Raw genomic sequence first — 72089 nt, forward strand, 5'->3', positions numbered from 1 at the left:
GTTGGTGAATTCACATAGTAAGCATAATCTTTAACCGTTAAGACAAATTGGCAGGCCTTGGATTGAGCACTGGGGGGATTAGGAGCAAGTGTTCTGCATATTAGGCAGTCACTCTTGGCCAATCCAAAGTTAACATGACTTTGATTATATGCCCCTTCCTCTGTGAAGGTGGGACATCCCTGCTCGATGAAGATTTATCTCTACACGTCTCTTGGAAATGTAAGAATCTAATAGATATTCATGGTTGGGCTCTTTTTAATCTAGGAGGAGTAGAAACATCTGTGGTGGATTTTGGTTGAATAAGACTTTCAATTTGTCATACACATAAGAGCACAGGCAGTAAAAAGGTCTCTTCCTGGGCGTAAGGTGGGATGTAAAGCTATTCAAGCGCACATATGGTACACCATCTGACTGACGGAACAATATTGATTGTAATTCATTAGTGATCACAATTACCTAAATAGGATCCATTCATTTAAGGGGAGAGTGGAAAAGTTTGCATCTCTCATCCCAATGGTACTGATAGCTTGGCTGTTCCAATGCTGGCAAATGCAATGTCGTGTGCATGCAGTCACTTGTTACAGCCTCAGTGGAAAGATAAGATAAAGCCAAGGCTCATGCACAGATGCTCATTGCCATCCATTTAATCCACAGTATGTATCATTCATACTAAAGGAAAGGATGCTACAGGAAGGCGGGTTCTTAAAGTTTTTCATCCTGTGACCCATATGAGGGAAAATAGTGAAGTTTTCTGTTTAAGGCTATCAAATGTAGACGCATTACATACTGTACTTTGTGTAACCAGGTGTTTAGAGAACTTTGTTCAAAACCATCTGTTATTTATTCATATAACTGCATCTACCCACTTCATAACATCACTAATACAGTTTGCCTATGATAGGATCATTTTATTGTAATATAAATGTGTATTTATGTCTGAAAGATAGCGCATATGTTGGACACAATCAACAGCTGGTGTAGCCACCATATGTACAATTGTATTAGAAAGTATGGGGGAAAGAAAGACAAAACCAGCATACTGTATACAGACATTTCCATTCTTTATTAGAGACAATTGTCGCCTTTTAACGGGAAGTCACATAAGGTGAGGTCAAACTCTCAAGAAAGGAAGGCCAAGGTCTATTAGCCCCATTATTAAAATACACAGATTGCTTCCTTCCCATAATAGGAATCTCACACATCTTTCAGTGGCGAGGCATATAAATGTGTATTAGGCTTGGCACTAGGTCGGGAAGAATTAGTTTCATTTGCATTATTCATCGACCTAGCAGGCAGACACATCTATCAAGGCTTGGGTGACTTGCAGTTGCAGAATTTTAAATATTACCTGTTAAGATATACACAGGGTATTTACTGAGGCAATTTGCTCTGAGAGCGTTTTGTAGAGTGGCCAGAACAGTATATATACACCCGGGACCTTGGGCTGCAGACAACAACCTGATGTGCTAATAATTGGTTGATTTCTGAACTGCCAGTGAAGTTTGTTTGAAAAAAAAAAAAAAGAAAAGAGCTGAGTCCATTAAAAGAAAGCTTACTGCGCTCTGCTAGGACAACAAAATGGGCAGCACTGATAAGAATGGCACCCTGCCAATGAATAGACTGGTATGGTGTATCAAACGCAGCATAGATGGCTAATCAATACAGCACAGTTCACTTTCCGATAATCACATCAATTAGGGTTGATTACTGTCATCAACACTAATTAAGCAAACTAGAGTACATCCATCCATACGTAGTTGGGTTGGGTGACATGCTGCGGTTGGTCAACAATTGGCTCAAACCGCTGTGGGAATCCAGATAGCCACAAGTAGAATTGACACTCCAAAGTTGTACTTGAACCAATTATGATCATTAAAGTCAGATGCTGCTGAAGTCTGAGGTCACTTTTCCTCTCACTAAGTGTGCTGTGAAGTTCAGTGTTTATTTTACTGTATTTGTCTGCTGAGAAATGCGTGAAAAATGCTTAACCACCGTCAGTGCCGGCGTGTGCCAATCAGGCGCCTTGGGCAAAACTATAAATGCTGCCCATCCACACATTCTCACATTTTATCAACTATTTCACGTAGGGTTGCCAACTCAATGTTATTTGGCGGGGGGGGGTTATACAAACTCAAAAACTAATAATAATATGATGCCCATTGTTATTGCCACACAATGACCCACAATAAAAATAGGATCATCTACTATGAAAATTTGCACTTTACTTCGTTCCTGACATGTATTTTGTTGCCAAATTGCCATATGCTGTCACCATTACGCAATGCCAAATGCCAAAAACTACGTGTCCCTCTCACCATTATGCAATGCCAAATTGTCTGTCTGCCCCGCCCACGTGCCGGCACTGACCACCGTATATGCGTGGGCTCCTTGTATAACATTAATGCATGTGGGGCAATAGGTGAACCGCATTCAGATAACGTAAAGAAGACTATTCAACTGAAATCTAAATCTCAAGGGTAAAAACAGTGTTTGTAGGAAGTTCTGCTTTGCAAGGCATGGCAACAATGTCTGAGTCATGCTACTTAATGGAATTCCATCAGAAAATGTCATGATGAATGATTGACCCGACCTGTTTTTGTGTTTGTTCCTACCAAATGCTTGACATAAGATTTAGAGCCAAGTTCTAAAGAAGGCTTTCACTATTTCACAATAGTAATCAAAAGTGCAGACAGATTTAAAGTCGCACTGAAATGCTAAATTATGTTCTGCCTTTTTAGCTCATTCTATCATATCATACAGCAATTTAATCGTTTATGCCAAATAAATAAATCTTAAATTCCCAGAAATCATGTAACGTGACATCAGTAAGCTGCACATGTTTTCCAACCTGGCTGGTCAGTGATGCTTTACACTAACGGAAACCAAAGGGGCAAGAATGATCTTACATTGGTGAGTCCAGGTTTGATTTGTCACTCCCTGTAGGTGGAGAAGTGTACATACCCGACACCAGAATTTCATTTGGGCAAGTAAAGTGAATCTACGGGGTTTCAAGAAGGGAGGATGGGACAGTCTTCTCTACTGCTGCCCTACTGTGATTTAAGCTGATGAGACAGGTGTATTTTTATATAAAAATCTTTCCTAGTGCAGCTTTAAAGTCAGAAAAGTATCAGTTTGGTGCCTTTGCTGAGGGCCCAGAGAACTTCTAAACAAAACCCATTTTTCCTGTTAAGTTTCTAAATTGCTCCGTCCTCTGACAGAATTCAACATCTGGAATATTCTCTCTTCTCGTCTTCCGCCGCTTTCCGGCTCCAAACTGCAACGGCAACTCAAGACAGATTGCATCAGAGCCTCCATATTAGCGGGAAGAACAATAGTGTATAGGGGAAGGTGGGATGGTAATGAGTTCTGGATCACCAACCACATAAACAATACCCTTAACAGATGGGCGCCAACAAGTACCAGCTGCGGAGGCAGTGGAGTGAGGAAGAGACTTGTCGTCGGAGAGGACTAAATAAAACCCACTTCCGTAGGGTTTGGTCTTGCAGGGGACGGCGGCGGCGGTGACATCCTCCGAGGGAAGCCAACCTGTGGCCGGCGACGCAGGGGCGGCAGGTGGAATGAGGATGGCGGCAGACATTGTTTCGCCCCCACGAGGATGGCAGCTCCACTTTGATCCGATGCATGATTCATTACAGGCCCACTTGACCAAGGACGGCCAAGGAGATTCCCTGCAAAAACTTTTCATCAAATTTCATGAAAGTATCTACCTGAATAATCGCCCGCATACCAGAGGAGGCAGGGGGTTTAAGGGGATTTCTCTGAAGTTTTTGGAGGGAAGGTCCTCTCGAATGTGTTAGAGAAAGGCAGATATAGTTTCACTGAAATAGATTATGTCAATATTATAGATCCCACTACTGCTATTGACATGTTTCACAATAGCTGTCAATAGGGATTTTCTTAGGCTGCTGCATTCTGGGCATTTAGTCACAATCATAATCTAAAGGATATCTCTTCTGAAGGTTTTTTTCTGAATGAAATGGTTCAGATGCATTCAAAATAAACAAGCAAATAAACAAAGGCCTTTCACAACAGACCAATGACAAACGCTGTATAGTGCAACCTACTGCACTGGAACAATATGTATTCATGAGTCATCCTGAAGCTCACAACAAATGATAACCCCTCTCATGATTCACTAGTTTGTTCCAAGCAAAACAAACCAGCAATTTTGTGATATCTATTCAAATATCTGTCCGAGTGAAAAATCTTTTCTTTTTTTCCCCCTCCCCTCAAATGTTTAACACTGTCCTCTCACACCATTTGTCACTGCCGCGAATCATTTATCTGTGGATGTAGTGTGTGTGCTCTATCTCATCGACTGTATCTAATCATCCCGATCCTCCAAGTGACCTTCAAACGAGGCGACGCATTCCGGAGGAACGCAAAACTTCCGCGCACTTCTGACGCGGATAGACCCGGGCCTCCGCGTACATTAATTAGCCTGATACAGTTTGTAAGTGATTGAAAATGCATTTGGCTGATCTATGCTTTTTAGTCTCCACATAAACAGCCAGCAGCATAAACAGCGAAAAAGTGCCAGACGCACAGATTGCAAAGGTCCCTTTGATTAAGGTGGCAGATTACTCTCAATAAACAATCATTAAAAATAATACCCACTGGCTTTTAAATGCCCAAAAGGAAAAACCCTGTGCAGAAAACACAAACCGCTGGGGCGTAGTCTTGTTTTGATATATCGTCGGTTTGATATCGGCCCGCCTTCTTGTGAAGTATTTGGGCAGACAGAGACAAAAAGCAGCCTGTGAAACCACTTAAGTGTTTGTGTGCATGTGTGTGTGTTTGTAACACCGTGCGGCTAAATCACTGCCGGGTGTGACTTGGCAGTTTTCAGCCATTGACCCTGTGTGTCGGTGTCTGACAGACAGTTCACAGTCCTTGGCACTGGGATACAGCAAGAGGACAAAGCAGAAATTATTAGCTAAGAGGAACTAGTGAAAAGGGTAAGAGAGGGCAACTAGGGGTGCGGGATAATCCCTCAGCTGTATGGTAGCATGTTGATTTTACCAGATATTATTATTGTTGTGCTATAGGGTTAGAAGAGCCTCCATTATGATAGAGTACAATAAAACCAGGGCGTTCAAAAGTGTTTGGTTTACTGAAACGTATTTGAGTGCTGGAACAAATCCATATTTTAACAGAAAAAACATGCATGCACGCGTTCAAAGATGCAGAGCTCAGTCTCATTTGCAAATGAAAGGCGTCTAATTGCACATGCAGTATCAACAAGGACATTTCTACAATTGTGCATGAGCGATGGAATTTATTTTTGCATCGCTGCATATTTTATTTATTATGTGTGTTTGGTAAAAGTCCCACTGAGCTCCCAGCAGACGGGCGAACGGTGCGGTGGAAACAGTAGACTTTAACCAGGCCACAATCACATTCTTATTTACAACGGGGCGCGAGGGTTAGATACATTCACACACTCACCTGGGAGCTGCCGAGTACACCTACAGTGTTTGGCCACTGACCAGCCAAAGAGTAGTCGGGGTGTGTGTGTGTGTGTGTGTGTTTGTGGGTGTGTGTGTGTTTACATCCTCAACCCAGATCCAAACCGGCAGCCTTCCAGTCACAAGCTCGCTTCTCCAACCATTAGGCTACTGCCTAATGTTAATAATTGAATGTAGAATTTAATTAATGTTAATAATTTAAGGCAGTGGTGTGTACTGCCTTAAATAATGAGGAGGATTTCTGCAGCCAGAACCCATGATTAACTGATCCGTGACCTTTCACAATTCACCAGCCACACCAGTCTCTATCTATCTATCTATCTATCGTGTCTCTCAACAGTAGTTATAGTTGTTCACCCAGATTTTCCAAACTAGTCGAAGATTCAAGCCAACAACCTTCCAGTCACAAGTCCGCATCTCCAACTTCTCCGCTACTATTGAGATCAGTATTCCAGAACAATACATCTCATTTAAAGGTGCTATATCTAGCAATTAGTGCTATGTCTAGCAATTAGTGCTTCTCAAAATTAAAACCATATTTCCCCGTTGCTTATTGCTACCTCTCCCTGGTGTTTGTTTTGAAAGGGATAAAAGAGTTGATAACAGCAAATAAACATTCTGACCAGGTAAGCTAACTCAAAGTTTAAACCGTACAGTTAGAATAGTGGCACTGGAATAAAGTTGTGTATTACTCACAAAGTAAAATGGTTCGTGTGCCATAAAGCAGTCCAGCAGATTTCCTGCAGGCTGGTTGGGGACTGACAACCTTCTTGGCAATAATCTTGTTTGTTTAAGGTAATTATACTAATGTCTGAAATTAATGTGGCAATGCTACATATAGCACCTTTAACAAGGGGAGGTATACCAAGAAGTAACTCTCTGAACAAACTAGTTATGGGACTTTCCCTTGTAGCTTAACAGCTGAGAAGAGAGCAATATTTTGATTTTCCTCCAGGGAACGGAGCCAAAATGCAGCAGTAGCTCAGCAAACAAGCAGTAAAAAGGGAGAGTTTGAGGAAGGCAATATCTGTAGACACACACACACACACACACTAATGCAAATTTACACCTGGGAGTGAATGCACTGCCATACCTTAATGCATTACCTTAGTGCTACCACAGTCTTGTGCTGTTGGCCACTGAGCCACTCCAGCATACTTACTCACTAAACGGCATCCAGCCAGCATCCTCCCCATGACAAGCTCTCCTTAAAGCTACAAGCTGTTTAAAGATTAGCCTTGCATATTATTTTGATCAGGAAATATGTAAGTCAAGTTTTACATAGTTCAGAATGTCTATCACTTCTCAGCATCACTCCAGTATGAGCGCTGTGTGCAGAGGTTTACATGAAATAAGAGTGCGGGGTAAGTTTGATTTAGAGGTCAGAGCGGGCCGGTTATTTTAGCCAGCTTTAAAAAAAACGTCTTCGGCTTCACAAATCGAGCTCGCCTGTCTACGCTTGGTATCTGTGTAGCGTATTTCGGTAGAGTGGTTTTATGTATTCATTGATAACTGTGGCTCTGTTTATCATTTGTATACAGCGAGAGGAGAAGAGGACAGAGACAAAGAGAGATGGGGGGAGGAGAGAAATAAAGAGAGGAATTCAGAAGGGGAGGAGTGAGGAGAGAGACAGACAGCACAATACAATACATCACCGCAGGCCCGGACGGACTGCTGCTGTTCAAGGTGTTTACCATGCTGCCTCATTTGTATGTTCACATCAAAGTGCGGCAGATTGATGCATTTAGCTGTTTAAATTGCAAAAACGCCCCCCCTGGATCCGCCTACTATGGTTCTATAACTTCTTCTGAGTCCCCAATGTTCTGAAATCCTAACAACGTCCCTGAATGCAACCTCAAGGCTATTAATCTCAGAGCCACCGCTGTATCACTGGCGACTACTGTTACAGCAATTCTGTAACAAGCTGAATTCGGTAAAAGAAAAAGCGCTCAGTCACCCTATTACAAACAGTGCAATTTTGTTTCTTCGCATATCCGTCTGATATACGCTTACATGCTTGTACACAGCACAGCGGTGAGTCTGAAGCCGGGAGGAGTTCAGTGTCACATTGATGAACTCGTCGGTCACAGCGGGGGTCAAACCTGTGACCTTCCGGTTCCGCGGTGCTCTCTCTCTCTAACCGCCGTGCCCCGAAACGCCGGCCTGACCCGCGGTGTCACTTTTTCTCTCCATCATCGGCCGCCACAATAAAAAGCGCCGAGGTCGGAAAACTAATGGGACTCACGTGTCTCCTTTATAGGGCAGGACAGTATTCACTTCGGGGATTGATTCCCGTGGCAGCGTGAAACTGTTTTGGAAGCGCGCACCACCCGAAACCCATTCCGGGACGTTCCCCGGACCCGTTTGACGAATAGCAATTTCGACAACGCGGACGGTACCGCCGCGATGATACGCTTGAATCGTAGCCACGGGCGACGCCACTTCTTATTTATTTTTCAATTAAAAATGACATTCAGAACGACGTCCCCGCTTACACTCTGATGTGTTTTGGCTTGGTGACAGATTCAACAAGGTATGGTACCCCTGACAATAAAAACAACCTTCCCCCTGTGTCTCCTCAAATCCAGATTCGGGAAGGCTGCCAAAGCTGCAGCAGCCGCAACCCCGACAGATCAGATAATTCAGGACTCACTCCCTTATCTCCTGCCATCAAAAGTGCCTCAGTATCACCTCCACCCATCATCTCATGTTACAATGCATTGCTTTACTCGTGCTATCTCGTATCTAGTTAAGTCATGAAGGAAGCATATCAACTCAATTTGGTATCGATTGCGCTGGTAATTAGGCGTAATTTAATTTTACCCACAACCCCACCCATCCCCCCCGATTCCATCTTACTCTTGTTTTTTTTTTTAAACCCAGAGGAAATCAAGATGGCTTTGCCCGTGGAATGTGTAATTTCTCTGAATCTGTATTCCCCAGATACTCTCATGCTGATAGAACACGCCTTCATTTTTGGGGGGATACAGAGAAGGGATACAGCTTTATAAGTGAGGGAGTTATGATGAACACATACTGTGAACAAGTGCGTGTTGCAAGCTTGTTTGCTGCAGGCGTGTGTCTGACCTGCAGCTGAACCTGTATAATACAACCTCGTGCGATGCATTAAGACTGATGCGTCGATAGGAAGATGAACTGCAGCGTAAAGTTTCATAATGTGACCTATGTTTTACCTTTAAGACAAATTCATTTTGAGCTTTCTGTGTCATAAAAAATGCAACATATTGAGATGATGTGAAAGTTAGGGCTGCAGTAAGATTCATAATATGTGCAGGCTTGGTTTTCAGTTCATAGAAAACGTCTAGTCTTTGCATTGAACTTTGCTTTCAACAATATGGATGGATCTAGACTAAAATAACTAAGTCATGCAACAATTGTGAGTGGGAGCATTGGTCTAAGATCAATGGCCAGTTCCTCCACACCATATGATATTATTAGTATGAGTGTCAATCAATTTGTGAGCTTGGAATTTTAGGGATTCATCTGGGTTTAGTGCAGTTTGAGTCTTTTTGTTATACTGAGTTTAAAATGATACCATAAAACCAGCCATGGTAAAAACAAGCAAGTTAAATCCAAGGATTTACATTTACCACTCTGTGATATTGACTCAAATTGGCTGCTAGCCCTGCTTGCACAATGGCTCCTTCGCTTTCTTCACCCTCCAACACATCAATTCAAACTGATAACAATAATGTCTACATCATCAGTGCAGAAAAGAGCAAAGGCTGCACACAAAGGAACACCATTCATATGCCTTTTAAGCAAAGTTTCAGGTGCACTTCATACAGTTTTGACCTCACAAAGACTCACATTGGATCCAGACAGTGTCAATACTAGATGTATTCCTGGAGTTCATTGTGTATAGGCTTTACTCTTCTCTGCTTCGACTTACCGGGCCCGGCACTTCACCTTGCTGTGTGCATAAATACAAGTCGAAAAACATTTTCATCGTCCCCTTGGTGGCTGTTTCACAACTGATCAGCTTCATAGTGGTGTGCCTTTGTTGAGGACAGTCAAGTCTCCTCGAGAGAAACTTTTTGTTATGGTGCGAGATTACTGTGGGTAAAGAATGCAGAGCATCCACAAACGTTTCATACTAATAGTAAGGATGGTGGGCATGTTATTTGTTGTTTTGCCTCATATTTTCTACTATTATTACCAAGGGGAATGCATTATAATAATTTGTGTAATGTTTCACACCTTTTAAACTTAAAATCTCTAATATGGCAGTAATCAACACAGGCAACCCACTTAGTACTGAAAAGTGTTTAAGTGCTCTTTTTGTGTTTCTCTCTGATTGTACACTTTTTTTTCTGCACCTGGGCACCTTTTATTTCATTATTTCTATACTTTTTTGCCATTTGTTTTAATTTACCCATTTGTGTGTGTTACAAGCTATGAGCAGAAAAGCATAATTTTTATGCAGCTATTTATACTTTCATTGCCTGGCCACAAACCCACATTTAGTCTTTCTTCAGTAGGCACCATAAGCCACAGTATTCAAAACAAAGCAAGCTAGATCCAGCAACATTACCATCATGACTCAAACCACAAAAGACACAACCAGATTTAGAATCACCTCATTTGCCAAGTACAATGAATGTACAGTAATTTGTCTTGATAGCATTAGTGCAGAGCTTTGATATACATAAGGAGTAAATGCAGCCTCTGTTCTTCTTCCCTAAAGCACAGCCTGAAGCCAATTTTCATCACTATACTTGCGTGTTCTCGCAGCCATTGTAATGTAGCCTGCTCCTGCCACATCAGTGACATTTTGGATATGTGAGTCAAGAGCCTGTAGTCAACTCTCCCAGTCAGACGCAATGTAACATTACCATCAAGCCTGTAGTCAGCTCAATCAGAAGTAATGTATTTATACAAGAGTCAATCCCGGCTCAGCTGGATAGGACTGAAATGGCGGCACAGTAGCGAAAATCATGCAGTGAATTTACTGCTCAATTTTGAACCATTAGATTAATTGAGACAATGAAACGGAAAACCCCAAACAGGTCTACGCATTTTAGACGCAGCATTAGTTTTGCATTAGTGTGTGTTGGGCCTGGCGGGAAGCCTATACTGCAACATTCCCACATTCCATCGAGACTTGGCTTCAAAGACAGTTCAGAGACACAGAAACAACCAACACAGAATAACTGACACATGGCACAGTGCAAAGGGATGATGCAAGGTTTACAATAGACAGCAGAACATACATAAAGCCCCACATAGATGCCTACTGGAGTTTCGGTTATACCAACATTTCATGGAGGCAGAGCTGCTTTTGAGGCAGAAGTAGAAGAAATGGTTGCCAAAACAACACAGTTCTTGCTATAACATTAAGCCCATGTGAAAAAGGAAAGGAGGAAACTAATATTGTGAAGCCTACTATTGGCAATCTGGCAAGCTAATAGTTATCTAGGTTAGCTAGTTAGCCTAGCTCACCTTCCAAGTTCAAACTATACTAGCCTACAGCTATCTAGGTAAGCTAGTTAGCTAACTTCCTTACGTTGCAAAGTCATGAATGTCATTATGAATGAATGAAAAAATAAGTAATTGTAATTTATGTTTTATTTCTATGTTAACAAGAGTTGCCAGTTAACTTGCGCTCTGAAAAACTGTCGTTCTCCGGCTCCGCCCATTGAGGTTTAACTCAACCAATGAGATTATTTCAGCCTCCAGAGCAGCTCTGCCTCCGAAAAAATGTATAACTACAACTCCACTCAGCAATATATATTCAACAGTCAATATCTATGTGCTTTGAAGCAGTAGGGTATTCAGTGACCCCCTGTCCTTCCTGTCTTCCTTGCCTCCCTTGACAGGAAGCAGGTTCCCAGCAGGAGTATAACTCCGAGAGCTGATTGCCTCGGCGTCGCCAGCCCTCACTGCCACTTTAGCCCATAAGCCTTCAAAGGGCAGCCAGCCATGGAGAGGCCTTATAAGTGTACAAAGCACTCTAAGCCCTGCTTTTCCATAGCACTTAACCACAGCATTATTAGCATGGCTGTATCTGCGAGACCCCCTCTTTCCACTCACTACTTCCATAAAGGGAACAAGCACCGATGCTAGAGCGGTGTGATTTGAGAAGGCTAGAGTGCAGGAATGGGCATTGCATGTTTATGTGCAGTGGGTAGGCTGCCACAATAGAGGCGACATGGAAAAAGTTTGATTCTCTTCTCTTTACTTGGCACACTCAGCCCATGCTTTCGCTAAGCAGATGTACATGACATGTCTAATTACAACTCATGCATACCAATGCACGCTTGCGCTCTGCATATGCATTGACGCACTGTGTCAACGCACACACACACACACGCTTGCACATAAACACAATCTCCAAATTTGAATCACAAGCACACAGGCACGTAATCCCTCCTAAAATACTCGCAAATACACAACTTCAAGTGCAGCAGCACACGATCTGCATGGTCTTTCATTTAAATTAAGATGGGAATAAACAACACTTTGCTCTGATATGAGGAACAGAACAAAAACACAATATGCTGTTAGTGATTAGGATCTACTGATATGTTCAAAGCCTCTCGTCTCTCTGAACTCCTCGGCAACGGTGTGGCTAAATTATACAGCTAGTTTGACGTGACAGATATTTTTTTTTCCCCTCCCTCCTTCGGCTTTGATGTTGATGGCAGTTAATCACTGTAACATCTCGGGAAAAGAAAAAGGTATTACAAGTGGCGCCGCTGATTTGCTTTTGTTTTTTGTTGTTTTCGAAGTTTATTTTATAATTCCTACTTCTTCTCTCTATCTTCTCTTTTTATCTCTCTCTCATTCTTTCTCTCGTTGTCACTCTTTTGTGTCTCCCGCTCTTCATCTGTCTCTTCTCCGCGTTGTGTTTGTCTGTGCTCAGTGTGGCCATTTTGTTTGTGGCCACATCATGAGATATAGATCTCGTTAATTCTTGCCTCGCAGCGTGTTTTGAGACATGCAATCTTTTTTCCATTTTTCTTTCTCCCTTTGCATTCGTGACGGTTCATTATTTTTTATTTGCAAGGCACTGATAAATAATTAGTAGCAGGAGTTCACGAACAAGAACAACAAAACTGAATGGAGCCGTGATTTGTCATCAAAATCTATTTGCTGGAAATTGAAAAATATCTGTTCATTTGGGGCAGGAATATTAGGCACTTCTGTTCTTTTGACAAAGGCCTATAAATGAATATACTACTACTACTACTACCACTACTTATACTACTAATAATAATAATAACAAATAACAACAGTATATTCATTTGCTGCTTTTTAGGAAAGGAAAATAAATCCAATTTCATGGTTACACTTGAACCTCACTATAACATGAAAATTTAAAATAAAATGTTGCTAGATGTTCCATTGTACATGCATGCTCATTGCTCAATATTTCAAAAATTAAACTGACTATATCATCTAATATGCGTTGTATAAGCTAAGGTCTTTTAGTTAGCTAATGAGTAATCCATATTGTCATAGTAGGTTAACTGGAGTGTTTGTGTGTGGCAAATGACATCTCGCAAAGACACACCATAGATCAAGTTGTTGCATATTCCATCCTCATAAACAATATGGCTGCATTTGCTGCCCTGCCACGTGTCCAACCCCCCCCTCCCCACATCAGTGTATCAACACTAATCCAGTTACCTCCGCTCATTATCTCCCGTCTGCCAATACACGTTGATTGAAATATGATAGTCATCTGAGATTGAATTAGCGACAAGGTCACTGCGGTAACCTTCTAACAAATTAGTGCAGGAATGCCTTAAATATCACGGCCGCGGCTTAGATGTAAGCCTGCTTAGTCAATGTAATCGCATATGTGTTGCTCCAAAGTGAGCGCCGCACAAAAGGCTCTCAAGTTTGTTGAGAAGAGACGTGTATCGATCCGGAGATGATTCATATATGCAGACGCATTCCGGGGTAATGGCTAATGGATACATACGGAGGGTGCTGTCGGATACTCGCCGAAAAACAAACATACTGTAGTGCTGCGATGTCCTTGTTAGTCCTACACATTCATCATAAACAAACACATGGTGCTGTAGGATGTCCTTGTTGTGAAAGTTCTTTCATCCGGTTAAGAGCATACTCATATGTACTCGTAATTAAACTTATTGTTGCACCGCGCGTCCTTGCTGGACATACATGCATACTCAAGGCCACGCAGACTGTAAAACGCTGTCCTTGATGTTGATGATTAATGGAATACAAATGGAATAAAACTGAGGAAGATGGGGAACAATGCGGGTGGAGGTCAAAACAGTACAGAGTAATAGAGTAGAATAGAACTGCAAATGAGTCCATATTCATCAGGTCACTATAATAAATGCAGAGGGGGAAAGTAGAGTACGATGTACTGAGTGTAGCAAAATACGGGTAAGTATCTTTGGTACTGCCTTGGCAGTGGAACAACAAAAGGCAAATTAAAGCTAATTAACATCTGTTTCTGGCTCTTCAGCGTGATTTAGGCTGTCAGTTTTCCTTCAGACCAACCAGGCTTGCGGGCACCCAGAGGAGGCAGGAAGGAAGCTGTCGTAAATGCATCACACACACACATACAAACCGCACACAAATCAGCCCCGCGCACATGTACGCACACACATGCCCGTGCACACACACAGCTTACATGCATTCACGCCGTGCTAAAAAAAGCAAGGATTCATTTCCAGACTGTTACAGTGTGTTGTGTGTGGGTGCATAAAGACGGCAGCCCCTGGTTTCAACATCAATACATCTTTTCTCAGCACAACGCTTCCAAATGTCAAATTCCAAATTCATCCTTGTCAGCGAGGAAATGCTCAGTGGGTGTTGGACAATATTGAATGGGCTGGAAGAAATTATGTAAATCCAGTAATTAATCCAGGAGGCATCGGGTTCGTTTGTTAGGAGAAGTCCTTAAAATAATAATCTGTACCTTCTTCATATAAATAAATGTCCGTTTTGCACTGTATCGCAATTGATACCATGCAACAGTGATTCAACGTATGCCCAGTTCACGAAAGCTTTTACATTTGCGGTTTCGAAAAAGGTCCCCCAAAATCATCTGCGGCACAGGAAGTGATGCGTTTTACGTTTACGAAAGCAACAACAGCAGTTTGTTTGGAATAAATAGAAGAAGGCAGAAGAAATATAAGAAGCTGCAGTCTTTATTATTATTTCCAGTAGGCACAGTAAGTGCAAACCACCAAAGCAATGACCACTGATCATCAAGGTGTCACCAAAATCAAGACAAAGAATCTCACAGACTGTCACTTTAAAGATATCTGACCATCTAAATTTGTTTTTGGGAACAACTCACTGCTTTACTCCAGTGTTTACAGATATTACAAATGTACAAACCTAACCCTAACATACTGTTAGTCCTTGTATCAAAAGCTCAGACAATAACTTACAGATGAATAAAATGTCAAAACCAGTAAATCGCTAAATTTTTTGACCACTAGAGGGTGACAGAAACCGCAACACATTTGTAAATAAAGCACAGCAAAGTCACTGCACTACGGAGGCCTACTAAGGACACACATTGCAAAGCATCGTGCATAAAGGCTAATAGCTAAGCCTTTATGCTTGAAGTTTATGTGTCCCATGATGACAAGTGAAGAGGTAGGTAGCAAGTTTACTAGTTTACTGAGTTTACTCGCTCACTTTATCAATTCTGCCATTACGAGAATTTTTTTCAGGGATGGGAGGGGGTGAGCGCTGCTTTTAAACAGCGAGGGAGGAGCCAAGCTAGTTTTTAAAAAAATCAAAAGCTACTGAATGGAGCGGGAGGATCTTCATTCTGGAGCGGAATTTGATAACGAGCTTTAGAAAAGCGGTGAAAACAGCAACACAACTGGCTGCTGCGTGGATATTGGTTTATATCATTATGTCTCAATGAAACTCCTCATAGAACACATTAGTTTCAGGATTGGTTACAAGGTCTGATATCACTTACTGCAGGTTTAAGGCAGTGATAAACAGGACAACAACTTGGGAAACTAATGTTGTCTTGGCATTCATATAGAAACATTTGAATAGTTGTTCGACTAATGGGTATCATCGCCCTCAGTGTATCCACCTTATTGTTAGTCCTCCGAGCAAAAATCTGCGGCAGATAGTGAATATCCATGGAGATGCAACAGTCCAAGGCCGCGCTGGATGCATCTGTTAGGAGACAGATGGGCGGTGCTCCATCAAAACATTGTAACGACAACTATCTTTGACAATCAAATCTAGGGAAATGAAGAGTCTCTAATTCTCTCTCCCAATCCCTCTTTCCTCTCTTTCGCTCACTCCCCTTTGCCTCACATACATGCATGCACATACACACGCATACAAACGATGAGGGTGCGAGGCACGTGTACGCGCGCGGCCACCTTAAGAGGATATTTTAGTAATTTCCTCATGTGCTGCGCTGCTGACTCATGGTCCTCGGAGGGAAACGTCCAACTTTTTTTTTTCTTTTTTTTTTTGTTGTTTTGTTTAGAAATGCAAGACCAGGCCTCCACGTGGAATGACTCACCTCGCTTAGTAACATCAAGCCCTTCGAGAGAGAGACGCACAACACAATGCAAGGAGGCTCGGTTTTGGGTTGCAGTGGGTGGGTGGGTGGGTGGGTGGGGGGGGCGGAGGGAGATTACACACACACACACTCACACATACACACACTTGCGTAGTCACCGACGTGCAAAAACACACACACGCAGGAATGCTAATGTAAGCACATGAGCCTGCACATATGCACACAGAGGCAGGCGCACACATATTCACTCTCACACACACACACACACACACACACAGATACACACACTCTCCCCGACTCCACTGGCTTATCAGCGAGGCAGACAATACCGTCCCACATGTAGTGCGATCTATCATTGCGGGCCAGGGACTGCATTACAAGGCCTTAGATTGTGGACTAGATGGGCCTCTCAAGGGGAAGGAGCAGGGTTTGCCAGAACCGTGGAAGCGGGGCAAAGCTGCATAGCCAAGCAGCGGAAATGAAAGGCGGCTTGGGCCTCTTGGATCTCTCTTTTCTCTCTCTCTCCCTCTGTCTCTGTTTCTCTCTCTCTCTCGCCCTCCTCCCCTCTCAGCTTCTCTCTTGCTCTCTCTGCCGTAGAGGAAAGATCATGCTTGACTGAAGAGGCAGTGTTGGAGGGGAAAGTGGATGGGCTCTGTGGATAGAATGATTGAGGGGGAGATTTCTGATAAGGATGAAAAAGAGTGGGGAGGGAAGAGAAGAATGCAGTGTTTGTTGTTTTGTTGTTGTCGCCGGTGATGATGGTGGATGGCAGTGGTGGCAATGGACTTGTGTCTAATTAAAAGTTTGTCCTTGGTGGAGGCTGAATTTTGGAAAATACTCAAAGGAGAGCGGCTTACAAGCACTGCAGGAATGACAAACAACACAGTAGTCAAATGCAGTTGCAGTATGTGAAGCCACAGATGCTGATTATAATATACATAACGGATATGAACAAAAATAGCATCCACCCCTCCAACTGAAATGTCATACTGACCACAAACGCTCAAAACATGGAATTTCCTATTAGTATTCTAATTACCCTAATAGTTGAATCCATTTTTCCATTAGGAAACTTAGACAAGCACTGTGTATACAGACACTACCGGGTGAGTAAGGAATAATACAGTATATGACAGTGAATTTCACCAAATTATGACGGTGAATGACTATGACAGCTCCCATTCTGAGAGCTAAAACACATTTGCATTGAATTGTTCCAATGGCTTATTCCTCATAACCTTAACCCTTAACCGTTTAGTTCAGCTCGAGTTCAACATACTGATACTCTAATGTAAACTGACAGTGAGACTCTGGATCCAGCTACTGTGTTTTATTTGGCATCGGAGCACACAGTACAGTCATTCCATCCGTTTCCAGACCCAAGTTTTAAAATGAACAAATTCATCTATTTTACACGGGGGCATGGCTTGACAGTCTAATTACGAAAAAAAAAAAAAAGAGAGAGAGAGCGTACACAAAGTCATCATCTGCATATATTTTAATCCTAACCTATTTCTAAGTGCTGAGTAATGCAGATAGGCGTTGGCTCCACTGCACTAAAGACATGCATAAGCAATATCTGCTTGTGAATAATTGAAGATTGCCTAACGGTCGAAACAATATTATCCCACTTAGGATGCCGGCCTACCTGGTATTATTACAGAAAACATATTGGATCACTGCAGGAGAAAAAGGCCTGGGCTAAATCGATTGGCGCGTCTCATTGTGGTAAGACTGTGTAGCGATGGAAAAATGGACTCCATGGCTGAGAGTGGATGGATAAGAGCAAGGGGAAAATATATTTGACTATGATTTATAATGTTTGAACTACTTAGGCGGGCTGTTTATGTTATTGTTAGACACTTTAACAAATCAAAAGTTGGGCAAAAAATGATGTGTCAAACACTCCTTGTGTAGAATGTTTGTACTGAAAATGAATGTAACTCCCATTTGCTGGATGGAGATATACTGAAATAATGAATATAACCATCAGCATGTATTTTGGACAGTCTGAGTTATACAGTTGGTGATTTTCAAAACCAAAAAAAAAAAATTGGTTTGGAACATCAATGCCAACAGTATGGCTATTTGATTAGTTTTGTGCAATCACACTGCTATTCATTGCCTCTATGTCCTGTACTTGGCTTAATTCATGACCCATATTATAGGCTTAATTATCCATCCATTTCTATGAACTTGGAGAATATGTATGGATGTATGATTGGGTTTTTGATATGATTTAGTACACACTGACATTCATCAAATATACGCTGGATTCACTCTCAGCAGTACAACCCGTACCGTTGCATTCCTAATTGACCCAACGCCTGCTAGAGCGATGCAAAATGACCGCAGACGGGAGTTATGGCATCATTTGAAAGTAAAGGATATAAAGTATGACACCACATTCCAGAAAATGGCGAGTAATCCAATCTGAATAATCCTTTTAAAGATTCCTGCCAAGGAGAAATGGAAAAAGGAACAGCTTTCCTGTCAGGTGCCTCCATTGGTTTTGTCATTCAAGTCTGCAAACTGCAGTTTTTAAATCATTTAGTTCAAAGATGGATTTAGAGATAGGGGGAAAAAATGAAGGTAGCGATTTACAGCGACCAGATTGTTGCTGGAGGTCATTGACCCTTATCATTTTGCTATTAGAAATCAGAGTGGATTTGATTTGAAATTGTTAACAGGTGTATAGGTGTGTATTAACGGCGGTTGCGTACGCACTTGAGTGTGTGCGTTCCCGTCTGTCTCTGCATGTGTGTGCATGCATACCCGCGTATGTCAAGTGTGTGTGTGTGTGTGTGTTTTAGTGCGTAACACACATTTTCCGATCTAGCTCGACTGCACCAGGTCCTGCCCTTTGCACCTCCCTCAATCCCCGTGTTGCAGTTTCTGCTGCCAAGACAGTTTAAAAATAGGAAAAAAAAAAACTCTAACTACCCTTGTTCCTTATGGGGCTTTTCACATCCTCATCCTCTCATCCACAGAAATGGTTGCTGGTTTATTTAATTGGAATGCTAATTGGAAAGATGGTTGGAGGCCTGCATTATATATAAAAAATAAATGAAAAAATAAATAAGCAAAGGTCTTAAGGTGGCTGATAACTTCAATGACACTCCGTAATTACTTTTAATTTCATGCCAGCAATCACAGTGTCAAACTTTGTTTTTCAAATGGGGAATATTTATTTTTGACAGGGAGAGAGAGAGAGGGAGGGAGAGAGAGAGAGGGGGGGGTGGGGAGTTGGGGTTAATTGTGCATTTCACAGATATGGCAGAGAAGAAAATGTCTGTGCCACTGTAGGGAGATCATGTTTTACTTTCTCCATAAAACGCAAAATTCTGCTCACATACGAAGTTTGTATTCGCCTTCGTACCGCTACACCACTTCTCCTCCATGAAAAGAAATCAGCAAGAATTGCAATTGCTGTAGAAGCAGATTGTACAACAAGCACTACTTCACGTGTCAAGATGCTGTAGGTTAACAACGGACATTGTTGCACAACTGTTTGTGGGATGCAATGAAAGTAAGAGCGCTGTAATTCCACTTCATTTACTGTATGGCTGCATTTTGACTTTTACATTCTCCCCCACTGTGACAATCTAGACAACCTGCAGAAGTGCAAAAAAACCCAAAACACTGAACTTTTATGGGAGTGATTCATGTTTAACTGAGGTGCCACGCGCCACTCACACAGACAAATACACACTCACGCGCACACACACACACTCAGTGAGTCATGCTTAAGCACAAGTGTGGGTGATAAAAAAAGGAAAAACAATGCCTTTAATCTTGTTATTGATTTCAACACCAACCTGCTTGTCGTGCTACTGAGCGCCATTTAAAGAGGTGGCGTTAGGACAATTGTTTGTTCCCACTCCTCCACAAAAAAGAGAAGCTGACTTCAGCTTTAAAATGGCTCCTCTCTGGCAGACGGGAGAATTTCTAATCTGTTGGCAGTTTCGCTTAAATTTAATGAGGTGCAATGGTGAGCAGGTAAATCACTGTTTTCCCCCACTTCACTTTTCATAATGTTGCAGCAACAAGGATGCCACCCCACACACACACACACACACACATGTCCTTACACTGGACCCCGTTGATCATCATCACATGCTTCTAAGGCAGAAAACAGAAATTGCAACCGCCCACAATAGCAGCCTGTCGCCACACACTTGGAGCTGTAAGGTTTTCAATTTAGCCATCTGGTACAATTTCACTGCTTCTTTTCTATTATAGGGCACAGTATACATAGCAGTGTACACAGTATACATGGGATTTCTATTTTACCTTTGCCCTGTATGTCATGGTGAGCTAATTTTGTCTCATATCCAAAATAGCAATGCATTTTTTAAGGTTATGCTGGGATTTCCGTTTTGTTCTATGTCCAATAATAACACAAATTTGTCTTCCTCTTCCAAAGATGCTACCTTCACTATATGGCAAGCAGTGCTCTAATCATTCAGGTTGTAACAGCTGTATTTAAGTTCAAGCATAGTCTGCTTAAAATATAAATAACCAATTATTCCTGATTAACAATTTGTAAAAGATGTTGCACCACACATTAGTTCCAATCTGTCACCTTACGTAAATATTATATTTTTAGATGGTAAGCAGATGTGTGGAAGGTAAGAATGATGCCATTTTTTTCATTGCATGCCATTTTGCAACTCAGTCATCTAATAGAGATTTCAATGACTGACATTTTAATGGCTATCTAGTCAATTACGATGCAAAGTATCTCCTACCAGTCAGGAAATTAGCATGTGGTAACCATGTCGATAGAATTTGATCTTTGATCCATGCTTAGGTTTTTTTCTTAGTAACGACTTCATATATCTTGTTACTAATGGAAACAGTTATACTAGTTACAAGGAAGACTATTTTAGGAATTTACTCCACATATTACAACTTGCACATGGCAATCCAGACATTAAATCTAACAGATGTTGTGTTTATGAATGCATGCAGAGTTGAACTGCAATGGCGTTGAATTATGGCTTACAGCAGTATTTCGAATTCCATAGTTATTCACTTATAGGTTGAAAAGCAGCTCCATACAACAACATCCTGCGGATCACATCCTATGCAGGAAACATAAATGAGAAATGAGTTGTGCTACGAATCAGCCTTTGCTTCAGGAAGCAAGTAATATAATTGGGGGGAAAAAGGAGTATTTTTTTCCACTTTGTGAATGATGGCTTTAAAATTTCTTTTTTCAAAAGGTTATTTTTATGGCGTTTCCGCTAGTGAACAGCGAATAGACCCATGACATGACATATGTGTTTGCCAGCTGAACCATGCCCTGACTTCAAGATGGCTATGTGAGAGCCATACATTGAATCCACCATCCTCCTACATTAATCCTCCAATCAGGCGGAGGTAAAGTTGAATTACCAGTGGCCAACTGATTGATCTGGTTGATTGATGAGAACGATTAAAGCCCGATCATCATTTACTTGGCTGTCATTTTAACCAACTTCATTTACTAATATCAAAGTATTGTGATGATGAACGACAGGCTGTGTCAGTACTCTTCTGTAGCTTTTCTTTTTTTTTGAAAGGAGAAAAAGAACACATTAATATTACATTTAGGCATGTGGCTGACACTTCTATCCAGATCGACTTTCAATGAGTGCGAGACTAGAAGAGAAGTGAGAACGCTCACTTACTTCAGTTTGAGGCGATGGAATATAGCATAAGATGTTGGTGGTACTCAAAAATAAATAAATAAGTAGCACAAGCTCTTAACCAAAGGAACAATTTAATGTATTTTTAAAGCAAGAAAATGTGTTTTTGTTTGTTTGTTTTTTACAGAAAACAAGTGGTATATTAAAAGCAAAATGGACTCACAGTGCAAACAGCCACATTTAGAATATATTGATTATGTTTTTAGTAGTAGGGATAAAGAAAATGTTAATGGCCAACATATATTTACTAACTCCATCACACTTTCACTGCTTTAGGCTACAGGTTAACCATAACTGCAGGAATAAAGGTGTGTTTTGAAGAAATGCGCAAAGACACTGTAACAGTAGTGTGCAAATAAATTTATTGAAATAAAATGATTCAGTTGTTCAGAAGTGGACTGCAGGTGAAAGGCTGTTCAAGCAGGGCTTTGCCTCATCTTCTGTTTGGCAGGTCTGTTGGAGTGGCGTCTCTGCTGTTGCAGCCATGTTGTCAGCAGATTTCTTGTGTTTCCGCCGGAATATGCGGGATAGCCAACAAAAGAAGCCATGCTTCTTCTTTGGTTTTGTCGACAGGCTGTCTTTGGCACTGTAACTCTGAGGTCCTGTAGGTTCGACCAGTTGGACAGGTGAAAGTGTTTTTTCTGGGGTCTGGCCGGACAGATCCTTGGTATCCTTTACAGTTTCAACCACAAGGCTTGGTGGAGCTTTGACCTCAGCCTGGATGGCTGGAGCCTGGGACTCCTGAAGCAGGTCGGTCGATCCTTCCTTAAGCAGGTGAATCAGGGTGTATTCAGCAAGAGAGACGGGGAGAGCCTCCTCTGAGGTGGAGTTATTGTCAGGTCCAGCAGAGAGAACAGTGACTTTTGTTCCCTCACAATATTCAGGTTGATGCAGGACGGTGACAGAGCTTTCAGCAGCGACCTCAGTCTGTGCACAAGAGCTGACCGTTTCCCTCTTGATGATAGAAGGACATTGTTCTTCCTCCTTCTCCAAGTCCTGGAGGAACAGCAGCAGTTTAGAATCAGCTCTGACGATTGGCTCCCATTCATCAAGATGATCTTGAGTAGGGGCATGGTGTGCAGCGCAGGCAGCCATGAATGTAGAACTCACTGTTGAGGAAGCAGAGATGTGCTTTTCACCAAGTTCCTCCTCCTCCAGGAGGACTGAGAGGAACTGCATCAGGTGAGAATCAGTGCTGCTGACAACAGGCTCCCATTTGTCAAGCTGGTTCAGAGTCAGCCTATGCTGTGGGGAGCAGTCAACTACAAATCTAGAGAGATGTGATGAAGCGCAGAGGAGCTCCTCACCAAATCTCTCCTTCTCCAAGTCAAAGTGGGATTTGACAAGTGGCTCCCACTCATCCAGGCAGCCCAGAGTAGATCCACAGGGTGAGCAGCAGTCAGCCACAAATCCAGATGTGTCACATGGGGGAGCATAGAGGTATCTCTTTCCAACTGCCTCCAGCTGGTAGTCATTGTCTAAACCAAAGGGGGAGTGCTGAAGCAGCCTCAATATCTCAATGATTTTGATGTCATCAGTCACTGGAGCCTCATGGGATGGAGCCTCAACAAGGCGGAGCAGGTTGGATTGAGCATCAACATGCTGAGCTGGGTGGATGGATGCTCCAGCATTCCCTAACGCTGTGTCTTCGGTCATGAGAGGAGACTCTTTCTCTGTGGGAGGAAGGTCTCCTTTGTCCATATCCAAGAGAAGTTTGCATGCTGATGAAGCCGCACTGGCTATTGGTTCCCATATATTGTGGCTCTCAAATCCACAAGCAGGTTTGGAGCAGAGACCAACAGCAGACTGAGGTGAAAGATCACAGTCGAGCTCAGCAGTCACTCCAGAGAAACTAGAGACTTCAGCATAAAGGTACTGCTCCTTATTCAGGACTTTTGCAAAAATGCAGTCGATGTTTTCATGGCGATCGTCATTAAGGGCATTGAGTTGAGCGACCATTTGCATGGATGCTGAAAGAAATGCAATGGCAACATCTTAATAATCAAATAGCCATGAGGCCACCTGATGTAGCTTCATTCAAGGTCAACATGCTTCATCATAGCTTCATCTTATGCTTTTCATCATAGTTTTGTTTCAACAACAAATCTGACTGTGAATTTACAATGTAACGTTAAATCAAACTAAGGAAGAACTGGACACAAATGCAAATCCTTCAACACAAACAACTAGTCTATCCTGACGGTCTGTCTCTTGTTCGTCTGTTGAGCAAAATCCTCTGTACTAATCTTTTCCTGTTAAATAACAAAATTAAAAATACATGTGGCTTATACATGGCTATACATGGTTTCCTTTCTAAAAGGTAGATATTGTTGTTGATGTTTCTCCAAATTAATGCAATGTGAGTTTCCTTTCTCAATTTGCAGGTGAACACCTAAATTCTAAATTCTATGAACTCTGCTGCATTCTGTCCAGCTGCATTATGATTCATCAGATGAAGCTCAGGCCCCAGTAAACTTTGATGACAGAGAAGACTCGCTTCGTACATGGTTTATAAACTACACATTTAAAAAACACATAACTGAATATTTGGAATTTGTATTACCATATTTTTTATGCAGAAAACATATATTTAATTGCTAATTCCTATTGCACTTTCACTGTTTTAAGCCACAAGTTAGCTCACTCTAATCTTACTACTACCTACTACTATTACTACTATATATTACTATTACTACAACCTACTATTATATCTGAAGGGATACTTTAGGAAAACCTTAGAGAGAGAAATGTTTCTAAAGTTGCTAGCAATCAAAATGTATGATTGTGGTTAAGACAGCTGTTGATTCACCTAGCATTGCTAGGGCTTAGCATGACTGTAATGTTACTTCCCTCACTTTGACTACAATTGCTATTTTTTTCTTACCTCTAATCAGATAACACTTTCTCATTTTAAAGACTGTTGAAGGCAAACTTGAAGTGGATTTTTTAAAATCACTTATGTTGACTATTATAGTTTTTGAGCTTACTGCCTTTTTGAAATGCATTGCTTTGATTATAATATGCAATATGAATAGTGGTGTATAACGTTATGGTTTAAACTGTGTTTTATCTTAAGGCTAACATATGTATTTACGTTTTTATTATATTAGCTGTGATAGATTAGAAAAGTTGACAGCTTCTATTATACGATTCAGCTTTGAAAGCTAAAATAATATGTTGTTCATGTGCAGGTTCAGAGAAAATACCGTGAATCTTTTTATTTATAAAAATAAATGTTACTACAGTTCATGCCTCTGATAACAATAGGCAATCCATCTCTGAATGAGTATATGGTAAGTTGTATTTGAGGAGACATGGATGGAAACTATACTGATTACTGTAATTACAGAGATACCCTCATAATTATCATGGTGAAGGACAAGGAGAGTTAAACCAAAGCAAATTGCACTTATTTTCACATGCGGCATGGTGGATTATCAGAAGACGTTGCAAAGCATTTGCTTGATCATGCTCACAAAGGCAATGATTACACCTAGGATGAAAGAGCTGTCTCATTCAGTAGCTACCTTTTGCTTCTTTCATCCACATACAATACAATCTGAGTGCCTCTCCTTACATAAATAGCTTAATGATATGATCTAAGGAGCTTTAAATGATAATTACCACATGCAATTGTAGGTTCCGTGTCCAAAATCACATCTTAAATCAAAAACTGTTACTGTCTGAATAATCTGAGGTTTTGATCTTAAATACATGTTCTGCTTTTAATGATATGCTTGCTATCTATTGCTTTTTAAAGTGAGAAAATTTGCAGTATTGTCTTCAGTCAGTATCTTTGTTATTAGGTTAGACAAAAATGTCAAATTGACCCTAGTCGGACAAACATGAAACAAAAGAAAGAAAGAAAAAGAAAGAAGGAAGGAGATGTAGGCAGGTAGAGTGTTTCATTAAACTGGACCTGCTAATTCTTCCCTCCTCTAGGGTTTTTTTTTCTTCCTTTTGGTGTAATCAAGAGACAGTGCTGTCAGAAAGCGGTGCTGTGCCACGACTGGCTGTCATCACTTCCTGAAGGTGAGAACCGAGGGAATGTAGACACAGACTGGGCCATTGATTCACATTAACATTCATTAAGCAAGAGTGAGCTTTCCTGAAGCCATTATAAAACATTATAGGTTCGGAGACCTTTGTCAAGGAAAATCTTAAGCACCTGCAGGTAAGCAAAACTATTGTTTCATGATAAAACATCCAGGGCAGGGGGCAATCTCTTGTTTCTTATTTTTGTTGTGTGAGGCAATCTCAGAATCACTTAAATTCGCCAAGAACAACAGGTGCACAAGGGATTTCACCTGGTTAATTGGTAGTGACACATTATGAGACGGATACGCAATAGCGGACAGACTAGGTGCAGCACAAAATGTACCAGGACCTCACATATTATGCAGACAAGTCGTACTGTAGTAGTACACAGCAGCGGCGCTTCCTAGGCAACATAGGTGCCCAGAAAAAAAAAAAGTTCATCAGTGAGTGATCATCACAGTCAAAACATGCTAGATCATTGATGGGTATAGTTTTTAATTTTGTTAGTTGTAACCCGTGTGTTACGCCTAATGAAGGTGATTCTGCGTTGTGTTCTGACGTTGTCGTAATAAAGAGGCAGGAGGCAGTACTGGGCCTCTGGTTCTTTAGTGAAGATCTGTGGTGATACAAATACACAAAAGCATCAGCTGTGTGTGTGTGTGTGTGACAGACTTGGCTCCCCTCGTGTCAGCGGGAAAAGGCTTTTCTCTTTTTGGAACTCTAAGTTACAATATGATATAATCTAATAGCTAATTTGACACAATAAAGTTCAATTGCATAGGCTGTACAATATGAATCACATAAAAATACTAAGTATGACCATGAATAGTCAAGCATCAGAAATATAGGATAGAAAAATATGAAAAATAACAAATTAAATTAAACAATTAGACAATGAGCGATGAGATTCAATTAGGTAACCAGAAAACCCACATTTCATTACTTTAACTAATAGAAAAATAGAAAATCACAGTATCAATTCTTATTAACATTTCAAGTTTAGATGCACTAAAATTACATTAACAGGCAACGCTGTAGTGTTACCATAGCAACCACACCAGCTAGACTCAACTTATATAGCTAAACTGGTGTGAAAGAACTATAAGGCTATGAGGCTACAACTTTTCATTGCACAGTAAATAGACTCAGAAACTAACATTAACAAGTTTTAATTTATTTTTTCGGGGGGGGTGCCAGGGGAAGCTTGCCTAGGGCACCAAATGTGCTAGGTCCGGCCCTGGTAGTACACTAAACATATATATTCAAGTATATATTCAAAGCCAGGGAATTGTTCTAACGTAATTAAGCATTAAGCAGAAGATACGTACATAACAGATGTGCAAAATATGACTAGGTTGACTGAATAGCTGGTTGGTGGAGGGCCGGTTGAAGATGGGTCCAGAAGTTAGAATGTCAAACAGGTGGTTGCCTGGGTGGGCAGGGTTGGCGGCAATCTTCTTTGCCCTTTTCCTTGCTCTGATGTCACGCAGGACTTAGACGGAGGGCAGCCGGCTCCCCTCTAAGCCGCAGACACGCTGCAGTCTTGACTTGCAGCAGGAGGTGGTAGAGCCGTAGCAGACTGTGATGAACGATGTGAGTGATGGATCTGTAGAATTGATTGAGATTGGTTGTGACAAGCTGCCAAAGTTGACACGGCAAGAACATCCTCTGTTGGGCCCTCTTGATTAAATTGGAGGTGTTTTCGTCCATATTTGAGGTTGTTATACATGGTCCTCATGCCTGTCCTCAGGAATTTGAATGACTCTGCTGTGGTCACAGTAGCGCCATTGATCACCAGAGAGAGTTGGGCATGTGGGTTCTCGCTTTATCTCCACCGTCTCAAGAGGTCTGTGGTAGATGAACTCATCTGATTAGGCCCACTAAGAGGCAGATTGTAATTTTAGCTATTCAAACATTTCTCAGAGGCAGAGCTGCTCTGGAGACAGTGGTTGAGTTAAACCTCAATGGACGGAGCCAAAGAAGCACAGTTTTTCTGGTTAGGTTGAAACCCAGTGACAAAGGCAAGAGGTAAGAGAGGAGGTAGCTAATATGGTTAGCCTAGTTGAACTTCCAAGTTTAAATTCACCATACCACCCTGTAGCTATCTAGGTTAGCTTGTTACCTTCCAAGATCATGAATGCCATGGTCATGAATGAATGAAAAAAAAAGTCATTGTCATTTATATTTTCATCAGAATTCCTTCTTTTAATGTTGTAACTGACACTCCAAAACCAGTGTGGTTCTTTGGCTTCGCCCATTGAGCTTTAACTCAACCAATACAATTATTTCTGCACTAGGATGGTGTCATCTGCAAACTTGAGCAGCATGACCAAGGGGTCATTGGAGGTACGGTCAAAGGGATACAGGGTGTAGAGGAGAAGGAAGAGCACACCGCCCTGTGGGACACTTAATTTAATTAACTTAATTAATTTTAGATGGTAACACACCATTCAGAAAAAAATGTAGCATCTTCTGTTAGCTATTGATTTATTTTACCTGTTTTATTTATACTAATGTACGAATAAAATGCTAGCAAGAGCAAATGCATGCATCAAGTATGTGTAAGAACCTTCAATTGAATTTTGATTTTTTTCTTACCTCAGAAGACTTACTTGGGATTTTGTTCTCAAGTCTGAGCCCTTTGAAGCTATTTTTGACTTGCTCAACCTACTTTTGAAATGACATTCACATTTTTTGCTCTCTTTCCCTTTTGAGCGAGGAATAATCTCACTTGACACAACCTTTGGTCCATTTTTTTTGGGTGGGGGGGGCTCAAAATTGACTGTGAAGTGTTGTTGAGGCATGTACCACTGCCACGACAACTATGGAAGTCAAGAGTTTCAACCTCTACATGGTGAGTATGATTCACTCCCTAAAAGACTGATTTTTATGGACTGACTTTCGAGTTGGTCATTGCTGATGTGCTCGACCTTTGATTATAATGTTTAGACCTCTTCTCCTACTTGTGGATTGACTACAGATTGCCAGTGCATATTCATCTTGGATAACAGTCAATTGGGAATATTACCAAACTATTTTTGTCTTCAAAGGCCCATGACTATCATACCTAAAAATGATAATACATGAAATATAGTGGATATATGATATGAATACGTTTGGAAAAATAAGCTTTCTTGGATAAACAATAAAGATAGGCCTTCTTAGTAGTCAGTGTTCAGTTACTGACAAACACAGGAGGATTAGGGGGCTGAATCACATACAATAGGAAAGCAATTTTACATGTGCAAAAAACAAAAAGTGGCAACCAGTCGATGTTCGGCACCAAGAGAAAACCGAGAATAATGATTGAGAAAAGAGAGACACAAACAAAAAGAGAGTAAAAATGAACAGTGAGAGGCGATATTCCCATACCATCTCTGTATAACAGCAATGCAAACCCAGAATTAGCAAACATGATTAGCTTTACATTGCTGTCACAATACCCCAGTGTACGTGGTAATAAAGTATCTTAATAATACCATCCATATTGACTTTCAGATAAAGCTGCGGTACTTGTTCATTTAAACTGAAATATGACAGCTGCTGTCATTATGCATTCATTGGAAGTCAATTAAGTCAGTGAATCAATTAGCAAGTAATTAGGAAGATATCACATGCGTAGTGTTCTTTCTGCTAACGTTGTATGTCCTCGCGCCATGTGGTCCCTCTCTCTCTGCCTGTCTGTGTGCAGCCTGGCCATTACTCTGACTCTGGCCATTAGAAGAGGGAGGGGGTATCAATGCCAGTAGACTAACCCCAGCTCCGGCTCAGTCCCTCTCTCTCTGCCAGTGGGGAGATCTGAGAGAAAGGGGTCTTGGGACTCCAGTCTGAGCCCTGCACTCCCCCCCTTTAGATCCCCGGCTCCACTCTTCTCTCTCTTTTTCCTCCCGCCGACTCCTCTTTTCCAGCGTGTTAGCACTGCCTCACGGACCAAGGCAACGTGCTATGGCCACGTGCTGGCGGCCACCTCACACCATAGACTGGAACCTTGACCTCACAACACCTCCCTCGGGGCCCCTATAGCTCCCCACTCCTCCTTCCCTCCCTCCCTTCCTTTCCTGGTCCAATTCCTCCTCCTCTCACACTGGCTGCCTCCCTCCCACCTCACTCCAAAACCGTTCCCCTTCTTTTTTCTCCCTTTCTCCATCTCCCATCCCTCCCTCTTCCCCTCCCTCCTTTAAACCGTCCCAGTTATTCCTCCCTGGCTCTTTTTGCCTCCCTCTCTTTCTCTCCCTCTCTTTTTTTTTTCCTCTGTCTCCTCCCATCCCTCCTTTTCTAGTCAGAGTGCATCCTGCTCTCCCCGGCAGAGAGAAGAAGCCGGCTGCCTGTGACTGGAATCCCTCATTACGCCGCCGAATGTGACAAATCAACAAAGACATGCCATCCCCCCCCCCCCCCCCCTTCAAGGCGCGACTTGTTGTAGCTGGGGAATTTATTTATCTGTGGTTTCCCCTCCTGCTTTCCATAGCGTTTCAGTCACAGGACAGCACAGCGAAACACAGACCGCCGAACACGCACCGATTCTGAGATAGGAACAATAAACAGTTATTGTGTATTGATAAGGGCATAGATAATTATGTACAGTATATATAGAAAAATCAAAGAGGCTCCAGGATCAAGTGATTATCATAAATGCGGAGCAAGCACTTTTGACGGACTGTCATTTTATTCCCTGTTTAGAAAATGAGGGGTCGTTCTTGCTAGATGTACAATTTGCATTCCAATCAATACAGATGTGGGGGGGCTTCCAAAAAATGCTGGTGAATCTTATATTCGCTGGTGCAAATTAGGATTGCGTGTTCACATTTCAAACATCAAATTAGCCGCCAGTCCTGTTTTCTGCTCTGACCTGCGACTAATACGTTTTTCTTTTAGTTTAATTAACGCCGGGCGAAAACGACGAGGGATCGTTTTTATCCGCTCTCTCATTACCTATCTGCGCACTTATCCCTCTGTCACAATCACTGGTAATGGCGTACATGTTGTACTATTAAAGCACCGGATCCCCCATGTATCACACAAGTAATTGGCTCGCTAACATTGTTCAGTTTTTTACGCTCTTGTGATCTCGCCCATAAATTAGTGAAACCCCAGGAAAACAAGCAGTGGTCCATGTTATACGATTTTTCACACCCAAAAAAGAAACAGTGGGGAAAAAGAGTGTTTCAGCTCATTCGTTTCCCTTATAATTTAACCATAATGGCAGCTGAAAAAAATCACAGTATACCTACTTTTGAGTTAGACACACATTGGAACATTGGGTGTGTTGTTGCCTTTTCGGATAGCTGTTTAATGAATGAGGAATAACTTAAACTTCTGCGGATGTTTCCAGTTTGGATTTTTTTTTTTAGATGTAAAAAAAAAAAGAAATGCCCTTGAACATTCATTGGTGGAAACCAGCCTCGCTGATTAGATCTCTCTCCTCAGTTGATGAGCCAAGTGTGAAAGTGTCTGCGCTACCCCAACAAGCCTACCTGGCCTAGATTCATTCCAACAAACAGCTCACCTTAACTCAGCAATGCTACAACACCCAAACCCCAGACAGAATTAAAGATGCATGGGAAGTGACACACTCCGCCTGTCACATATTTGAGCATATTTCCCTGATTGCTCTGTGAGATATCTATAGGCTCAAAGCCCTTTTTTCACCCTTCTCTTGCAGCTTAAGCTGGCTGGCAGTCTGCCTGCGCGCGCTAACACTCGCAAACACACTGCCACACACACACACACAGGCACGCAGACACACACACACACACACACTTCTAAAGAGCTGCAGGAAAGCAGAGGCCGATCACATCATGCAAATCGCTGTCGCTTGTTGGGACGTGCACAGCATCAGAAAAGACAAAAAAAAAACGAGGGGATAGAGGAGAGCAGAGAAAGGCAGAGAGAGACAGAGCAAAGGCACAGGACTTAGTGGCAGCGACAGGGGCGGCGGCCACGTTTTTTTTTTTTTTTTTTTTTTTTTCTCCACAGAGGCTTTTGTGTTCTTGACCCCCGCCGTTTGCTCTTCACGCTCGCCCGGCCGCGGTGACAGAGTGTGTGACATGCCGTCGGACGCCGCAAAGGTCAACAAGATAAACATATGGCCTTTGGGATAATAGAAACAGAGGGAAATATGTACGTCGGCCTGTTGTTCGCCGTGTATCACCTTAAAATCCCTCCTCTCTCGGCTGGTCACCGGCTACAGGTGGCCGGCAAGGTGACACAGCATCTTGTTGTCGAAACAAGAGCCGGCCATATGCCTCCGCTTCTGTGAAAAGCTGTTTTCCCTGTTAGGCAAGCATATGTCCGTGCCAAAAGTTGCCGCTACAACGGCAGACTCGTTTACTTTATTGTTGTCAGCGTTTGTTCTGTCTTCATCCGCGGACATCTGGGACGGTGACTGTGCAGAATTAAAGGACAGGACAAAGTTTTCCGCCGGCCTTATTAATCTTCTGGATCAATTTAGGATTTGTGGAATTTGGGAGTAAAATAGAAAAATATGTTGAGTTGTTTTTTTTTTCTAAAATAATGCTTTTCGCTTCCACTTAAATAAAAGAGCTCTCAGCTGGAGGAATTATTTACATTTAGATATCAACAATGGTGAAACGGTAAAATATACCATCTGCTCCTTCTCGGGTAACATACAAAAGCAGTGAAGCTCAGGCAGCTAATTTATCCAAAACGTTGGTCTAGCAGTAGGGGAATAATATTCACAGCCAAATTATTCCTCCTGCATTGCAGCACTTTCTCCAGTGAGTGATGGTCCTTTAACAAGCTCCTCTAAATAGCATGAAGAATACCCCAGCTTCCCTAATGATGTCTGCCATCACATCCACTGCTCCAACAGGTGAGATCAGGATCTTATTTTTGTCTCAGTGTGGGTGAAGTCTATTTTTTTTTTTTTTTTTTGATGGTGTTTAATTTGTTGTGATGAAATAAAGAGTTTGTCCCAAAATGATCGTTGCCACGAAAGCAAAACTCACCGTGGAATATGCTTCAGGTTTAAGCTGCTGTAACTCCTTTGCCTGCAAAGTATATTCTAACAAAGTATATTCAGGTGTTTAAATACACCACTGAAAAATAAATTGTGATAATGGCCCTCTGCAGCGCCTGTAAGCTGCTTTATATTTGATAGAGCACATTGCATATCAACATATTTTATAAGTTCTCCTCCGTTGTTGTTTGTGATGCTTAAATTACCAGTCTATCTAACAGAAGGGTATTTTTTCAGATGGAATATTGCTTTAATTGACCACATGAAAGCTCTTTTGGGCTACTTTTTCGAACTTGACCTTTGTCTAATAGTATTTGCAAATACTGGATTGCAAATTATAGATTGTCTTTGCCTACTTTGGCCTACTTTGGCCTATTTTGGCCTACTTTGGCCATGAAAGACAATCCAATGAGTGCAAGCAAGTTTAGAAAATCACTAAAGCAAGTAGTTGAACATATTTGTCTGTGATAGATTATCTGAACATTATCTATTATAACATTATCTGAATTGTCCTGATGTCACAAGTCCAATCAAGTAGGTTAAAAATAACACTAATGATTAATTGCAGTAATGGGAAAATTCCATAACACCTAACTGAGGTACTGTATAGCAATTGGAATTTTTGTTAATGCATTGTTTTCTTGTTTATGTGAGGTAAAAGACAGCATTGAGTGCTCTATTGTCTGCATCACAGAGCTTTCCTACTGTATTTACTGCATATTACAGAACAAATAAGGTCAGTGAGTTAATCTTCTCATGCTCCACTCTTACTGCAATTAAACTGATACGCATGTGAGGCCCAGGGGCCCGGCCACTGCCTCCAGTTTGTTGTTAAGAGATACAAGACACACTCCAAGCTCCTATGTGCGCTCGCTGTGAAAAAAAACAAGCCTCCTTCAGGTGTGCACACGCCTTGTGTTGTGACATGAATCCACCGCAGCGATGTCACATGCGACGCCTTTCGACCCGCCGAACAGGTTGGGGCGGGGGGGGGGGGGGGGGGGGGGTGAAAGGCCACGCTAAAAATTAATTCCCTTTTTGTCTTATCATCTCAGCTCCACGTGTGTGACGTTTGGCAGGATGTTGGCCCTGTTCTGGATCAGCCCAGGGGAAGCTGGGAGAGAGAGAGAGAGAGGGAAACTTGGAACATATCTCATCACAGGACCCCACCAGATGCTGGAGTTGTTCACCCATCAAGCATGAAATTTTGTCTGCGGGGAGATGATTTATAATTTTACCCTTACAGCCGGGGGAAAAGAGAGAGAGGGAAAGAGAGACACTAAAAATGGAGGGGAAAATTCATATACCCCATTTTTTTTCCTGCCAGCAAATTCCTGAATGGTTTCCAGCGTTTGATTATTTTTCATTCTTTGACTGGAATAACTTGGAGGGGGAGAGGGGAAAAAAACACGAGAGCGATGCAGAGTGCTTGGCATTTAGTTGGGTTGTTGGGTTGGGGGGCAATGGTCCTTGGTGATGCCGCGTTTGCATGAGTCTAAAAAATCATTATTGCACATAAGAAGGAATGGGCACATTATGGAGAACGCCACATTGGTCACAGTGCATAGGACATGCCAGCTATCAGCTATACATCAATACTTATTTTTGACAAACTCTAAACTTAAAATGGATGTTTTATGTTTGCTCACAGTCAAGGGACTGAAAGCTGAGTACAAAGTCACTATGGTGGCCCTGGGAGGATAAAAACATGCTTTTCGACTTTTAGACTGGCTGGTTTCTGCATATGAGATGGAGTGAGCTTGTCTATTACAGAGCAAGTAAATGGCTTCATCTGAAAGGTCGTGTATACCAAACAGTTTTAGGCTTAATGACAGTAAAATATTAGACAAATTAATACATTTCACATACAAAAACAGATGATGTTGCATTGCAGATTTAAGATTAATGTATTGGTCGTTTTTTGTGAACTTCTAGCACATACAGTTTCGTGAGCAGCATGTAGCAAACCTTGCCCATTTTACATACCATGCAAACATAAACAAATGCTTGAAGCATTGCAGATACTAAACCCAAAATTTGAATTCCCCATTTTTGATATACAGTGCTGTAGGTCCAAGAGCTCATAATTTTATTCTCCACACCATCTGCATTTAGAGCACGGCCTAAGGAAACAGTCAAAAGTATTTCAAATACTAATTCTGGATCGAGAATTGGGTGTTCCCATGCTGAACCTACACAGTGTGGGTCACATCCAACCTCTCTCTCTCTCTCTCTCTTCCTTTCTCTCAAGCTCTCTCTCGCTCTCTCCTCCCTAAGCCATTTCTATTTATACTATGGCCTAATTAGGCAGGCACCCACCCACTGGCCAAACCTATAACACTAATATGCAAGTAAATAAGGAGCCTGGACTAGCACACTGGGAAAAAAGGAGAGCACAGTGGGAAGTGTTTTGACTGCGTACTGTGTATGTTATTGTATGCGTGTGTGAGTGACAGAAAGAGAGAGAGAGAGAGAGAGAGAGAGAGAGAGAGAGAGAGAGAGAGAGAGAGAGAGTGTTAATACTCTGCCGTCCGTCAGATGGAGGTGCTGTGGCATCCATTTGCTTAATAAATAATTCCAAATTAAGGGGGAAATTAAATAAAGTATTGACAGACAACACTTTTATGGGGGCTGGAATGTCTGAGGTTGTGGTTCAGTTTCCTTCATACCTGAGAGAAGTATTCCACTTATAATAACAGTTAATATTTTTACTGCACAAAATGACCATAATATAACTGCGGGGGTTGAGAGGTTTGTTGATCAATACCAATTACTCAAAATTACGTGGCCAGATTTCTGGCTTTCAGAACTCACTTTCTGGAGGCCGGAATTGCCCCATTGGAATTTCATGACACTCCCAATCACAGGATTATTATTACAGTATTTTGCATGGTGACACATTACCTCTTCACTACATGTTTCTGTTGGAACTCTGCTCTAATTAGCTAGCTTATCTGTGTCTGTTGTAAAAATGTGACTTTATTGTGCCAATTACAGGCCACTGTAGCTCAAGGGGATGGGAGGGGTGGGGAGGCGGTGACAGAGGATATACTGTATGTTCTATCATTGTTGAAATTCCTTCTGTTTGCCAACAGTATTCAATAAAGGTCACAGAAACTAAATTCCAAACCCAAATCTGTGTAAAGCCTGACATCTGATGGTAAAAAGCATTCTACTGAAATGGCCATCTGCTATTGGCTGATCTTTGGTGCCAGGCGATGTCACTACCTGTTGTATTCTATAGAAGGTGACATCACCTGGCACCCAAGATCAGCCAATAGCAGATGGCCATTTCAGTAGAAGGCTTTTTACCATTACATTTAGTTGGTTTAGTTACCCCCATTTTCTGCCCATCCACTTACACAGGATCACAAATTATTTCCCTCCTTTCTGATGCAGTACAACTTTGAATTTGCGAATAAGTCCTTTGTGGGGAAAAAAACTTGAGGCACATTTCAGCTGACGCGTATGTTTCACGTTGCTCAACGTTTAATTTTGTATGATCCATTTGCCCTCTGGCTTTTACCATTCCTGTGTCACTTCAAATCACAAGTAGTGTCATTCTGAATCCCTTTGCCTCTTCCCTTTCAATGAGTGGAATGAGTGCTGCAGTGTCTCAGTGTGCTTTAATTGACCTTGCAAAAGCTGGAGAAAAAAAACCCCATGAAGACAAAGTTAAGTGAGTTGAACTTTGTAGTAAAACTGCAGTCCATCAAAAATACTTTCCTTATCTTAAAACAATTCAACAGCACATTAAAACATAAAAACCTGATTGATGGCAAACCCTGGCCTACCCCTAACAACTCTGGTTCCATTCACTGCCTTGTCAAAAACCTGAAATAGATGTTTCTAACCTTCACTTATCCCGGGAAGGTTCACTGAGCATGCATGCATCTTTTTCAGCACCGCCCTGCTTCACTCTCGTACAGTTACACACATTCACACCTGGGAGCTGCCCAGTGCAACCGCGGTCTTCCGCTGTTAGCCACCGAGGAGCGCCACCGGAGCAGTTGTGGATTAATTGTCTTGCTCAAGGACGTTTCAATGGGACGCGCCGAGGCAGGGGAGCGCGTTTTCTCGTTAACTTTCCCAGCCGTTTGGGGGGAACTGAACTGGCCACCTTTCAGTCTTTTTTGGTCCGTCCAAGTTATTTTGTCTGCATGAGCGTCTGGTCTCGAGACTCGACTTTTTCCTGCCTGCCAAAAGTATGCGCGTTCTTCACTAGGAGAGCAACAGCTGATCCTGAACCAGCTGTACATGTGTCAAGAGAGAAACTCAGAGAGGTCTCCAATTTTAAAGACCTTGGGTATTAACTGACCACATTTAACCTTGCCAAGTTTAGATACATTGCAAGCTATCTTAGTACTGAGGCTGCAGAACGTCCATCAACTGCCACAATCCTCCCACACACAGCATACTGTTTGACTGGCTCCTCTCATGTGGGTGATACAACAGTTACAGTAGGTCCCTTCAGTCTACATACAAACAGACTCTCGATAAGAAACCTAAAAGACACCGATATTGTAATATCCAGACAAAATACGGCCCCCAGAGTCGGGAAAACCTTCTTATATTCGATGGTACTTGTCTGATCTATGAAGTCCTTCATGGCCTTATGCCTCTTCCACTCAGCAGAAAACCCAAAGTAGTAGGTTCTCAAGATCCACCGTGCGAAGGGATATTAGAAGCTCCTTAAGTCAGTCAACCTTCTCAGTGAGAGCCTCTCAGACCGGGAACGCACCACAATTACATATACATCATGACACCTTTTTGTGAGCTTGGAATTATAAGGTTCTTCCTGGGTGGAGTGGAGATATTGAGCATGGAAGGTTTGACATAGCAGCTGGCAAAACTGTTATGTATTTTCTATCTTTTTACATATTTAACCCCAAAAGGTTCTTTGGACACTCAACTACCCATTAATGCCGTGGTAAATGACTTAAATGCTGCTAAAAACTCCATTCATACTCATAATAATGTGAAAAGTAGTAGGGTTACATAGGCTGGAGAGATGCAACAAATAGACACTGTTGATAATGTTGAATATCTACTTTTTTCCACCTGATAGTTGAAAGTGTTAGTTTCTAGTTTCAAGAATAAAGTAACATTCAAAGACAATGAATATACCTTTTAATTCCAAGCTCACAACTTACCGTTCCTTTTCATATAGGCTTAAATCCCCGCTCAAAAACATCAGACTCGTCAACACACCTTTTCTTTTTATGTTTGCCTGCTTGTAATTACCTGTTTCATGTTCGCTTGCTAATTTCTACTTGCCCCGTCTATCATAGCGCTGCTTTGATGTACATGGCTAATACAGCGTGGCAGTCCGCTTATTGCCTTGCCTTAAAGTTTGCAAGCCAGCGTTACTTATATGTCAGTGTCTGCTTTATTGTGCTTGGCTGCCCAATATGTTTGTCCTTCTCTGTCTGTCACGGTTTATTTTGCCCCGCGTGATGATACTTGCCGCTGTCTCCATGTTGATTTATACTGTGTGCTGTCGTCTCAATCTGTCTACATTGCTTTGCATGATATTCTGCTTTGTTTTTATGTGCTATTCAGCATCATGCCCAGGGACAGCAGTGGAAAACGAGCCGGTTGGCTAACATTTACAGTAATGTTGGTTAATGTGCATTGTCCCTATAAAAGTAATTTGTAGAGAAATGGCTTGGGACTCTCATTGAATCTTCATCAGGTAAACCAGAACATTAGCAGGGTGACTACATACAGTATATATACACACACACACACACACACACACACACAAACATGAACAATCAATTCCATCTGATGGTAGAGGGGTGGACCCAAAGTCAATTGCACTAGGGCAGCCGGCAAGTTCAAAGCATGATAAAAACTAGAATCATCATCTTAAATAACACATCAGTCAGTTGGATTGAAGCCTATAAAATTGAAGTAAAAGATTAAATAAACATAAATAAATAAATTTTAAAAAAGGGTCATTTTTTATTCATGTTTGGTTTATTTTCAACCCAGCACTACAAATTTAGGGCATTTCCTGTGTATGTTATGGCTCTGATTAGTCAATTCCTATGCATTGATTGGTTGGCTATTGAAGGGTTTAGTATAGAGCTCCTGCTGATAGATCTACATCTATGTTGGTCTTGAAAAGAATTCGATTTGCTCTCTGCCTTGACTCGAACTCGACCGGACCTGGTCTTAGAATTGACCTGTACTCGACTACGGCGGTCTTGACTAGAGTCCTGGCCACATCAGTGAAAAGTGCCGGCTCCCCAGCTCCCGACCGATGCGATCCTGCTGAACAGTAATGATGACAAAAGTATTCGTATGACAGATTGCCCACGCAGACATAAACCGAAGACTCCTGAAGGACTTTCATCCCGCGTAGAGGACAGTGGGAGCTGCGAGAGAAGCACAATTTACTGTCCAAACACTGATTTATAATAATGGGCAGAAATGGTAAACAGTATGGGATCATCTCAGACAAAAATGATGAGATGAGGAAAACAGTGCCACATAGCAGTTAGTTTAAAAAAAAATATATACATATTTATCTAAATTATTGCATAAGAATACACACAGAAACTTGCTGCTTTTTGATAAGTATTGATTTAATAATTCATAGTCATTAGGACAGCTGAGGACTCTGTTTGAAGTTTACTTTATCATATGCTGGATTGAAAACGCTTCAATTAAATAATTCACATGCATTCAGGGAAACCGGAAATCTATTAGTGCCTCCATCATGTCTAGACGGCCCATTTGTATGGAAGAATAGCAGCAACTTCTCACAGTGAAATAAAACCATTCTTTATGCATTGGCAAACAGAGTAGATTTTATTGAATTGACTTAGTTGTATTAGGCATTATGAAAGTGACAGTCTAGACTAAAGAACTGTGCATTGACTTTGCATTGTCAACATATCACTGGTCCTGCAGTAACTCACATTTTGTCTTATTGGAAGTTCATGTACTGTAGTTCTTTCCATTCTGATTAACATTCATAAACCGTTTAATCCCATAAAGACCTGTTTTGGCCTTTTAAAAAAATATCTTTCTTTTTTCTTCTTTTCTTCTTTTCCTCCTTCTTCTTCTTCTAGTGTCATTAGGTTTTATTCCTGAAATCAATAGCCCTAGATATTCATTACTTTGCTGATAACATTTTTTGCTCCGAATCGCTTTTATTTGCTCATTACATTTCAAAAGACTTTTGATTATCTGTTGATGGAGCATGCACATCCTGGTTTCTTGGCAATTTCTCACTAATTACATAAGATGGGTGGCATGCAGAATGACAGATGGGTCATTCTAGTGATCCGGGAGATGGAGAGAATCATTTCCCAAATGATCCAGACACCAAAAAACAGACAACAAAGTGCATCATCTGGACCACATTAGCAGTCTGTCTCATTATTTTGAGGAAAAACATCCAAAAACTGGATCCATATTTGGAGCAGAATCCAAGACTGGAAGTTTGTATAAAGTAAACAGATTTTAATGATGGCAACACCCAGATTAGACTCTCAAATGTTCTGTCCCTGTCCTTAACTATCCAACTTTTGTCTGCAACAAGATCTTATATAACTAGAGTGAACCATTTGTGTTAAGAATGGTAGAAAAACAGAGGAAGATGAACAGAGGGACATTATCAGCCTTTAAAAGGTCAAATGTCAAACAGAACAGAGCTACAACTTAGCAGCACATGCTGTTATAACATATGTTCAAAAATAACACAAATGTATATTGTCCCAAAACAGATGGACGAATGTGTTGCAAATTTAGGAGTCCAAAAAAAACCAAAATGTCTCGATTGCTTGATCTACATTTCTGGCTCAGTCTGTTTTTTCCCTTTGTGAGGGGGAAAAAAAACTCCATGGGAGTAAAAAACTGCCAAAATAATTTGTACTTGTATTATAAGATGCATGAGGTTGCAGCATGACTTGCAAACTTACAAATACGCAAATGTAAACTCCAATCTGTACAGCTGAAAAGCAAAATGCGTGCCAATTTGCAAACTTGTGATGCGTTTTGGAATTGCAAACAGCCAATGCAAATTTGCAAAGTCCATTATGCAAAATACATTTTGAAAATGTACTTTGTTCCTGTGAATCATTAAAAAAATGCTTTAATTTCCTGTGAAAACTTTTTGCAGCCATGTTGGCAGTGTCCTACAGCAAATCATGCCTCAAGCTGTTGTACTTAGCTGTTGTATTATTAGATGTGCGCAGTTGGAACTGACTTGAAGACAAACGTGCAGATGTGTACTGCAATCCATGAAGTTGCAGGGTTGTGTGTGTGATACATGTTCTAGCCGTGAACGACCATTCAACTAACTTTGCAAGAACAAACGAAGTTGCAGAAGAAGAAAAAAAAAGAGAAAGGGAAGGAATTTGAAACTTCAAGCTTGATCCTGCTAAGTTATGCAGACGGGGGGCTCTTTGTCCCCCAAGAGCTAAAGTCATCCTCCTGCATGACATTTATCCTGGGACAGAGTCAGCGGGTGGTTGACATCCGCAGAAGGGTGGGGAGTGGCAGGGGCAGCACCTCCCAACAGGTGCCCATGATTAGCATGAAGCCAGCCCTTCAAAAAAAAATCAGGAAACTGAAAATAAAGAGAGGGCAAGAAGCGTCAAAGCGCGGTGCAGCTCATGTTTATGGATACGCCGAGGGTCCGGATGTGGAGCGACTCCAGTTTGACCGACACTCAAAGACACCCAGAAGGCGGAAAAAGGTGAAGCCAGAACTTTGTTTAAAAATCGCCTCACTTGCAGCGTCCTTTGAAGAGTTATTAACCCCTTTTACTTTTCCTCATTCCTGGGATTATCCATCTTTTAGGCAAGAACACCTAAGAGACAGCGACTTCTAGATCTTCTTTAATGTCATCCCACCACTTTTTTGGAGAGGTACAAAGAAAAGACAAGCTGTTATTTCATGAGAAAACGTCAACCGTGGCCCGACGTCACGCCATCTCCTGGAAAATAAAAGCCTAATAGCGCGCCGCGTCCCATTCACACGCAAGAAAGCAACAGTGTGCATGACAGCGACAGACAAAAACAGGAAACATCTTATCATACTGTGTGATGAGCTGATCTTCTGGCTGTTAAGTGTATGGATGTTACACACACACACACACTCACAATGGCTGCGCTTACCGGGCGTCAGCCGCTGATTCCCGGAGATCAGAAACGCAGCAGCTCTTTGATTCATCAGATCTGGAGTGCCTGTTCTGTATTGCCTACAGTTAAGTAAAAACCAGCACCTGCTGTGACTCTAATCTGTCTCCGGGGTACGAGCGAAATAAGGCGGTGTCGAATTCAGCCGCAAACACGGGCAATAGTTATTGCAGGAGCGAAATGGTACACAGCAGAAGTGTTGATGTTTCAGTGATAATTATTTGGCGTCGACAAGTGTTAATTGGAGAGTTGTTTGTCAACTCGTGGAGCTGATATGGCTCTGGGGCGGCTGTTCAAAATGATCTAAAAGTGTTAAATTAACTCTGATGGGTTATAGAAACAGCGGCTCAGAGTTGATTTTTACACTCAGACTTTAAATTACTGGAGGTCTGTCGCAACTGATAATGTAATAAGTGCCGGATATTGTAAAAAACTTGTCAAAACGTAATAAAATATCCCTCTAAATGAGTCAGAAATGTAATAAAACCTGATATTGTATTTTATATTATTTTTCCCGATAAGGTAATACATTATTACATTTCATCCACTGTTTAATCAGGAATTTTATGTTGCATATCCCTGCAAAACACAGTCAGTCAATTGTCAACTGATGCACTAATACAATAATAATTTTAATTTATATAACACAGTGATATAAACTGCTTTACAAACAGTAAAACAGTAATAATTAAAAACCAATATGATAAAAATACAAGACTAATTAAAAACAGTATTATATATATTATATTATATCAAATGCGCTTTAAGAAGTGATTTTAAAGCTTTTTAAATCACTCCTACAGTTATTTTCCATGGCTGTGCTGCTTAGGCAGGACAATCTAAAAACTAAGCACTGGTATGGCAAAGGCCTGATCACCCCTGGTTTTCGGCCTCAATTTCATAAAGGTCACCTTCAGAAAGGTCAGAGCATGATCCAGATTCATAAGAGAGAAATACAAAATACAGACCTCTGTTCCCCTCATAGGCACTCTTGCATACAAAAGAGAACACACTGAAGCACCCACTCTCCTATGCTCCACAATACCTTTATTTAATACAAAAAGACAATGTTTCTACTATAATGGGTCTTCATATGGTATACAGGACATCCAGTTACTGAAACACACCCATCCTGCTCCTGCATGTGAAGTTGTGCAAGTGTATGAAAGTGACGCAGGGAAATTGTACTCAACCCCCTTGACTTTTTCCATAGTTTGTAAATTACAGCCTTGAATTCAAAATTGATTAAATTTAGATTTTTTTGCTATACACAATAATCCATGATGCCAAAATGTTGTTGTTTTTTTACATACTGATTTTTACATATCCATTAAACAGGAAAAGCTGAAATGTTTTGAGTCTAAGCACTCAACCCCTTCACATTGACACTGCAAACTGAGCTAAGGTGCATCCAAATTCGTTTGATTGTCCTCGAGTGTCTCTACAACGTGATTGGAGCCCACCTGTGGCCCATTCAACTGATGGGACATGATTTAGAATGAAGCGCCTCTCGCTGCTGTCATGTGAAAACCTTGTAAGTCCATTTTTTTTTTTGTGATTTCCATGTTCTGAACTCAGTTGAATGATCACACATTCCGCTATGGGTTGAGAAACTTCTACGACCCTTGGGCTTTTGAAACCTATTTCAGAATGTGTTGGATGAAATCAAAAATACATAGTTGTCAATCTGTGTTGTTCTTGTTGACACTGGAGATACAATGTTTTCCCCCAACAGCGACAATATGTCTGTATAAGGTCTCACAGATGACAGCGCGTCAGAGCAGAAATTTCACCATGAAGTTCAAGAACTGTCAGAACTGTCAAATCAGTAACAGACAGAATTGTGAGGAGGCATAGATCTGGGGAAAGGTCTGAAACTATTTCTTGTTGGGAACTCACAACAGCACAGTAGGCTCCATCATTAGGAAATAGAAAAGAATGAACTGGAACTGGGCAAGCAGGACCTTGGCCAATGAGGTGACAAGAACCCAAGGACTTCTGACAGAACTACACAGTTCCTTGGCTGTGATGGGACAACTTGCCATAAGGACAACAGCACTTCACTAGTCTGGGCTATATGGCAGAGGCTCCAGACGGAAGCCACTCCTGAAAGAAGAAAAGGCACGACAGCATGCCTGGAGTTTGCAAAAAAAAAAAGCCATCGAAAGACCCTGAGAGCATGAGGCAAAAGATTCCGTTGTCGGATAAAACAGAAATTACACTCTTCAGCCGTAATGCAAAGCGTTGCGTCTGGCAGGAACCGGGCACAGCTCATCACCCGTCTCACGCCGTCCCCACTGTGAAGCATTGTGGTGGCAGCATCAGACTGTGGTAAGGGGGTAGGAGGGCTTTTCATTGGCAGGTACTGGCAGACTTGTAAGGATAGAGGGAACAATGAATGGAGCCAAATACAGATGAATTCTTGAGGGGAACCTGCTTCAGAGTGCCGGAGACCTTAGATCGGGGTGACGATTTATGTTCTGACGGGACAGTGACCCCGAGCGTACAGCCGAATCAACGCCGGAATGGTTTCAGAACAAGAATGTGAAAGTCCAAGAGTGAATCCCATTGAAGATCTGCGGGATCCCCCATCCAGCTTGACCGAGCTTGAGCAAATCTTCAGGAGAAGAATAGGAGGAAATCCAAAAATCCAGATGTGCCAAGCTGATGCAGACGTATCCAAGAAGACTGGAAGCTGTGATCGCTGCCAAAAGGTGCTTCTGTAAAGTATTGACTCAGGGGGGTGGATACTTATTTAAATGAGATATCTCTGTGTTTCATTTCCAATAGATTTGCAAAAAGCATGTTTTCACTTTGTGATTATGGGGTATTTTGTCTAGATTGTTGCTACGGAAAATCTCTGTTGAATCCATTTGTATTCAGGCTGCAACTCCACAAAAAGCAGAAAAAGTCAATGGGGTGGGATACTTTCTCTGAAGGCGCTGTTTAAAGGACAGTCAATCCCATTTAGAAGAGCGGGAACACTTCTTTTGTCATAGTTAACATGTGACCATCGGACAATGATTAGGTCGGGTTCTACGCCCTCTCTTTTATTGGATTCCACTCAGCCCAACACCTGAGGCTTGATGCGTGCGTAGCTCCTTTGTGTTCCTCTTGCATACTCAGACACTTACTGGCAGTTAGATAGAAATGCACCCGCACACACAAGGTTAACCTCATCCTCTGAAGATTAATAAAAGTGACTGCGAGAAATACTTGTATGGGAGAACAGAGCGGAGTCCTTGGTCCGGCGCCTTCGCAGCAATCTGCAACTGTATTTATGTTTATGCGGCAGATAATTAACTATTGATTTAAGCTTTTGAAGTCCTCGTTTTCTGATGAAAAGTATAAGAGGGCTGCAGGCCGATAATCTAAAACATTTTTCGGTCTCTGCGATGTTAAGGGCCCATTTCTCTGCTGTATTTCACAGAGGTCTGAAGGGCAATTGATTACCCAAGCATTTGTGAGCATCCGCAAGGATTCCACTGACCTTAATTGACCACAATGTACGGCTTGCTTCAGCCCTAATTCATCCCCCCCCCCCCCCTTGTTCTCCCCCACGTCTCTGCGCTGCAATTTTAGTACAGTTCAAATGAGGTGGCCATGTTGGAAAAGTTTTCTCTGTTCAATTGGTTTTGGGTCAGTGATGGACAGCTCCTATTTCACTTTGGCATGTTGACATGAAGGAGATAGGGCAACACCATTTAAAAGTCAATACCACAGAGACAGATTGGCAATTTGAGTGAGAGAAGTGACATAGTGAGTATTCACAGGGGGCATATCAGAGCTAAATGTGTGCCAAAGTATGACAATATATGAATGTAATAACATTTAGAATCCAGTGTACGGGGCATTTGTTAACACAAGGGTCACACTAAGTAAAATAAAGTTAATTGGCTGCTATATTTTGACTGACACAGTCAACATAAGCTTACTTTAAACTCAGAAGGTATCTTGCCTAAGATAGGTAAATCATCTTGAAATTGAAGCTAAGAGAGGCAGCATGGTGATGAGGGAGACTGGAAGGCTGGAAGGTTCAATCCCCCATGACTGCTGAAGTGTCCTTGAGCAAGACACTGAATCCCTCCTGACCTTTGACCTCCTTTCTCCCTCAGGGATCATTATCGCATTATCCCGTGTTATATGGGGTCGTCTTTGAAACATTACTCAGCGTATCCATGTTGCTTTTATTTTTTTGGTAACGGAGGATATCCATAGCCAATAAAAGAAGCCAACAAAAACTGTTCAACTGTTTTATCTAGAACTGCTCTCTGCCAAATCCCCTGATACTATGATCCTTTGCTTGAGCCCGCCTGGAGCGCGAGATGGACAGGGTGGGCACTGTGTCTGCGATCCCATTTGTTCATATGTGCCAGTAAAGATCAATCAAGCACCGTTTTTTTTCTAGCTGTAAAAGCTATTTGAAACAAGTTCCCGTTTTCCAAAAGTATCTTTGTCTCATAGTCTTTCCATTAAGGTGCGGTTGAGGAGCACCTCCCTGATGCGACTGTGATGAACCTGCGTTTGTCTGCTTGGCACCGGTCCTTTGGCTTAGCGCAGGCGGATGGTGTTTAGCCTGTAAGCACAATCCTTCAAACTCCTTCCGACTCCTTCAAACCGAACGCATAAATAGATTTTAAAAAGTGCATGACAGAAAAGCACAGGAGGCAGAAAGCAAGAAACAAACAGAAATGGGCTTTTAGGATTTGGCTGCTGTAGCTTAAAGTTGTGAGAGGAGGACAAGAGTAGAGTAAGCAAAATGGGCAATGCATTCATGTTATAACACAAGGGAGGATTTAACTACAGCTGGATTTTCTATCATTTATGGATGTATGGATATGGAACAACAACTGTGTTCATCGAGTAAAATGATTTCTAAATGGTAGATTGGAATATATAATATATGCAGAATACAGAAAAGCACATATGACAAACTGCAATCTATAATAGCAGCTTTATCGTTGCACCTCTGTCTTTGCGTTCCCTCATTTCCCCTCCTGTCTTTCCTTTAGAGGTGTTGTTGTACTTGCCATCTGTCTGGCTCCTGCAGGAGAGCTCCGGGTCTTCGGAGATCCCCACGTCCTTCAGCCTAGCCTTCACTTGAGGAGCACAAGCCGTTGCTGCTGTCAGACCGCTCCAAGGTAAAACAACAATTCATTGGTTCAACTTAAAATCAAAAGTACATTAGCCGGGCCGCTCCGGGGCGCATCAAGTCAAGTCGATTTAAAAACTCTCGCATGCCTTTTTGTTTATCGCCGCAGCTCAGCCTTCACCTAAAGAACATGGGCAATCCGTACTGACAATGACGGGACACTGCTTTGGGGATAGGTAATACAGGTTTATGGATTAGCTGTTTTGGCGGGGTGCTTGCAGATAATTTGATGTGGCGTTATCAGCCTAAGGTTTGGGGAGGCTTCCTGTTTAGCTCAATCAACAAAGTTATAACGTCTATAATTAAAGTCCACAATGGCAGTTTTGCTGGAAATGCCAGACCTCGTTGTAGTCACTACTCTGTCTAGAAATAAAACTTAGTTGAGTAGAAGTAGAAGCAAAATACATAGAAATATTACCTTAAGTAGAAGTATAGACGCTATATAAAACGCTATTTAGGGCTATTGCAGAAAGTTATTTTCCACTTCTGTTGAGATGTTAGCAACATGTTAGGGTTGTGGCTGGGGAAAAAACAGTCTTGTCTATTTTAGGTATGCTCACTTCGTCTGGGGTTGCCCTTTGTTTGGTTTGGTTTGTATCTCCATTAAGTTGCTGGCTTGGCTAGCCAAATAATGGGAGGATTCAGAAATAATGACCAGATCTTGCACAACAAGAACCAGCGTTTATTTTCAGCCCCACCATGCAAGACGAGGGAAATAAATGCCAGACAACTGGCAGTTTCGTTGTTATCCGTCTGCCTTTCGCTTCTTTTGTGATATAGATATCAAATCAATGCAGGAAGGGGAATGTTGTAAGAACATTCTGCAGTTTATTGTTTTATGAACCACAGAAAATGTTTTATTTAGAATCGATGGCTGTTAATCCTGTATAAATGATTAACCGCTATTGATTCAAAGGAGAACTTAAAAAAAAAAAAAAAAATACAGTTGTAAAAACCATGGATCTATAGACTGTAGCTGTGAACCAGCCGGGGCACGGCACGGTCAAATCATAACCAAGGCTCTAGATGTAATATCAAAGTCCAAATGGCATCCATAATCCTGCCCGGTCATTCAGGTTCACACAGGAATCCTTCAGCTTCAACTTCTCTCTCACTAACAGCATCTGGTTCTTTGGTTTGCGAGCTCTCCCAGTTTGAAAGGGTTTTGTTTAGTAGGGAATGCAGTGGGGTTTTCTACATGGTTAAAAAGTAATGTATTGCATATAATAGGATTACATAACTTTGATTACAAAAATGTGGAAACTTAAATTTACTGGAACTATCACAGTAAATTCCTTATTCCGTATTCTATAGTTTTTGGTGGAAAAGTAATCTTAACTGAAAATAAGCACATTATGCTTCTGATTTGGTGTAATCCAGTGGATTTTGGATTTCATTACTGCAACTAATCAGTTATCAAACAACAAAACTCTTTGAAAACTTAGACATCTACACTCACACACATACAGTACCACACACACAGATATGTAACTATTCTTGTGAGGATCTTCCATTGACATTCATTGTCTTGAATGCAACCATAACACACATCAGTACATACCTAAACCTCACTCTCAATTTAGCAATAGCAGCTACTCCACTTGCCAAACTATTTCCATCATAAACAAAAACGGCCACAGTTTTATAGGGTTCAATCTATCCATCACAGACTCACATCCAACTTCCAACATTTTATGAACTGTCCCTTGCTTTTCCACATTTACCTATGCAAACGTTGACTTTTGATGAGTTGTTTGGCTTAATAGGGAAAATGAGTGACTGGATTAGAATAGATGTTTCATGCGTTTTAGATGACACTCCCACAGTATCCAGTGCAACTTCCATTGAGGAAGCAGATAGAGGTTCTAAGCACAAGGCCACACTGCTAACAGGTTGAATAGAATACAATAACATGCAATGTTCCCCCCATGTTCGCTAGGTTTCCTCCCACAGTCCAAAAACATTCAATTCAAGCCATTTGAACTCTGAAGACACTAAATAACTGCACTGAGACGGCTGAAAATGCGAGAACTGCAGTGTGGTTTATTAGGAGTGAGAACATAATCCGAACCAACAACAGGAAAAACCCCAAAATACAAGATTTTATGGGTATGAGGGGACGGATGTTGCCGTCTGAAAGTCAGCAGTTACTCATGCTTGGAAAGCCTAGCATAACAAAATGAACCGAGGACAAACTTATTACTCATATTCAGCTGTTACTCATACTCATATTCAGCTATTTCTTCATGTGTTCTTAACTGGTACGAAGACCAGAGAACGTAAATTACAGCAAAGAGTGCAGACATCATGCTTAGTTTGAGTTACAGGGACTGAGAATTGACCACAGGTACCATAGGTAGGAGTTAATCGACCCGCCTTTCACCCGATGCATGCTGGGATACGCTCCAGCCACCCTCGCGACCCTATGAGGATTGCGCAGGAGGAGAAAACGAATGAATGAATGAGAATGAGAGTAGATGTGAGGTGGCACAGTAGGCTATCCTGCAGTCTCACTACTGCGTCTAATACCCGAGTCAGAGTCACCGCAATGACTATGAGCATCTCAAAGGTGAGTCCTGACCTGACAAGAGATTTTAATTCCGCTGTCTGACGAGAGTAAACACAAAACGTTTGTATATATATATCTGTGAGTGAGAAGAAGGCAGGGAGAGAGAGACAGAGAGAGAAAAGGGAATCTTTGAGTTCATCCCAATTAAATAAATGAATCATTGCAGAGCGATAGCTGAGTAGATCAGAACAACACTGCCAACGGGTCTCCCACTGTTTCAGCCAGCAGGCCCCGGCCACCCTCCGAGTTTAATCAAATTCATGAAATGTTTGATTTGCATTTCATTAAAGATTTGGGCAGAAAATTAATGGGAAGGCGCTTTGTTTTTAGGGGGACAGACTTTGCTCAATTTCAAACCCCACCCCTCGCCTGTGTCTCTCCGTGTCACTCAAGTCGCTTTTCAGCGTCGCCGGCGTAGTTTTGGGGCGTTTCTCTCCGGTTTGCTCTCTTGGGAATGCGAGGGGAATTGCCGCAGTCTGATGTTTATCTGGTCTCTGCTTTCTGTTTTCACGCAGGCTCTGTTTTACCGTGTGTTTTATACGTGCCTGTTTTCCCCCCTGCTTTGTAGAAACTGGCATATTTCCAAAACTGTACCGTGCGCTCGCCTCTCTTCCATGCCCCAAATCCTACCAGATTATTGAAAGAAGCGAGTGAAGGGGTTACGTCAGTTGATGCGTTTCAATCATGCCATGCCCTGTAATACAGTGCTTTAATGCATAATGGAGAAATTTAAGGAGTATTGCAGTCCGCTCTATCAAAATGCTCAGGCTACAATGCCTTTCACTGTATCATGCATGAGAATCTCTCTAAGAATCCACTTCTGCGAGAATACGCATCTGCGCCGCAATTTCCCCACTGTAAATTGGAACCAGCTGCACATGTACAGCAAAAACCCATGAACCTAAGATATACGCATCGTCCCATATACCCAAACAGCTGCCAGTTGCCCTTCGCATATAAAGAGCTATGCGCACAGATGGGTAAAATCCTGATCTCTTTTACTGTCCAAACGCATCCCGTGTTTCAGTGGCTGTGCAAACTCCGGAACATCTGGGTCACATCGAATTGGTGACATCTGTGTCCTTTTGGACTCATGCCCCAGATATCTAAAACAGTCACTGACAGGGATAAAAATATATACGCATGCACATTATGTACAAAGTGGTTTGTTTTATGCTGGCGTTATGATATTATGTCTCCGTGAGGACAGGTGCACACAACAAGGTTTTAACCTGCTTTAGCCTCGCTTAAACTATAAATTCAGGTTGAAAACATGTCATGTCATAGTTTTTTTTTCTTCTATCAAGCCCTGTTGGAGCTCTCCAATCTTCAAAAGGTAGCTGAGACGGCATTTTACAGCACGTGCTTAATAAGATAAAAAAGTGCCCCCCTCCCCACCCTTCCTCCTCCTGAGCAAATTACAGGAAATTATAAACAGTGACAATAAGACACAATGGTGCAGAGTAATTATGGTTAAAGGCAATAATTGCTACTGAGCTGACTTCATGTACTTTGAACACTGCATGCTTGGCATCCTCTTTTGAGTCGCACATTTGGGAGCCTGTCAGTAGCTCGACCGATTGCTGACCAAGAATGGATGTCAAACAACATTTTTCATCCCAGGCCTCCATTGGAGACGCCTATCCATCCGAATAAATTACATCAATATGAACGGCATGCAGAGATTTAAAACACTGATTCAGAATATATCAAAGGCGCAGGTATTGATAATCAATTTCAATGAACCTGCATTCTGCTGTAAAGCCATTCACATTTACACTCTGCGGATCAATATTATGGAATTGCTCATTGGCCTACAGCAGTGACATGTCATGAGGTTCTCTCCTGGGGAGGCATTTGCCAATATCTGAGTCTTTTTTTCACAACATGTATGGTATATTGTGACAAAAGAAGAATATAGCAAGAGTAATCATAGCACTACTGCTACTTGCATTTCTAAATTGCCGTTTGCTAATGTCATTATCATTATCTTCAGCCGTTCCAAAAGGGAAAGGGAATAAAGTTTTTGAAATTGGAAAATATTTACCACATGAGAATTAGAGCTCAGCAGTTTTTGGACAAGCGCAGCCATCAGCTGTGGTAGAGGCAGATAGAAACATGCAAAAACAACGCGCTCTGCCAACACTAAGATTTTGGCATCAGAGTTTATTTACTTCCACGCTCAAGCGAATCATCCAGATAAAAACCCAAGATTTTCTCAATAATATCTGAAGACTGACACCAAATAAGCTTCGGCTAATGCCAATATGAGAACAGATGACTGACAGATAGACTGGAATTTGGCCCATATGAATACATTTGTAAGAAAATGATATCCAGCCCATGAGCATGTGAACCTAGCTTACTTACATGCCTTTCAAACATGGTCACTATGGATTTCCAGAGCAGAGGTTGACTGTTCATTAACATAGATGGAGATACACATGCTACAAACGGACATTGAACTAACAAACAACACATATGTTATGCAATTAGCTCCATTAGGTTGTATAGGATGTTGTGTCAATGAAAGTCCTTTGATCCTGCGCTTCCTTTCAGGTTTAAATTTAAAAACACATTCCATGTACATGTTAAGGACAATGACTCTTTTCATGAAGTACACCGATGACGTAAATCCGGGCAAAAGCCATTATCCCTTATTGTTTTGCCTTATTAAATCTATATCAATCACAAAGGAGGAGATGTAGATGAAGAGAAGCAGACGAGTTAGAGAAGGATTTTTAAGCTTTGAGGCAATTGAGATGTGAATTGTGCAAAAGAGGCTGCAACTCGATATCAGGAAGATGCATCTAATATTCTGTACATTCAGTCATTTCTTATGCAACTGATAGCTGCAGGCAATCTTATAGGCTCAAAAATATCTTGTTTTTAAAGCTACCAGCCTACAAACCTACTGCATTTTATTCATCCTATACATTCTAGTGCCTATAAGGAAGGCTATAACATAATCTTACAGACCTATCTCAGTCTTTCTGCACTGCTTGAATTGATTATAGCTATCATTTATATTTATACCGCATACTCATTTGACTGCTTGACTCAACCCACCATGCAATATATGTAATGTAAGCACAGAATGTAATTTTGAGATTATTCTTTACATTTCATTTTCCTCAGTGAATACCGTGCGTTGGGTGCAACTCCATAATCTTAAAAGTGCATTGCTTGGCAGTAACCCGCCTCGCCAATAATAAATATCTAGCCTGAACCGCCTCTCATCTCGTCCTAAAAGGGCTGCTGGAAATCTGCTGCAAACACTTCAGACCACTACGCTTTGCTTATCTGCCTCCACTTAACCAGCGAAAACCACTTCGCTGCGCAATTACGCAACATTCGGGGTTAGGAGTTCTCAAAGTCATTAAATGCTTTTCTAATTATTATTGATTGAGCGGCCGAGGATCGATGCAGATCTGGAGCGGCGGGGGAGGCCGAGGCGGGAGTGAGGTATGGCGCCTTCAAAACCTGCCAAGAGACAAATCTTCCCCCAAAGTGACACACGGGGAAAAACCAACACCCACCCACCGCCATAACCGTTTGAGAAAATGGGGGGGATACTCTGTGGCACCTTTTTCATTTTCCGATTATCTGCCGCTTTGCCGTCTCCGAGGGAATAGAACATAATATAAATTTTCTGCATCAGGTTGGAAAAACTATATTGAATAAATAAAAAAACACTCCTGTTGTTGCTATTTTCTTCCGCCAAATAAAAGGCACATTTTGCTCCAGAAATGGGCAAATGTAAAATTCTATCATGGAAAAGTTTTCTTTCTTTATGTGACCTTTACTGACAACTTCCCCGAACGGCACTTTTAATAGCTGCAGAGACTTTCTCCCAAATTAGTGCCATTCTTGGTACTAGATGGGCTAAGATATGACATTGACAATACTGAATTAGCCACAGCGCATACTAAGCAGTCAATTTGTGAATCAAGTGTCATCTCCTTTCAGCCAGTTACGCTCCATGATGGGAACCAAATGCACTCCTGGAAGATATGGGAGGGCGGAAAAAAATGTGAAATTGGAATAAATTCATTTATAAACAATTATTGGATTTAATTAGTCGAAGGAAGGCTTGATTAATAGAAATGGCTTTTGGTAAATGTCCCTGATGATTCTTGGAATAGAATGATAAATATTAATGGAATAGAATAAAGTGCTACTATCCACATCATTTTGTGTGTTTCTTTTTGTCTTGCACTTTTGTATTTTCATGTGGTTTTCTATGGATATGCATTTACCTTTAAGATTGTGCCTGAATGCAATATCTTCTTTTTTCTCAGTCTCAATCTGTCAATCAATCAGAGGCATTATTCCGGCCTAATGAGAAAAAGCCTCATCCTTGTATGAACCATCATTCTGTGTCTTGTTTTGCCCCAGTTTTCCACTGCCTGGCTGTTACGTTACTGTAGATCGCAGATCGAAGCCCAAACTCTACTTCTGCTTCTGATCCTGTCCTTTAAAATTGCATAAAATTACAGTAACTGGAGCATATCTATCTATCAGGACCTGTCACAAAGAGTCAATGAAAACTCATTAGGCGGAAGCATCAGAGGTGAAACTAATTTTAGATTCCAACAAAGGTGGATATGTGTGCGTGTGCGTGTGTGTGTGTGTGTGTGCGCGCGTCTGTATCTCCTTCCATTGTCACCGTCTGTCTTTTTGCCAAACTGACTGTCCATGTGTTTGTTTGTCTATCTTTCTCTTCTCAAACACTTGATAAAAAAGACGGCGTCGGCCATGATGAAAAAAAAAACAAAAAAAAACGGCTTATTAAAACCATTATGATAAGATCCTGTTTTCTTGTTTAAATGCAAATTCATGGGGGCATACGATCCAGACACTCTTTGTCTCTTGAGTTCTTCTTTTCTTCCCTCCCGTCTGTCTGCCTGTCTCTCTTTCTGTCACACACACACACACACACACTCTATGAATCATGTCTGATAGAGCGGTGCTGATTTTGTTTTTTCTCTCCCGTACACGTCGAATTTTCACAGAGCTCATTTGCTACGACATCAGAGCTGTTGAAGATTGTCGCCGAGCGAAGATTGTCTCATATTCTCACGAGGGGGGGAAAAGACAATAACTCTCAGAAAAGATGAATGGACGGCAATAACTTCTGGCGAATTTATGGTGATTTTCTGCAAGACAAGTACCTCACATCCACAAAGCGGGTATCTCCGCTCGCATCTCATATGTTCGGGATGATGTCGAGGCAATGCACAGTGACTGAGTGCTGCCAGTGGCTGCAGACTACAGTAAAGATCACACACAAAGCCACATTATGATAATAAACTTAAAGTGGTAATCTGCGAGATTTGTGGTGTTTCTGCTCTGCTCTTCCCAGAGATCAGCTGTCAATCAAACAGTGTGTCCAATACTGTGACTTTGTCTTCTTCCTTTGATTTTCTGTTGATGCAGTTTGAGTTTCTCTTTTCTTTGTCTGTTCAGCCATGGTGGCTATCACTGCTCATGCTAACTACCCAGTTCTTCTTCTGCTGATTCCAAACGAACCGCTGTTAATGCTGCTAGTAACGTAAAACGCATCATCTAGGTGTTTAGAAAACTAAATGTAAAAGCTTTCCTGATTTATTGATATGAAAATGTCGCGGATTATTACTTAAACTCTCAAATATGAGTCTATTCCAAGTATTGTGAATGTCTGGTAGAAGACCTCTAGCTTCAAAAAAGTCAACAGGAAAGCTACACATTTATTTTTGACATTTTATAATGCATTATCAATGGTTTGGCTCTGGCCGAGGTTGACTGGCTCTGCTGTCCCATGGGATATTTTCTCCAAATGGGAGACCGCTGTCTGCTGTCAATAACAATAAAACATACTTTCCTTCAGGAGCCTTGTGCAAAAAAGCAGCAATACCCGGGTCCCCGGTTCCGCTGGAGGCCTGCCTGGGAGACCATGCCGGCCTTTCTCTCTGGTGCCACTTAGTCCATTTCAGTATGCCTGGGGAATGTGTTTCCTCTCTGTCCCAGGAGCACATGAACACAGATAGCGGGGTCGTAATCCACTTGCCATCGCCGGTGATTGATTGTTTGCACAGCGGCGAGATACCCAGCAGCTCGCTCTTCCTTCGGGGCAGGCGGGACGCCGGGCACAGGACGTCCAGGAGACATCCTAATAACAGGCCGCTATGTGGGGGGAAAACCTGTATGTGTTGGATTTGGCTGGTGCAAAATGGAACTCCCAATGGAACTGTTTTTGAAGTGTTTCGTTCTAAAAATGCTCCACATCCATTTTATGGGAAAAAGTTATATTTGAGTTTCATTGCATGACCTTCAAAAAAAATCACCATTTTGTAGGCAAAAGCTTCTGGAATGTTTAATTACTTTAAAGCCCACAATAATTTAGAGTAGATGCCTTAGGAAAAATAAATATCTGCACACTCCTTACATTTGCTGACATTCATTTTGCATACCAACTTTTCAGCTATAGTGCTTTTCATCAGGGTGTACTTTTCTTTTTCTATAGTTTATCAAAAGCTTATCAATTTGTCAATAGTCTGCACCTCTTTGAGTGCGTTTGACTATTTTCTGATAATTAGAGCAGATGCCACAAATTCCAAATCATGTATATTTCATAGAGGCACACATTTTTCCATCTGTTTGTGCTGAGAACACAGATCCAAATCTAACAAATTTTTGAAATGTTTAAATGCTAAAAGACTTGTGCTGAGAAGTTCTGATAAATGTTTTACATTTCTTGCTTGACTATGTATTCCAGGATTTTTTTTTTTTTTTTATAATATGTGACAGGCGAGATTAAATTCACAAGCAGATGCCCGCATAAAATAATACGAGGATCCAAACTGTTGTGTGATCATTTCTGCCCGAGCGACTTTTGCTTACATTTACCAATTTCCTTCATGAATATGGAGCGAGCCAGTAGTATCCTTCTTTTGATTCGCAGCCCTTCCTCTGACCCAGAATGCATCCTGCTGATGTTCAGAAAACCTGAACGAGGGGGTCACGTCACACACACACACACACACACATTAAAAAATTACCCGGACCATCTCGCCCATAGGGAGCGGCGCACTACAGGTGTATGTTCAAAAAGGACATTGATTTTACAAAGCGTTCAGTGACACAGACATAGACTCCCCTGCTGCAAAGGGCATTTGAAGAATTTCTCTCCCAGTGAGGTTGGAAAACAGAGCACGAATTCATCATAACTGTTGTTATTGTAGTAAAACACAATATCAATAGAGCTGTTTCTGTAGGTAGCACTGGTAGCCCCACTGTAAATATTTTTCAAAATATATTTAATTATAATAAAGATATAAAAATATAGAAAAAAGACATAATATACATTTTTCCAGTATACTTTTATAAGGCTTTTGTATGTCAATGGAATGCAAAAAAACAGATATATGTTATTAGCATATACAGTTAAGCCTTAAGATCTCTAGAATCACCCAAATATAACAGATATCACTTCAGATCCACTGTTCTTTTGTGTAGTTTGTGCGTATTTTTATAAAGTTGTTTCTGAATAAAAGCTGTGTTGTTGAGTTCAGTTCATTTGAATGATATACATTGTTTTGTCCTCCTATTAGAATTTCAGTATTGTAGGCGTACTACACAGCAAACTCGTCAGTGTTAATTTGACTCTGAGAATATAAAAGCCAACACTATGCCAATGTGCCAGAGCAAGTCCACACCCATCAGAGTTCATTTAACACTTTTAAATAGTTTTGAACAGCCACCCCAGATCCATATCAGCTCTATGAGAGGACAAGCAACTCTCCAATCAACACATGTCAACTTCAACAGTCACTGAAAAATCAACACTTATGTATAGATATGTATAGAGTTGCCACATATTCAAATAAGAACTTTTAATAAAGAGACAAAACCCTGGAGAAAATAAATGCTGAATGTTTTCAAAAGGGACACTTTTGATGATGATATACATGAAAACTTTGAAAAAATATTTGTATCTTTGCTTGTAGAAGAGTAACATGTTTGGAGGATCCTTTTTTCAAATATTTTGATTCTTTTTTAAATACTCCTTGGAATATTTGATAACTTTTTTCCCAAAATAGATAATCAACTCTTATTTGCAATTGGATTTGAATCTCTATCAGTAGGATTAAATAGATAATGAATTAATATAGAGGTAGAAATAAATTAATCTGTGCTGAATGACTGCAGGGGGCAAATGAATGTTATTTGAATAGGTTCAGATTGGATAGCTACTGTAATGGTGCATGGCCAAAGTTATCATTATGTGAATATTTTAGCTTATTTTAGCTGGGAGAGTAATCACATCTGATTGGCTGGAGGGTGTGCTTTAATTGTTACTATCATTATTATCATTTTTAATGTACTATGATTCTGGACACTTCCATTTTGATTAGATTATGTTCTACATTCATGTGCAAGCAAGATCTGAGCATTTCCTTTCAGCCATACTCTCAATATACACTCAATGATTGGGTTTTCAAACTGCTTTCAAAATGATTTTGTTAGTAATGAAGCTAAGGAAAACAATGATATTGATTCAGCTTGATGTTCCAATGAACTACAAAATCTTCACCCTCTCACTCTTGTTTCAAAACCTCAGTTGACCCCATCAACTGGCCGCCGGTGACACACCATGCTCTTACCAACTCTTATCCATTTACTATAATATTCTTAATAGATGTAACTACAGTACCATGTTTGAATAAATGCTTTAGTCCTGTCCTCACAAATGTGATTCATACTTACTGGAATAGTGAGGTAGATGTTAATTGTGGAATTGGTAGGGACAAAAAAAAAAAAAAAAAAAATAGTTTTAATTGTGGCCGTGGTATAAATATAATATCTGGGATAATACCCTCAGAGCTGCATGTTAAACAATTTGAATGGATTCCAATCATTTAACATTGATGTAAAATATATATTCTAAATATATATTATATATCATTTAACTGATGTTATTCTTGAGACATTTTAGTCTATTTAACCTGTGTTTGATTTCCTTTATATACTGTATATTACTGTCAATTCTTTTCTGATGACAGACATTGCATTCAACAGCCCATCTAAGCTTCATTGTATTGGCACATTTCATTAATTCCCCTCCCTGCTGCTTTCAATGCACACCTTCCCAGTTCAATATAGGGGCTAGATTGCATGGAGAATCAAGCACCAGAACTCTCAAATTGGATTAAATGCAAGCACAAAGCAGATTATTGCTACTGTTTATGAGGGTGACAGACCCCCTTTTTAGTAGCATTAGCATGTGTCATCACAACTAATTTCACAGTGATATATTAATGAGAAAATCCAGCATACAGCGCCTTTTTAAATTAACATTTTGAAAGTTCACCTCAGTTGCGAGCACTGAATCGTACAACAATGAAACATGCCAAATCAAGTTCCCTCTGACAGGTTTCCCTTTGTAAATAAATCATACGCCTTCATGATAACCAGATGTACAATTTCTGGTATGAAGCCCACAGTGACGGTGAGTATCAAACAGTTTAACTCCTCGGCAATCCTCTAGCATAGCAGCGCCACACTGCTAGTCAATATCTTCAAATGATTTGTATTGTCTCTCCTCCCCGCGGTGTAATTCAAGCCGTGCTGTAGTCTTTGTCTCGTCTGTGAACGCAGCGGCGGAAATCAATAGTTTTCCAGAAGATAACAATGGATATTGAAAATCTACCCTGCTCTATTTCTCAAGATGAATTTACAGTGGCTGAATCAACAGCTGAATGTCTATCATTGTGCCATTGAGACCGAGTACGCCGGTGTTTTTTGTCGGTTTTAATCAGTCTCAGACATTCTTAATTGGCACATTTCCAGCCTTCATAAAAGTTGATTTCTTTCCAATGCATCAGATACATCAGTGGTGTCTGAGAAATGAGAAAAATGGGGGCAGAAACGTTCGAGAAGCCGACTGTCTGGAAGGTCACCGGTTTGAATTCACCGATCTGCTATAGGGAACTATGGGCAGGGAAAGTGAATGAGCTTCCATCTCCAGAGAGAGAGAGAGAGAGAGAGAAGGAGGGACAGAGACAGAGACAGAGACAGAGAGAGAGAGAGAGAGAGAGAGAGAGAGAGAGATAGATGGATATAAACGACCTCGGCCTCTGGAACTAAATGTCCCCGCACATCTAAGAGCCCATTAGAAGTTTCTCCCCCTTTTCTCCCAGCTGTGTCCACCTCATCCTTCCTCCTGCGTCGATCGAGAAGCAAATGAAGGGGGGGTGGGGGGGTGGGGGAGTGGACGGCCCTCTCTCCTTTGGGAAAAAGGCAAAACACTCGTAACCAACTGGGGTGTATTCCCATTTGGTTCAATGGTAGATTAACGGGTTCTCATGAGACAGAGATTTGACTCCTATCCATTACGAGAGACGATGTATAGATCCGTGACTCCATAGTGGATTGGACCAACGGTGAAAATAAAGCCTCAAGGAACTGGCATTGGAACAGCAACAGATTTTCAGCTCCCACCATTACTTATAATGACCAAGTGGTGCTTCACCAATCACTATTGACAGGCATAATTATGTTATTTGTTGGTAATGAGCAATGCTGGTCAAAGCCAGAAATCCAATGCAGTGCTTAGAGAGAACATAGGAACATGTGTGAGCTGATGCAAGCGCACCACGCTGCATTGCATTCCCTCGTGTGTTTTGTCACTCAGCAATACGGAACTAAGTGTTTTCAAAGCCCTGTGGAACCTGAGTTATATTGACGGATCCATTATGAGTCTATAATTTCCTGAGGTATCTCTATGTTTTTCTGTCCAGCCTTTGTGAACATCTTGGTTTGTAAATATATAGTGTATTTATCGTTTATGTAACATCATTTTGCAGGTAAAACATAATCATTATCCATCCGTTCATCCATAATTATCCATGATATCTAATATCTACATACACTCTCTTAAGACCCTATGAAATGGCATCTTTACTTCCTGGATTTGATGTCATTCCTGTTTAAACAGGATGTTGGGGCGGGACATAATGCAGTGAGGAATCATGCAAAAGTCCAAACCAATATGGGATATGAGTCGGGGAGAGAAAGACAATTTTATTTGATGGGAGGGGTGCGGCGGGCTGGGACTTTTCAAAAATCTGATGGTTTTATTGGTTAGAAATGTATACGCCTACTAGTGCAGCATGAGGTCACCATGAAAGATACTGTGTTTTCCAGGAAGTAAAAGTAATGGGAGTTCATTCCATGGGGACTTTAAAGAGGAACTAAACCCCAAACCCAAATCTGTGGTGAAGCCTGACACCTAATGGTGAAAAGTAGGGTACTGAACTGGCCCTCTGCTATTGGCTGGTCTTTGTGCCAGGTGATATCACCACCTGTTGTACTCTATGGAAGGTGACATCACCTGACACAAAGACTAGCCAATAGCAGATGGCCAGTGCACTATCCTACTTAGCAACTTCGCACGTTGGCGGCCCCAAATGGCAGTGAGAGGTAACTGCTTGAAAAATTCAACCTTCAATACCCAGAAATCATGTAATGTGATGTTAGTATACTGAACGCAGCACGTTCATGTTTACCAACCCGGCCCATCTGTGATGCTTTACACCAAAGGATACCAAAGGGACGAGAGGGAAAAGGTCCAATTCTGCAGGATTTTCCAAACACTTTCTCTTGGGCATCATGAGACAGCGCAGAGGCAGCAAGCATGTAAAAATTGAACTTCTGCCTTGACTACATGTTTATAGCATCCACACCGTATATTCCACCACAGTCCGTGACACACACAAACACAAACTCCCTCGGGCCGTGTTCTTAAGTGCACTTGTCACACCGTGTCATACACCATGTCATACACTGAGGCACTGTCAGAGCGTGATGCACATGTTCATCAAAAATGCAGACGAGGCACTTTGATCACAAACTAGTGGGACCCGGAGAGCCGAGCGCACAGGTGTTCGCTACCTTGACAATGTCACTGCCTTCGTCCCATCTGGTTCTACTGTAACATCCATATGCATGGTGTTTTCAGCCTGCCATCTCGCTACACTTCACCCCTCTGTCTCCCCCTGCTCGTCACCGAGATAGGCGCCGCTGAGCGTTGTCTCTGTCTCAAGAGCACCTTCATATACCCTTCCAGCGTCTTCCGTGATAACGCGGGAGACTCGTTCCGTTCATTTATTCAAGAGCCGTGTGCGGAGTGTTGTCAAAAGTGTTTGGAGAAGTGTACGGCGGTGAAAGGTATTTAAAGCCCGCGCTCGGCGACTTCACTCGTCGGCAGCGAGGGGTAACTGTTTGAAAAGTTTGGACTTCCGATATCTAGAAATCATCATGTAATGTGACGTCAGTGAAGTGCACACACCACGCTCATGTTTACAGGTGTGATTGCTTTATCCCAACAGATACCAAACGGACGAGAAAGGCAAACGAACTAACGCTTTCTCTGGATGGAGTTTGTGTTTCGATTTGTCACTTTCTGTGGGTGGAGAAGTGTACATACCTGTCTCCAGAAATCCATCTGGGCAAATAGGGTGAATCTATGGGTTCTCAATTAGTGCGGACGGGACGCTCTTCTCTATTGCAGCCCTACTGTGTGATGTAGGCTGATAGGAGTATTTTTGCATTAAAATCTTCCCTAGTGAAGCTTTAACAGTGTTAAAAAGTGACTTTTTCATAAAATCTCAAATGTATCAATGGCTATGCAAAGTGTCATTAATGCATTTTTAGCACATCGCAATATAACAAATGAGCCAAACGCATCGTCATGCACGATATGGTCATGAATTCATCCTACCAGATAATATGTCTTGTCCAGCAAGACACATAGTACCTTATGAAACCAAAGTACGGAACAGTGTGTTCAGCCCTCACTGAGTTGCTCATATTGTATGGCAAACTGAGGCGACCCATACCTGAAATAAATAGCCCTGACGCATGGCTGCGTCATCAAACACTTAGTCCAAAGAACTGCTAGGCTCTTCAGTGCTTCACCTGGTAGGAGTGTGAGCTGTAAGCGGGGTCCGCTGTGTGTCCGGGCCACAGCTACATTATGAGTGGGAGAAAGCAATATAGCTTTCCAGAGGCATAATACATCAGAGTTGTTTTTCAGAACTGCGATTGCTGTGTGCCTTGGACACAATGCCAAGTAGAGTCAAGTGCAATTGTGTCAACAGCGGTAACAATAAACGCTGTGCGGCGACCTTGGAGAATGCTGCACTGTGTTGCGATCATGGGTAACAATGTTAGTCAAAGAAATTAATTTTATATTTTTGTACATCTGGTGAAAACAAAATCACAGAAGGAAAAAAAAAAAAAACATCACAAGAAACAACATAATGTCTGTGAACAGAAATCACAGACGTTTTGACAAACCACAAAAGTTTTGATATTTTTGCAGTCAAGCATATTGTCATTTCGGCTCGGTGCGGTGTTGTTTTTCATATTAAAAAAGTTTATTAGTTTTGATATTCAAATCAATAACTCAAGCTGAGAACCAAAAGAGCTGGCAGATGAGCCAGAGAGTGATTCCTCCGTCGCAGCACAACACGATGCGTTTAATTGCATTCCAGGACGACACTGGAAATCTTTTGGCATTGAAAAGGGAGTGAACAGTGATTCCTACATTATCCACCCGACTCGCAGCCAGTCATATAGACCCAACAAGTTGTGGAAATGTAATTAGAACACCTAGCTATTAATATGAAGCAGTTGGAGGCTGGTGGTTGATTATTCATTACCTCTTGTCTACACACTTGCACAGCTGCCTGAGCAGTGTGTCGCTGTCACCGTCGCCCCATCTGTTTGGTGCTGGTGGTTAAAATAAACCAATAAATGAATGAGAGTGGGGAAACGGGGAAGGGGTTTTTAGGGGGGGTTGGGGTGGGTAGAAAGGAAAAATGGAAAGGTAGAGAGAGACTGGGAGAATAAACGACAAATAATTAAGACAAAAGAAAACAAGGAGTAGCTCAATTGATATATTGAAGTCTGGGCACTACAATTATTTGCACCAGTGTTTCTTAAATCATGAGTCGGGACACCGGAATGGGCCGCTCGGCTGTTTCTAGTGGGTCGCTGCGTGACCAGAATACTAACAAGTTAATAAGCAGGCTGGATTTTGGAGCAGGACAAAATTGATTCAATTTTGGTTCATGGCTGAAAAAAGTTTGGAAACCCTTGATAATCTATTCTACGCTGTCCTTTGGATGCATTAAAAAAAATGCTATTTTGAGGGCGCTATCACTCAATTAATCAGTCTGAATTTTGCTTTTCAGAAATTAATGAGCTTTCATCATTAGGTTTTGATTGAGTAATTAATTTCATTGAGCACGTCTGACAGCTTTATGTCATGCACGGTAAAACTTGAAATTGCATGTTAATGCCTATGGAGGCCTAAGGAATAAGAAAAAAAAAGAAGATAACATTGATGAAATTGAGGTAATGGTGCTTTATCAGAAGGTGATGACATTTTATGGACGAGAAAAAGGTGCAGTCCTCGTTTCTAAGATAAACATGAGGTCAATTTAGAAATTTGTTCTGTAAGCTGAGAGATAACCATCCATAGCGCTGCCACTCAGCTGAAGCAGTGATGAGGAAATGTCAACAGCAAGAAGAATGTTCTGGGATGCTCACTAGTTTGGCAGATTGCCCAATGAATTGGCATGATTTTCCTCACAACAGATATACATGGGGAGGCGGGGCTAAGCAGAAAAATGCACAAAAAAAAACCTCAAGATACACACTCCTCTCCTGCTCCAAGCCGCTTTTAGATCGCTGGTGATCCAAATCTAAACATGTTTTACATTTTCGTTGGCCTGTCATGACGTTAGCTGTGCCAGCTTTTACATATTTGGAAGTCCTCATTGTCAACAGACTATTAAACGGGAAGAATTGCCATCCTGCGTGTGGAATTTTCGGCACGATTCTGTCCTTAGAAAGGTCTCCCTAAGTCTGTCTGAGAAAAAAGGGAAGAAAAGGCAGATGGGTGGATGTATCTCAAGGTGAACAGAACCGCAATTGCATTAACGATAAGGCAAGGCGGTAAGAAAATGACAGTTGTGTCTTGTAACTCTAGTTCTGTGAGACTTCTAAGAGGATGTACGGAGAAAGCAAGGTCAATTTGCACAATAGCCAGTACGCTTCCAAATGTTTAGTTTAGTACTTATGCATGAATCATGTAGGCCTATGTGTTATGTAGAGTACCTGCATTTTTCAACTTTATCTGAGTCAATAGATAGATAGATAGATAGATAGAACGATAGATAGATAGATAGACAGACTGCCCAGATGTGGACTTGTATATAAATTCACCTTCAATTTTATTCAAAAGTAGAGGGATAAAAGGAGAAAAAAATAATGACATACACCAGCCTCTTGCCTCAAGGGTCACCCCCGCTTGCATTAAACTCACTTATTCACAATACTTACATTTGGATGGATTGTATTTATCGATATAATTTGTAGTGGCTACTGTATGAATAAAAAGCACGGTACATCTGAGGAATACGCTAACAAGCAAAATGAATATTGCATAAGCTTCTACCTCCTTGTAGTTAAAGGTTATGTGAAAAAAAATAAGGGTTAAAAAGCTGGAAAACAATGGAGGAACTGGCCTGCTTTGGCACTTAGACGTCAGAATACCTGGATAGGGGAATATAATGGCTCACATCTTGGGAATTCGGATGCCATAACTCAGAGAGGCTGTTTTGTTTTCCTCTCTCTCTCGCTCTTTCATATCACGTTCTTTCATTTTTAATTAATCTCCAGGTTTAAGCTTGGGAAGTCTCACAAACCCATTAAATACACGGAGTCCTCTGCCTCGAGTTGTTCATCAACTCTGAGCCTCAGATTCTCCGCCTGTAAAAAGCACGGTGTGTGTGTGTGTGTGTGCATGTGCTCCAGTTCTGCTTCAGCCTCCTGGAACCTTCAAAGGAATAAAATACATGAAAATCCATCTTGCTTAAAAATCCTCATCCACCGCAGAGGGGAGATACTGGCGCCGTTCCATAAGAGGCAAGGGCAGATATGATCGGCCCGAGCAGAGAGAGGCTTTGTGCGAGCCTCCGCCATTTTAATCCATCATTCTACATAATTTCTAATGCTGTTGACTAGGGACCGACTTTCACGGCAATCTACATCGCCGGACGATGCACTTTGCGGAATATCAGCGTTGCATTACCTAATGGCTCCTGCAGAGAATCGAAAATCCTGACCTTTATCAGTTGTGGGGGGGGAAATGACTGCATGCATTTTGCAGCAATAAAGTCACTGTATGTAAAAAATATTTCTTTACAGATGAAAAGATGAGTTCTGGAAATTTACAGTTAATTGACAATGAGAAAAATGACTTTTTTGGATACAGCCTGTGTATTTCAGCCTTATGCACGCACGCACACACACACACACACACACACACACACACACACACATACACACACACACACAGCTATGCATGCGTATACACACTCCCTATACGAGCCCAAAGTAAAAAGCAGCGGCGCATAGTACCTTATTAAAAAAGCAACTAGTGATTAATCTTTATGCCCCAGCACATCAGCTTTTGCTGACCCATATTTACGACGCTGCGTTCACGATGCGGTTCATAAGTCGGCAAAATTGCTCCGAAAATTAATAACACATCATTATGCATTTAAGGTAACGCAATTAAACGTCTTGTTATTGTCGTCGTGCAAAACAGTCGGCTGTTTTCCGCCCCTGTTGCTTCCCGAAATGTTCTCGGGTGTCTTAAGTGAGAAGGCTTAAAAAAAAGCAAAAAGGGCTAATGAGATTTAATGGGCAAGCCTCCTTTTAGTTTTGCTTGTGTGTATGCGGGACTACAAAGTGGAGACATTATATCTCTCAAAACGGCATACCGCTGATGATAAAAACAATAATTCATGCACTAAGCTTTCCTCATTATGGTAACACTGATACTGTAGCGAAGATCCGACTCAAACGCGGACACACACTTGATATGAACTGTATTTGATGGCTGGCTGACAGCTTTCAACTTGCGCCCGGTCTTTCCCTCTCTGTTTCCCCCCCCCCCCCATTGTCAGAAAGTATCTTGTCTCTTCTTGACTCAGTGTTGGGAGCTCGCGGCTTCTGGTTGAAGGCTGTGATGGGATTTGGGGAATAACTGCTACTCCAGATTAAGGATGGAGATGAGGATGACTAGTGACTGACAAAACAGACTTCTGGGAGGGCTTAGTTACTATCCGGTACCAAGGTCAAGCGGTGGTGAGGGGAAAGACACCGTGCGGTAAGTGCTATCCACGCGGACGTGCTGAATGTGCAGAGACCGGCCCATAACGGCTCGGGAAATGGTCGTGATGGAGATTTAGCTGGCGGTGAAAGGCAGGTTTAGGGCATCGCCTGCAGACCCGGGCGGAAAAATGTACGGTTTCACCTGATTTCATTTGACGGACGCCTCGAAAAGTAGCGGAATCGCTCGCGAGGCGCGATAAACCGACGACTCCTCACCCTTGTTCTTTCATTAAAAGTGCACTTGAAATACTTCTCGAAACACTATTCACATTCGGTTGGAATAGGGGAATGAATTATATCGCTTCATAAAAGCAGAGAAATAGCTTTAGTGCGCTGTACCTGCGCGGGACACACACACACACACACACACACACACACACACACTGCATTCCATGTGTAGGAGAATGCCCACTGTATCCCTCCAATGGTTTACATAACTGAAATGATGTGCTTCAGCTCCTCTCTGCTTATCACCACAAGCCACACTTTATTGCCAGGGCCACCTCAAAGAAAATTAAATGCAGCCTCATCCTTTTGATACCCCCCCGAGCACATTTTGTGAGCTTCTATTGCCGCTGAGATATTGTTGTGCTGTTGTATTTTTCAAACGCTCCCACAAAGATCCAGCTAAACGCCATATTTTCTCTCTGTTTTCTTTTCCCGGCAACCATAATGGCCCACATTAGCTTTTGACTTGTTGCGACGCCGCAGTATGTCTAACAAGGTCCTTCTGGGTGCTGAAAACAATGAACAATAAAGCATAAAGAATATGATTCGGTTGTGAGGGTGTATTCTATTCTATTCTATTCTATTCTGTTCTATCTTATGTTGCATGAACTCAGCTCCAAAAAAGCCATGCAATTTATAAATGCATATAACATGATTGAATGCAGACCAAATTAGTCACTGTAGGCTTTTTACGGTCATTAATTCATGGTCATTCCTGCTCATAAAATATATTACCAATCAATTATATATTGGAAAAAAATGGACACTTCCATTCAAATTAGGATCCTCGAATGGCTGTTTGGCTCGTGCGCTAATGTTGTCAGCCAAAAAACTCGGTAATGAAGTTTTTAATCTTGTCGTGGGAATATGCAATGTCGCAGTGAAACAAAAAATATGGATAGAAATGGCACTCCTTCAAGAGAATAAAACACACATTCTGTAGCAGCCTTTAGTCTGGCACATTTAAGATGGCAGCCATATTGAACATTTAATATGTTGTCAAAGATATAGCACAGAGATGAGTATGAGAAATGATACATTGCAATTGCAGTATTTCACATAACATTGGCATCTGAGTTTGGTACACTGTATAGGCATGAGGAAAATTCAATGGCATGCATCTTAGATCATGCTTGAAGACCAGTGTTGTGTCCTTGCTATATACCCAACGGATCAATCAATCAATCAGTCAATCAATCAATCAATCAATCAATAACCATTCCTTTATCTCTACTCTAACAGCATCAAAATATGTCTTCAATCTCGTGTGCCTCGTGTCTCCCATGTGCACACTGACCCAAAACTTAGTTATGCATGGCCACCACGTGCCTGACTTATGTAATACTTTCATAAAAATTAGAGAGGACAGTTGTGGGAGTACAACTTAGACACATCCGGACTCTGTCTCCCTTCATAGAAATCGACTAGTGCTTTGCTGAGTGTTCGGCTACAGTCGATGGGGCCTTAAAGAACCTGGTTTCATAGTATTGACTAGATGTGTGCATGTGACACAATGGGTTTAATTCTTTATGTTTAAGCCATTGATGGAATTAAGAATGTGTTCCGGCTTTGCCTGATTAAATAAGGGTAAAAAAAAAGAAGAAAAGAAAAAGTCAAAGTGTAATGCAGATAGACAATCGGCAATATCTGCATTCTCTTTTTGAACGAACTATCTAGCACATTCTTCATGGGTCACGTATTTTTATAGAAGGCTATGAAGCAAGATGGACTGAGGATGTGAACTGTAGGATGTGCATTATTGGTATTCAAACATGCATTTGAATTTTCAAAAGCATGTTGTATAAGTGAGTCATACATATGTATAAGTAATACAAAGAGCAAAATAACTATATAATATAAAATTATCTGTGTTGCTGATTGGCTAATTAACAGGCTCAAGGTGAGTTTGCTGTGAACAACAAATCAAATTTCATCCTTTTTTCTCTCAAATATTTGAATAAAGATTGCCTCTCTTCATTCCTCTGAGTAGTATTCCACTGATTTCTTGTTGAACCCATGCGCTTCCGCTCTCAAACCCATCATTTTTGTCTGCAGTGCTTATTATTAGATATTTCCATGAGAACTGAGCTCAACATTTTAGCCAATCTGCAATTACCTGCAAATGCTTTTTAGAGAAAAACGCTACCCCCTTGCAATTTATCCATCTCTCTGTCTATCATTAGTTTTATATTACATATCATATAAAGGCTATGATTCAAAGTGCTGGATATCCTCCCTCCACCACATCTACTCCCTGCCATGGCACGCCGCCCACTCCCGTTACATAAGTGTGACCGCATGATTGAATACAACTATTTCCAATTTTCAATATACCTGGTCTTCAAGAGCCGAGCCTGAAGTAACACCTTCTCTGGCTGATTTCCTTTGACTTGGGCATAATGATGCAACTGCACCGGCAATGAATGCAACTTCTCACATTTCATTTCAGAGATTCTGAACCGAGAAAATGAGCTGTTGTACCTGCCAGGACATAGTGATGCAAATTCATGTTAGATATGTTCTTTTAACTTGATATTGGTGTATATTGGTTTGGATCTTGGAGCCAAACCTTGGAAAACCTGCTAAAATGTTGCAGTGATTATGATTGCATTAGATACCACAGTAAAATGTAACTTTTTTTCAATAGGTGAAAGAATATTTAGTAAAAACAGAAATAGTTAAGACTGTCACGACACAATCTTGAATTTATTCGACCAAAATTTTGAGCGTATTAACATGTGGTTTGTAGATGGAAGCACTTCTGTAACCTGTTATAACTTGCTCTACTCCAGTTTACACAGTATAAATATAAACCAACCTCACAGCCTCAAAATTCATGTAAAACACAATCATAGCTCTCACAGTCCATCCTGGTATCTAACAACAGATCATCATGCAAACAAAACTGGTAGTTAGGTGACATTATTTCAGCAGGGGGAACCATCCTGTGTTTACATTTACCCTTTAAGCATTTGGCTGACACTTTTATCCAGAGTGACTTACAATGAGTGCAACAGTACAACAACTGTAAACTCCCAAGATCACTTAATTACAGGCACATAGCAGGGAGTGCAAGGTTCAGGGTCATAGTGCCCCGACAATATTGTTGTAACCACAGAACGACAATTTAAGCGAGAAGCACTTGGAAGAGAAGTAAAATGAGCTAAGGAGAGAGAAAGAGGGAGAGAGAGAGAGGGAGAAAGGATTTTTGAGAGCAATTACAGGGGAGAGATGATTCAGCGAGGAGAAGGTGATGCAAGTGACTTCTTGAAAAGAGGTGACTCCGCTGACTGGAGTGTGAAGGTCATTCCACCATCGAGGGCCCGGAGAGACGAGAGTCATGACTGGGCGGGTCGATGATGATGTAAGCACAGGAGAGGGAGAGCTAAGTGTCCGGTAGTGGCAAACAGCAGAGGATGCAATGGCGTGCAAGGCTGGACCATGGCCTGGAGGTATGAGGATGTGGATCCCTTCACAGCATTGTGCGCCAGCTCCAGGGTTTTGAATGTGTTACAACCAGCCTTGGGGAATTTGGGGACGTTGAAGACGAGGCAGGCTACAACTGTCTGGAAGAGTTGCAGGGGCTGGAGGGAGTGTTTCTGGGGGAGGAAGGAGGAAGTTGACTATAAGTTGAACAAAGAGCTGAGCAGCTTCCCTGGTGAGGAAGAATTCAAGTCGACAAATATTACAGAGTACAGATCTGCAGGATCAGGTTGTGCTGCAGTGTGGGCCTTGCACAACATTTGGTTGTTCTGAGTCACACTGAGATTCTTAGTGGACTGGGCAGTCAGCATGGTCTTGTCTACAGTGATGATCAGTGATATTTTACAAGGGAAAAGAGCAGCTCAGTCTTGCTGAGAATGAGTTTGAGGTGGTGGAAAGACATCCAACTGGAAAGCCGAAGTTGATGTAATTTCCATCAACCCTAGGGTTGACTTTACCCTGTCAGTATATGGGACGTTACTTATGGCATTGATTTTGAAATGTGTTGTAGTACGCATCAAAACATCTCATTCAGTACTTTTTACATGAACAACAAAATTAGTTACCGAATTACACTATCCAGCAGGCTTTTTTCAGTATTCTCAAGTTGGGCTGGGACATATAGAAGTTTGGAGGATAGACCTATTTCTTAAAATTGTCTACAGAATATTCTAAAAGATTCATCTCCTATATCTTAAGTATAATCCACCAGTAATGCTCCAATTACTCCTGTTAATTTTGCACTTAACCAGATACAGACATTCCCATTGGCTTCGCCCCAAGATAAACTTTCATGCATTTCCATTTGATTGATAGAAAGTTGCTAAAAAAAGGATACCTGCAGCGGAGATGACGGCGTTCCCCGCCATCAAAGAAAGTCTGTTTTCAAAGAACAAAAATAAGATGGCCTCTCACAGGGAATTTCTGGCAAGTTTACCTTTCAGCAGGCAATGCATAGCTGCAGGATGAAGTAATTATATACTGTTAAATGTGTCCCCCATGGCTTATATGAGAACCTGGGAGAGTGAGAGGAATGTGTGCTCTTGAAGTATTATATTCCTCTGAGAAGCGCTCCATGTTTTTATATTATTTCATTATTTATTTTTTCCCATCCCAGAGTGGTTCGACTTCAAAGGGCTGATACATTCCTCGAGTATCCAGGTTTCTATGTCTAATTAAGGATTCGAGAGGTGCTGCTTCTTGCAACCACGTGTTTTTGTAAACAATCAATATTACCCTGCTAGAAATAGGCACTTCAGGATCAAATATGATGGGACTCTAAATCTGCGATATTCACAGAAACCAGAAGCACCATCTTAGGTAATCAACTAATTGAAATTAGTCTGAATTATGTTGATATGAAGCTTGATGCATGACATATGCAGAGCCCACTGAACACTGCAGTATCAATCACAATTTACTTTGCCTAGTAATAAAATGGATTTAAGTGAATTTTGAGGTTTGGCCTATAATGGAATTAATCAAGAATATGCTATTGTACCATTATACAGATATTATACAGTGGAAATAAATGTTCTATATCCAACAGCTGACCCTC

Source organism: Centroberyx gerrardi, chromosome 21 (genome assembly GCF_048128805.1).
Source record: "Centroberyx gerrardi isolate f3 chromosome 21, fCenGer3.hap1.cur.20231027, whole genome shotgun sequence".
Lineage (NCBI taxonomy): Eukaryota > Metazoa > Chordata > Actinopteri > Beryciformes > Berycidae > Centroberyx > Centroberyx gerrardi.